The sequence below is a fragment of the Ascochyta rabiei genome, chromosome 15 (genome assembly GCF_004011695.2).
Source record: "Ascochyta rabiei chromosome 15, complete sequence".
Classification (NCBI taxonomy): domain Eukaryota; kingdom Fungi; phylum Ascomycota; class Dothideomycetes; order Pleosporales; family Didymellaceae; genus Ascochyta; species Ascochyta rabiei.
Genome location: NC_082419.1, coordinates 14,151 through 80,665, shown reverse-complemented (window position 1 = coordinate 80,665; position 66,515 = coordinate 14,151). Strand labels below are relative to the sequence as shown.

General features: G+C 47.3%; 8 protein-coding genes across 10 annotated transcripts, besides 64 other annotated features; 4 read left to right on the top strand and 4 right to left on the bottom strand.

Annotated features, from left to right (window-relative positions):
- Window positions 1-1,780: 1,780 nt before the first annotated feature.
- Window positions 1,781-2,158, top strand: EKO05_0008475 (uncharacterized protein; the record flags this gene model as incomplete). The annotated part of the gene is made up of 1 exon (XM_059637317.1): window positions 1,781-2,158. One exon carries the CDS (start codon window positions 1,781-1,783, stop codon window positions 2,156-2,158), a length of 378 nt encoding a protein of 125 aa, XP_059493300.1.
- Window positions 2,159-2,607: 449 nt separating this feature from the next.
- Window positions 2,608-2,775: a dispersed repeat.
- Window positions 2,772-2,805: a mobile genetic element.
- A 56-nt stretch (window positions 2,806-2,861) lies between these two features.
- Window positions 2,862-3,701: a mobile genetic element.
- Window positions 3,101-3,133: a tandem repeat.
- Window positions 3,702-3,707: 6 nt separating the features above from the next.
- Window positions 3,708-5,575: a mobile genetic element.
- Window positions 4,501-4,799: a mobile genetic element.
- Window positions 4,501-4,835: a mobile genetic element.
- Window positions 4,507-4,832: a mobile genetic element.
- Window positions 4,852-5,009: a mobile genetic element.
- Window positions 5,014-5,363: a mobile genetic element.
- Window positions 5,574-6,600: a mobile genetic element.
- Window positions 5,576-5,589: a dispersed repeat.
- Window positions 6,601-6,737: a mobile genetic element.
- Window positions 6,738-7,129: 392 nt separating this feature from the next.
- Window positions 7,130-9,873, bottom strand: EKO05_0008474 (Beta-galactosidase; the record flags this gene model as incomplete). The annotated part of the gene is made up of 3 exons (XM_038941780.1): window positions 7,130-7,782; window positions 7,837-7,981; window positions 8,038-9,873. The coding sequence occupies 3 exons, from the start codon at window positions 9,871-9,873 to the stop codon at window positions 7,130-7,132; spliced, it is 2,634 nt and encodes an 877-aa protein (XP_038796012.1).
- An 827-nt stretch (window positions 9,874-10,700) lies between these two features.
- On the top strand, window positions 10,701-12,546 carry EKO05_0008473 (uncharacterized protein; the record flags this gene model as incomplete). 3 transcript variants are annotated; one of them, XM_038941607.1, is made up of 3 exons in its annotated part: window positions 10,701-11,190; window positions 11,258-11,398; window positions 11,459-12,546. In XM_038941607.1, 3 exons carry the CDS (start codon window positions 10,701-10,703, stop codon window positions 12,544-12,546), a joined length of 1,719 nt encoding a protein of 572 aa, XP_038796011.1. The 3 variants fall into 3 exon arrangements, with proteins under 3 accessions (XP_038796011.1, XP_059493299.1, XP_059493298.1); XM_059637316.1 differs by having other exon boundaries at window positions 11,258-12,546; XM_059637315.1 differs by lacking the exon at window positions 11,258-11,398 and having other exon boundaries at window positions 10,701-11,235.
- A 1,926-nt stretch (window positions 12,547-14,472) lies between these two features.
- Window positions 14,473-14,636: a mobile genetic element.
- Window positions 14,637-14,664: 28 nt separating this feature from the next.
- Window positions 14,665-15,354: a dispersed repeat.
- Window positions 14,706-14,782: a tandem repeat.
- Window positions 15,355-18,633: 3,279 nt separating the features above from the next.
- Window positions 18,634-20,628, bottom strand: EKO05_0008472 (uncharacterized protein; the record flags this gene model as incomplete). The annotated part of the gene is made up of 1 exon (XM_038946535.1): window positions 18,634-20,628. One exon carries the CDS (start codon window positions 20,626-20,628, stop codon window positions 18,634-18,636), a length of 1,995 nt encoding a protein of 664 aa, XP_038796010.1.
- Window positions 20,629-21,202: 574 nt separating this feature from the next.
- On the bottom strand, window positions 21,203-22,272 carry EKO05_0008471 (uncharacterized protein; the record flags this gene model as incomplete). Its single annotated transcript, XM_038941803.2, has 3 exons — window positions 21,203-21,284; window positions 21,353-21,588; window positions 21,637-22,272. 3 exons carry the CDS (start codon window positions 22,270-22,272, stop codon window positions 21,203-21,205), a joined length of 954 nt encoding a protein of 317 aa, XP_038796009.2.
- Window positions 21,366-21,407: a tandem repeat.
- A 70-nt stretch (window positions 22,273-22,342) lies between the features above and the next one.
- Window positions 22,343-22,381: a tandem repeat.
- Window positions 22,382-22,778: 397 nt separating this feature from the next.
- On the bottom strand, window positions 22,779-25,811 carry EKO05_0008470 (uncharacterized protein; the record flags this gene model as incomplete). Its single annotated transcript, XM_059637314.1, has 3 exons — window positions 22,779-22,961; window positions 23,009-25,723; window positions 25,782-25,811. 3 exons carry the CDS (start codon window positions 25,809-25,811, stop codon window positions 22,779-22,781), a joined length of 2,928 nt encoding a protein of 975 aa, XP_059493297.1.
- Window positions 22,875-22,960: a mobile genetic element.
- Window positions 24,192-24,231: a tandem repeat.
- Window positions 24,733-24,771: a tandem repeat.
- Window positions 24,874-24,945: a tandem repeat.
- Window positions 25,093-25,118: a tandem repeat.
- A 435-nt stretch (window positions 25,812-26,246) lies between the features above and the next one.
- Window positions 26,247-26,375: a tandem repeat.
- Window positions 26,376-26,439: 64 nt separating this feature from the next.
- EKO05_0008469 (uncharacterized protein) lies at window positions 26,440-28,758 on the top strand (the record flags this gene model as incomplete). Its single annotated transcript, XM_038941751.2, has 4 exons — window positions 26,440-26,912; window positions 26,964-27,468; window positions 27,518-28,657; window positions 28,738-28,758. 4 exons carry the CDS (start codon window positions 26,440-26,442, stop codon window positions 28,756-28,758), a joined length of 2,139 nt encoding a protein of 712 aa, XP_038796008.2.
- Window positions 28,759-29,306: 548 nt separating this feature from the next.
- EKO05_0008468 (uncharacterized protein) lies at window positions 29,307-31,367 on the top strand (the record flags this gene model as incomplete). Its single annotated transcript, XM_038941761.1, has 4 exons — window positions 29,307-29,617; window positions 29,700-29,848; window positions 29,898-29,985; window positions 30,032-31,367. 4 exons carry the CDS (start codon window positions 29,307-29,309, stop codon window positions 31,365-31,367), a joined length of 1,884 nt encoding a protein of 627 aa, XP_038796007.1.
- A 4,586-nt stretch (window positions 31,368-35,953) lies between these two features.
- Window positions 35,954-35,991: a tandem repeat.
- Window positions 35,992-35,993: 2 nt separating this feature from the next.
- Window positions 35,994-36,091: a tandem repeat.
- A 630-nt stretch (window positions 36,092-36,721) lies between these two features.
- Window positions 36,722-36,770: a tandem repeat.
- A 1,196-nt stretch (window positions 36,771-37,966) lies between these two features.
- Window positions 37,967-38,028: a tandem repeat.
- A 1,852-nt stretch (window positions 38,029-39,880) lies between these two features.
- Window positions 39,881-39,913: a tandem repeat.
- A 226-nt stretch (window positions 39,914-40,139) lies between these two features.
- Window positions 40,140-40,180: a tandem repeat.
- A 190-nt stretch (window positions 40,181-40,370) lies between these two features.
- Window positions 40,371-40,405: a tandem repeat.
- A 54-nt stretch (window positions 40,406-40,459) lies between these two features.
- Window positions 40,460-40,498: a tandem repeat.
- A 1,052-nt stretch (window positions 40,499-41,550) lies between these two features.
- Window positions 41,551-41,632: a tandem repeat.
- Window positions 41,633-41,844: 212 nt separating this feature from the next.
- Window positions 41,845-41,882: a tandem repeat.
- Window positions 41,883-44,000: 2,118 nt separating this feature from the next.
- Window positions 44,001-44,039: a tandem repeat.
- Window positions 44,040-44,309: 270 nt separating this feature from the next.
- Window positions 44,310-44,385: a dispersed repeat.
- Window positions 44,384-46,250: a mobile genetic element.
- Window positions 45,175-45,287: a mobile genetic element.
- Window positions 45,352-45,563: a mobile genetic element.
- Window positions 45,355-45,563: a mobile genetic element.
- Window positions 45,382-45,560: a mobile genetic element.
- Window positions 45,688-45,881: a mobile genetic element.
- Window positions 46,251-46,387: a dispersed repeat.
- Window positions 46,388-46,586: 199 nt separating this feature from the next.
- Window positions 46,587-46,616: a tandem repeat.
- A 41-nt stretch (window positions 46,617-46,657) lies between these two features.
- Window positions 46,658-46,710: a tandem repeat.
- A 516-nt stretch (window positions 46,711-47,226) lies between these two features.
- Window positions 47,227-47,267: a tandem repeat.
- Window positions 47,230-54,266: a mobile genetic element.
- Window positions 48,836-48,839: a direct repeat.
- Window positions 48,840-49,156: a long terminal repeat.
- Window positions 48,840-57,112: a mobile genetic element.
- Window positions 50,395-50,494: a tandem repeat.
- Window positions 54,258-54,448: a mobile genetic element.
- Window positions 54,449-54,460: a dispersed repeat.
- Window positions 55,161-62,383: a mobile genetic element.
- Window positions 56,803-57,112: a long terminal repeat.
- Window positions 57,113-57,116: a direct repeat.
- Window positions 58,370-58,439: a tandem repeat.
- Window positions 62,384-62,524: 141 nt separating the features above from the next.
- Window positions 62,525-62,578: a dispersed repeat.
- Window positions 62,575-62,644: a dispersed repeat.
- Window positions 62,645-65,866: a mobile genetic element.
- Window positions 65,491-65,494: a direct repeat.
- Window positions 65,495-65,654: a long terminal repeat.
- Window positions 65,495-66,515: part of a mobile genetic element that runs on past the window's edge.
- Window positions 65,867-66,515: part of a dispersed repeat that runs on past the window's edge.

Genomic DNA, 66,515 nt, shown 5'->3' with positions numbered 1-66,515 from the left:
CTACGACAAGCTGTGCTTCTGTGCTGAGCGAGCGGCGGCGGATGGATTACAGTACTGCTGGGTTGATACCTGCTGCATCGACAAGACCACTAACAATGAGCTGAACACGGCTATCAACTCTATGTTTCGATGGTATCAGCGTGCTTCTAGGCGCTACGTATATCTGTTCGATGTCTGTTGCAGAGAACTTGAACGCCAAGGTTTTTTCAGATCACATGGCTGGAAGCGTTTCGACGAAGTCCTTGGTTCACACGAGGCTGGACGCTGCAAGAGCTCTTAGTACCAGCCAGCGTCGAGTTTTCTCTAAAGAGGGCAACCGGCTGGGTGACAAAACATCGTTAGAGAAAGATGTCTGCCGGGCTGCTAGGGTTCCCGCTGAAGCCTTGAGGGGTCAAAGCCTTTCCAGGTTCAGCGTAGAGGAGCTAGGCTGGGCATCTACACGTACGACGACATTGAAAGAAGACAAGGTGTATTGTTTACTCGGTGTCTTTGACGTATTTCTGCCACTGATTTGTGGAGAGGAAGAAGCTTATGCGACAGTCAGGCTGAAGGAAGAGATCCAGAAGCGGCAAAATGGAACGGAACCAACGAGCAAAAACACCAATGCAGGTAAGTTAGGACTAGCGTGTTGGTGGATGCAGAGCGGCTAACGGCGTTACTCAGCTACATTAAACCCAAACACATTCCCAGGCCCTTTTCGCGTTGTCCCTTTTGCCGCGACCCTGATTTTATCAATTGCGGGACGCTGCTCGACAAGATACGTGAGAAGTGTTCTGCGCCAGCGTCACGTGTAGCCTTAGTAAGCTTAGGTGGTGCCGGAAAGTCATTCCTTGCTATCGAACACTGCTACCGAACGGCAGATCGTTCACCAGAGACATGGGTGTTCTGGGTACACGCCAGCAATGCAGCCCGCATCGAACAAGGTTACCAAGCTATTGCAGATCAAGTCAAGCTAGCTGGGCGGAATGATCCTCAAGCGGACATGTTTCAGCTCGTGCACAACTGGCTCCGCAGTGAGGAGAGTGGGAAGTGGCTGCTAGTTCTCGATAACGTCGACAATGCTGATGTTCTGGTTCTGCCGGCGAGTGGTAGGGATGGCGCTCACGCTACGCCACGCCCCTTAACTCCATATCTACCTCCAAGCAAGCACGGCGCAGCATTGGTGACCAGTCGAACGCGGACCGCGGCGTTGGAGCTAGTGGAGGACGGCGATAATAGCCATCGAACCTATGACCGACGTTGCTGCGCAGTCACTTCTGCACAAAAAGTTGGGACACGACGGCGATGAAAGCGCCACCGCCGAGTTAGCAAAAGCTCTCGAGTGCATGCCGCTCGCTACAGTGCAAGCGGCGTTCTACATTTGTCAGCGAGCGCCAAGGTACCCGGTACAACCGTATCTGGCTGACTTCCACAAAAGCGACCGGAAAAAGACCAGTTGGCTGAACTACAATAGAGGCCGTCTGCGAAGAAACGCTAATGCCAAAAACGCAATCCTTCTAACGTGGCAAATCTCGTTCGATCACATACGCCATGTGAGGCCTTTGCCGGATACCATACCATAGTAAGCGGGAGAATGCAACACTTGTATTAGGTGCACGGACACAGTACCGATATGCGCAGTTAAAGCTGAGGCTCTTTAACACATGCATGAACATTAGATCCCTACTTTTTAGCTCTGCTGCAAGACTGGTCTTTTTGAGACTCAGGTATAAATTCATTAACACCCCGGACCATTGTTTTGCCAATCCACTCACTTAATTTCTACAAACCTTTTAACATCATGAAGGCAGCTCTTTTTATCATCTCTTTCGCCGCAACGTCCTGGGCTGCTGATACCTGTGCTCATGCCCCTGAACCACAAAGTGATAAACCGTACGATGAAGTCATGTTCAAAAATAATGGAATAAGATATGAAGCCAGCTGTGGGAAGGATCTCCGGATCAACTACGCTCCTCCACATCCTGGCACTAAATCTGGAGTTTTGACCGTGGTGTCGGAAAATCAAGGCTTCAAGTCAATTATCAGGCTTAACGGCCCGATACGCGGCACAGATAATTTGCAGGCTCCGAATAGTGCCTTTTGGGCCAACTCTAATACCGATTGCAGAACGAATTTTGAAGCATTTACGCCCATAAGCGTCACATGCTACAAGGCATAGGTAGTTTTTTCTAGTCGACGCTAGTTGTACCAAAGGACTAACACGTAACAACAGGTCCCAAACGACACACTAATCGCTGGTTTATGTTACAGCCCTTCGCTGGTGTGACAGGTGTCCTATCTCATGTATCAGCTAGATTTCCGTCGCTATCTGTAAAGCAACGGCCTTGAGTGATTTCTCACCAAATCACATCTGACTCAAGCCCGCTACTTTCCCGTTCCTTGTCTGCTACGACCTGGTCCTCTGCGAATCAAATAGTATATAGGCACGATGGGAATCGTTAGACAAAATAGCTTTGGGGTATTCTTTGTGCAACACCTATAGATGATTGTCAAAACGCGTTTGACCAACATTCGGCGCCAGGACCGTGTCCGTGCGCATGACGCGCGCAACCACCAAATCATAACAATTCTAACGCACTATGGTATCAGAGTTAGGTAGTGTATGTACTATGGTAGCTGGCATAAGTAGTGTAAGTGGGGAAGCACGACAGGGGTGTTCGGCTGTATTTTTCGGGTGAATTAAATTGATTACTCAGTGCTTTGTGTACCCACTACGGGCATCTATAACTGCCTGGCATCTATCCTTTATGCTTAAGACAGGTTTACAATGTATTAACGTACCCCACGGGCGAGTCGGACACACAGTTTGAGATTCTAGCGATTTTACTGGTTAATTTCTAGTTTTTAACCTTAAATATCTTTACCTATAACGTATTCAACAGGTAAGTCAGCCACACGGGCGAGTCGGCCACTCTGCCAAGACCACACCAACATTCTACCCTATTATAGCTTGCATTAGCCCACATTAGCATTGTTTATAGTAGTACAGTATATAATATTATTTAGTAACACCTTCTTTAGGCTTTTTACACGTGCGCAAGTTATGCCCTATATTGTGGCACTTTTTACAGCGTCTTTAGGTTGCCTTACCTCCTTTAACACGTACTTACTTCCTTACCTTCTTACTATTACTACGTGCCCTAAACTTAGTTAGAGTAGTTAATTAAAGGCCTTCCTTAGCTGTTAGGACTTCCTCCTGCTGTAACTGCTTTCTTTTATGCAATTTACGTCGCGTAGCAGCCTTATTTGCTGCTTGAAGCCTAGTAATCTCCCTTTAAGCTAACACTAGCTTGTGCGCTACTATAGCTGCGCCTTTAGCAAGCTTTTTAAAGGCCTTAACTATTAAAGTTAGTAAGCTGCTTACATGCCTTTAAATCCTCTCTTAAACTAGCGTTAATTGCAACCCTAATTGCAGGGTAGTGCTTGGGGTTTAGGACTGCTAGGGCTTATCTTCTATAGTAGGTAGCGGTAGGGTACGTAGGCGGACATTAAGACCTATTATAACCCGTTCTAGGTTAAAGGGGACTATTCTAGCGCCTTAGAAGCCTCCTTAGATATTGCTAGAAGTAAATGTCTCCTTATAGGCGTCTATAAAGCATAGTAGGAACTTAGTTTTAGTAATATAAGTAATATAGTTATATATAAGATTCTTAGCTTAGCGCCTATATACCTTCTTTAGAGGGGCAAAATAACCTATATCTAGTAGTTAACGTACCCCACAGGCAAGCCGCTCAACAGGCGAGCCGCTCACTTTTGCCAAGCCCCCACCAAACTCCACCCTATTATGGCCCAAAATAACCTAGTTTAGTGCTGCAAAGTGCAGTATGGCCTGTAATACTATTTAGAAACTACTTCTACCTCTTTCTGACACGTTCGCGCGTTGTGTCCTGTCTAATTGCACTGTCCACAGCGTCTTTGGGAGGGCTTACCTCCTTCAGCGCGCACCTGCTTCTTTGCCTTCTTCCCATCACTACGCGCCCTAAACTCCTTCAGAGTTGTTAATTGCAGGCCATCCTTAACTGTTAGGGTCCCTTCTGCCTAAACTTACTTTCTTTTGTGTAATTTTTGTTGTATAGCTGCCTTATTAGCAGCTTAAAGCTAAGTAATCTCCTGTTGCGCCAACACTAGCTTATGCGCAATTATTGCTGCCCCTTTTGCTACCTTCTTAAACGCCTTAACTATAGAGGTAGGCGAACTATCTATATACCTCTAAATCCTTGTCTTTATAAGCGTTAATTGCGACCTAAGTTTAAGGGTGTTGCTTGGGGTTTGCGACTGCCAGAGCTTGTTGTTGACAGGTAGTGGTAGTGATAGAGTGCGCAACTTCACATTAAGGGCCATTATGACCCAGTCTGGGTCAAATAGGACTAATCTAGCACCTCAGAACCCTCCCTAGATGTTCTTAGAAGTAATTGCAGCATTGTAGGCGCGTATAAAGCATAGCAGGAACTCTGTCTTTGTAATGTAGTTAATCTAGTTGCGTATAAGTATTTTAGCTTAGCGCCTATACGCCTTCTTTAAAGCAGCAAAACAACCTACATTAAGGGGCTGTGTAAGGTGTAATAAGTAAGAAGGCAAATAGAGACCAATAATCTTGTTATCCTTGCAGTATTGCTGGAATTTAAGAGAGTTGTGGCTCTTATAACTATTAATAATAAGCAAACAGTAGGTGCTAATAGTACGCTCCTTTGTATGCCTGTCAAAGTGCTTTAACCAGTTAAGACCAAGCTTGTTGGTAGTCCAGCTGTTATCAGAGACTCTAATAACCCAGTTGTAAGGCAGATCCTCTTCTTTGTACCAGGCAGAGAGGTGGTGGTAGGCTTTAAAGATAAGGAAGGCCAGAATAGCCTATCCTTTGGCATTGATGCTTACTATAGCTGTAGCCCACTCTCGGTTGCCTGGCTGGATAGCCTTTGGCTGACCCTGTCGTTCTGAAGCTGTAACAACTGCTTCTAGGGAGATCTGGCCTATTATAAAGCCTGTCTTGTCAAAGTTGTACGTGTCTTTATCCTAGATGCCATACTTAGCTTTAATGTTGGCTACTAGGCCAAACCAGCCCTGTAGAACCTCAGAATCCTTACAGAGAGCTCTCTTGTAGTCATACTTGCGATTAAACTTAACTTTAAGCTCTAGGTGTTGCTTAATAAACGTACTAGGCCAGTTTACGCTAATAGGGCCCAGATTGTGCTTAGCGCGCAAAGAATTGGCTATAGTAGCTACATCTAAGAGCTGAGAGGAAAATCCTCGCGCATCTAGCTTAAGAACATGCTTAATAATTACCTCCTTCTTATTGTTGTCCAGCTTCTGTAAGTTGGCTATAGAATCTGCGCGTGAAGGTTGTCCTATGTGTCGGTTGCTTAGTGTCTTTTAAGGGACCCTGTAGATAGCTGCAGCGCGTTGCTAAGAGAGATTCGCGTCTTGTTTAAGAGCCTGGAGCGCAAGCTGTATCTGAGCTTCCTTTAACGCGTCTAAATGGTGTTGTTAAGAAGACATTGGTGTAGGAGGAGAAGTTTGGTGGGGGCTTGGCAAAAGTGAGCGGCTCGCCTGTTGAGCGGCTTGCCTGTGGGGTACGTTATAAGAGGTAAGATAAGTATAGAGGCATACACAGTGTAATAATGTTTACTTCCTTATAGTATTATTAGAAGTTAAGGGAGTTGTGGCTCTTGTAGCTATTAATAAGGAGTAGCTAGTGTACTCCTTAGGTGCGCGTCTTTATATAGGCATTAAAGTGCTTTAACTAGTCTAGACCAAGCTTGTTAGTAGTCCATCTGTTCTTAGAGACTCTAATAACCTAGTTATAGGGCAGGTTGTCCTCTTTATACTAGGTAGAGAGGTGGTTACAGCCTTTAAAGATAATAAAGGGTAGAATAGCCTACCCTGTGCTATTAATGCCCTGTATAACCGTTGTCTACTCTTAATTACCCTGCTGCACTGCCTTTAGCTGTCCTTAACGCTCTAAACCTGTAATAACTGCTTCTGCAGATATCTAGCCTATTATAAAGCCTGTCTTATTAAAGTTATATATGTTATTATCCTAGATGCTATACTTAGCTTTAACATTTGCTATAAGCCTAAACCAGCCTTGTATAATCTCTAGATCCTTATAGAGGGCTCTCTTGTAGTTGTACTTGCAATTAAACTTTACTTTAAGGTTAGGGCGGCGCTTAACAAATATATTAGGCTAGTTTATGCTAACATAGCCTATATTACGCTTAGTACGCAAAGAATTAGCTATATTAGCTACAGTAGCTAGCTAAGGGGCAAATCCTTATACATCTAGCTTAAGAATGTACTTAGTAATCACATCCTCCTTAGTCTAATCTATATTCTGTTAACTTAGCGTATAATCAGCTTGTGCAGGTTGTTCTGTGTATTAATTATGTAGTGTACTGTAAGGCGCGTTGTATATGGCTGCAGCGCGTTATATAGTAAGGTTCGCGTCTTGTTTAAGTGCCTAGAGCGCAAGCTGTATTGCAGCCTCTTTTAAGGGCGTAGGTTTATATTGTTGTTAAGTCATCGCGTTATAAGGTAGAATGTTGGTGTAGTCTTAGCAGAGTGGCCGACTCGCCTATGTGGCCGACTTACCCGTTGAATACGTTATATAGAAGTATTATATTAAGTTTATAGAGAATTTTATTAGGTTATTATAGAGTTATTAAGGCCTAGATTGTTGATTTTCCCTAGTAAAATCGCTAGAATCTCAAACCGTGTGTCCGACTCGCCCGTGAGGTACGTTACAAGATTTTCTTTATAAAAAAAAATGTAAAACTAATTTCAGATTTTTTAACTTTTCTTATTTTACTAAGTAATTACTAAGTGATTACTATTTTGTTAAGAAATAGTAATTACCAAATAATAATTACTATTTCTAAAGTGTTACTTTACTATTCATTTATTTTCCGCCATCCATGCTTTATAAGTGCACTTACTGCTAGAGCAGTCTAGTAAACACTAAAGCCCGTATAGCTTGGAGCGAGCTGTAAGTTTGTAGCTTTGGCTTAGGTAAGAGTATGAACTTCACACTGTATTTGTTTCTTCTTAATCTGATCACACTATCACTGCATTTATTTCAACAGCTCTTGCTTGTACAGCCGCTATTCTCATAAGAGCCAGGGCGATATTAGATGTCTTAAGCAGCTGTAAGTACCACTTGACCAGCAGTCAGACCTTCAGACGTGACCTTAATGACTATCTCTCCACTCGATCCTTGTTTGGCCCGTATGATCGCAAGAGCAAGACCACTGAACGCCTTGCGAGTTGGAGAGGGAAACGGTGTACCGTCCCTCGGGTCGCCGTTATCCGTTGTGACAATCTCACCCGGCCCAGATGCAACCGAGAAAGTGATCTTGTTGTCAGCTTGAGGCACAGTGTCACCGTTTTCGTCGACAACTGCAACAGTGACAAACGACAAGTCCTTGCCATCTCCATCAATGCTAGTGCGGTCCGCCGTCACATTGAGCGATGCAGCGGCACCAACTGTGCGGTGAGAAGCCGTTGCCCATTCCTGGCCATTCTTCCATGCCTTCACGTTGATCTCTCCCGGTGTGTAAGTCACATTGTCCCAGCGGAGGCGGTAGTCGTACTGTCCACGTTTTTGGCGACCAGCAGACTTGCCGTTGATAAAAAGCTCCGCTTCGTCACCTGATGTGAAGACATGGACAGGTGTTACTTGACCCTCGCGGTCAGGCCAGCTCCAGTGAGGTAGTATGTGCACTTGAGGATAGTCCGGGCGCCAGCGGGCTTGGTACAGATAGAAGCGATCCTTCTTAAAGCCAGCAAGATCTGTTTACTTTGTCAATAGGCAAGTTAAAGATTCTGGTTTACACTCAGACCTACCAATGATGCCGAAGTAAGAGCTGCGACTGGAGTTGTCGTAGGGAGTCGGCTCGCCGATATAGTCGAACCCAGTCCAGACGAATTCGCCAGCAACGTATGGATTGCGATCATGCTGCTCGAAAACCTTGTCAGGTGATGAAGCCCACTGACAGATAGTGTTAGTACGTAGGCGGGGGAACAAAGGTATAGAAGAACACGTACCGTCGGCGCGTAGAGCTCGTACGCAGACACTTGGCTATTGATAGGGTCGCCACCTTCGCCAGGCTTACCGCCGACAATAGCGCTCTTGTTTGGGGTGACTGGGAACAGGTATATGCCGCGTGAACTGACCGTCGATGCGGACTCGGTACTCCAGATCATCTTATTGGGAAACATGCTGCGGAAGCTAGCAAACGAGCCTGAGCTGGCACTACCCCTGCCCTCACCCTGGTAATTGAGTCCGATGATGTCAATCTCTGCAGCCAGGCCCGTATTTGGGCCTGCGCTGTTCATACCAATGGTAACCTGCTTTGTGGGATCTTCCTCATGCACGATGTCTTGCAGCATCTTGGCAGTAGCGGTACCAATGGATTCCGACTGCTCAGGAATCTCGTTGCCAATGCTCCATGAGATGATAGAAGGGTGATTACGATCGCGGCGGACAAATGAACGCAGATCAGGCTCATGCCATTCAGGAAAGATGAGATGGAAATCATTATCGACCTTCGCAACATTCCAGGTGTCAAAGATTTCATCCATAACCATGAGACCAAGCCGATCAGCAAGGTCCAGGAGCTCGGGTGCAGGTGGGTTGTGGGAGGTTCGCAACGCTGTGTTGCCCATTTCTTGGAGCATTTCGATCTGGCGCTCTGCAGCACGGTAGTTAAACGCCGCTCCCAAAGACCCAAGGTCGTGATGGTTGCAAGTTCCGTACACGGGGACGTGTATACCGTTGATTAAAACGCCTTGATCCGCTTCGTAGGTTATGGAACGAATACCAAACAGAGTCTCGTAAACGTCGATTGCAGTGCCATTGCTGGACAAAGTAGTAATAGCAATGTACTCATTCGGCGTTTGTTTCGGGACCGGTCCCCATAACTTGGGGTTGGCAACGGTAGTGGAGCCATTGACAGATTGCTTCACTCCGCCGGGTATGCTGACCGTTGCTGCTGAAATCTTCGCCACTGCGCTACCTGACGCTCTCCTGGACAACGCGTCGAGCTCGAAAACCTCTGTGGTGACTTGCACAGTCTGACTTGTGTTGCCCTTGTTCTCTACTTCAACTTTGAGGTCGATGGTAGCCTGCTCAGGAGAGATTTTCGGCGTGGTAAGGTATGTGCCATACTGCGCTACGTGTACAGGGCTTACTATCACCAGCCATGTGTTGCGGTAGATTCCCGCACCCGGATACCATCTTGAAGAATCGGGCGCGTTGTCGACCCTGATTGCTAGCAAGTTGTCGCCTGCCTGCGCATAAGGAGTGAGATCGAGACGGAACGAATTGTAGCCGTATGGCCAGCCACCAACTAACTGGCCATTGAGCCAAACTGTTGCATATGCCATTGCTCCATCGATGTCCAAGAATACCGATCTGCCGGACTCAATGGTACTCGGGTCCAAAGCTAGCGACCGACGATACCATCCGATACCGTTGATCGGTAAGCGTCCTGTGCCACCATCGAGCTCAGGCGAGAAGTCGAAGTCCCCACCAGCAGCCCAGTCGTGGGGCAAGTTGACTGCCTCCCAGGCACCGTCATCGAAGGCTGGTTGGACGTAGGTAACATTGCTTCCTGGACCTACTTCAGAGGGCCGTTCATACTTTGATCCACTCAGAAAGTCGTTCGCTGCAGGAAGGATCCAGGGCTTGAGTGTTTCGTATGAAAGGCCATCTGGGTTGTCAACAAAGCGCCGGAAGCGCCAGTCGGCGTTGAGACTGACGCGTTCTCGAGGTCCGCTCGCTGTGCGAGATGTTGTTGTGCCTACAGCTTCTGATTGGTCGACAGTCGAGAGCATGAGTAGTCCCAGCAAGACAGATGCGCAGCGAGTTATGACCGACATGGTGAAGTCTGACAGAATGCTGTAACTCTCAGAATCCGGGAGAACACTGTCTTTTCAACAAAACAACCAAGAGTGACCAATCCTCTTGCAACCAAAGCCCGAAATTTGCTCCCGGCTGCGTTCCCTCGAACGCGCTCTGATCAGCGCACCTGCATGTACTCGGGACAATGTCGTCGAGCATCGACTCAATCGGAGGAATTCCAGTATTATGAGCACCCGAAATATAACTCACCCGACGCCCGCTGATAATTTTACCGAGACACCCGAGTCCCTGGAGGGAAAGAAGTGGATGCGATAAGGCTTCCCCGCCTATGCACTGTGCGGGGTGGCGGCCTTGGCATGGTGTGACGGCTCCCTGACCAAGCGGTTGCACTACTCTCCTAGGTCTGGTGTCAATGTTCGTAGAAAGGTTCTGAGCAACGTTCTGTACTGTGTAGATGTTGCGTAATTCGGTCCTGATGATGTGAGAAACTCATCGACTCTGACAAGAATTCAAAATAATGACGTCACCTCGAGGGGATATCCCCATCATTTTCCGAAGTACATCGATGATGGCTGACCGTCGATTGCAGACAGCATTAGGACAATGCTTCCAATTTTCAAGCTGCGGTAGAGTGCGGTAACACAGGCTTCAGTCCCCAAGGCTCTGTGTGCCAGCGCTCACGGTCGAAGAGCACATCTTGTTCCTGTAAAACTCCAGGGCCCGGCCCGGCTGAACACGATTGCTGCTGCCTAGTTTGTGTGCTTATCGATAACGCTCGTGTCTTGTCCTTTCGGCGCTCGTCTGCTTACTTCCTTGTAGCATCTACCATCAGGTTGCAAACGCGATGCTCAGACTTCTTCTCACATCCGTAGTGGCTGCGGTGGTCAGTGCCAAATGCTATGAACCTACTTTTGCACATCCATTGCCAGAGTATGATGTCGGTGACGCGCTCCCTGCACATGCGTTTGCCGAACTCAACACAGCCATCACGTCCGCTGTTGCGGCACCCGAATTTGCAGCGACATCTTTTTCTATAGCGATCACGTCTTCGAAACAGACACTATGGTCGAAGCATCACACGGCTCGCGAACGAAACGCTTCTCGCCCCGACATTGCGGAAGTCAATGGCGACGCGCTTTATCGAATCGCGAGCATCACCAAGACGTTCACTGTCCTTGGAGTCTTATATCAAGAAAAAGCGGGCAACCTGAGCTTGGATGAGCCAATTGACAAGTACATAGTGGAACTAAAGGAGGCCCAGAATGGTACCTTGCCGTGGAAGGACATCACATTGCGAAGTCTAGCCAGCCAGCTTAGTGGCATACCGCGCGAATGTGCGATACCCGGTTTACCCTGGCACGGTTGCCAGACACTCAAAGGTACGAAATTGACTTTCTACAGGGGCTCAGGGAGACTTGATCAACTTCGAGAAGTGGGGTGTAGAAGACCCGGTCAACTGGGGCTTACCACCAGTGTCACGACAGGGTCTGTGTATTTGTGGCGAGTTCTCGCCTAATTATAAGAAGATTTGCACCGAGAGTGGTGAGATACACGCGTTGCTCACAAATTTTGAGAACGCGCTGCTGACTTACTCTGCTGTAGATCTTCTCGATGCTCTGAAGTCAAAGATACCTATATTCGCACCAAACCAGCAATCAACTTACTCCAACGCCGCTTTCGAGTTACTGGGAATGGTGCTTGAGCGAGTCACCGGCCAAAGCTACCGCTCCTTCATTGAAGAAGCTGTGTTCAAGCCACTCAACATGAGCAAGAGCACGTTGTCTTTGCCACCTGACTCGGCAGGAGTCATTCCCCTGGGGCCACAGTACTGGGATGTTGACGAAGGGATACAGAGCCCCACGGGTGGCATCTACAGTTCCTCCACAGATTTGTCGAGATACCTGCGTTACGTGCTCACACACTTCAACGGCATCACGCATGCTCTGAACTGGTTCAACCCAGCATCGCCCACTCGCGGACTGAACTCATTCTATGCAGTTCCGTGGGAGATTTTTCACACGGATCGTGCATTGCAGAACTCGCGTCGCACGGTGCGTTTCATCACCAAAGGCGGGGGATTGCCTGGGTATACCTCAAATATCATCATTGCGCCCGAATATGACCTGGGAATTACCATCCTTGTTGCGGGCAACCCAGAGCTGCTTCCGAAGTTGCGAGAATCTGTCACTGAGTTTGTTCGCCCTGCCGAGCAACTTGCGATTCGACAACTCAACGAACGCTACGCAGGCACCTACGTCAGCTCCGATTCGAGTCTGAATTCGTCCGTTACAATCGTTGCCGATCAACGCGGCCTCGTAGTGACCGAGTTCATCTCGAACTCCACTGACTTCCTACACGTTGGCATCGTGAACGAATGGATTCCCAGGTATGGCATTGCGCAACTCGTGCCGACGCTGTTGTATCGCAATGCGAAGAAGCAACAAGGCGAAGAGTGGCGCGTCCAGCCAGTCGAGCAGCGTGATCATCAAGCAACCCATGTCTGGGACGACTTTTGCATGACAGATATCGAGGGCCCACTCTATGCGGGCGTTGCGATCAACAACTTTGTTTTCTGGGATAAGAGCGAGGATGGAGGAGAATACGAAACTCTTGAGCTCAGCGCATTCCGTGCAAACCTAACAAAAGTGCCTAGGAAGAGGTTCTTAGAAGAAGAGAGCATGGAGCTGTAGCTGCTGTTATGGTAATTATGTTGGAAGTCTCCGGACGCGCGAGGATAGCACATGATTAACGCAGCCGAAGATCTCAGATTGATAAAACTATAAGCTGGATCAAGCTTCTATTAGCCACGGCATTGTGTGCATGTACAACAGCAAGACAGCACAGCAGGCTCTTCTATTCTATCTGCAGTGGCAGAAGTACCAGCACCTGCTGTGGTAGGCTGAAGCTTAGCCTTTGTAGCAGCTACACTAATCTCATATATCCTCAGAGTACGACTAACCTGTGCCTGCTGACTTGATACTATGGTTCCCACTTTGCGGTCATCTTTCGCAGAAACATAGCCATCTGGTGAAGTCCACTACGTGTTCCCCAGGGTCGCCCTAGAACAAGGTAGCGCGGCTTTTCCTGAGATGAACTTGAGTAACACGAACGAATATTATTCTTATCAAACCTTCCAGATACGCTAGTTTCGTCTCGATGAGCGTTGACCATGGACCCCCAGAAGGCATACGAGTTTCTGGCTCGATCGGATAAGGGCCAAGTTCAACCATCCTGGTACAAGAAGCAAGTTTAGTCCCCACAAGCAAGATGGTGAGACTCTTTCAAAACGTAATGTTGGTTGAACTTTTCAATCGTAAAGCGAACTCCGACGCTGTGCAGTTCTCCTGTTGCAGAGACCATCGCGGCACGTTATCCGGAGCACATACTGTTTAGCTACCCACTAAACGAATCAATCGACGCAGAGGTCGTTGAAGGGATGTTTTTTCGGTTTATAGCATTTGTTTGATCTGGTCTTAACAGGATTGTACTGTTCCTTTTTGAAGTCTGGAGGCTTTGGGTTCAATTCTTATAGAGCACTTCTAAGAATGTTGTGCAGACCCACGTCTTCTCAGATCATAGTGACCATATTTTGAGCCAAATGTTGCCAGCACTCGTTGTAATCTGATAGCGCAAATATCCTCACCGGTCATACGCGCATTCGTTACCATCTCCTGCGCCACTCTACCCTGCACGAAGTCTCAGCTTCCATGCTTGACCTCCTGGTAGCCACTACTGCCAACACTCCAACAGCTCTCGGGAGCCTTCTGTTCTCTCTGCAGGAAAGCGTGAATACCATTGGGATCCCAGGCAGATTTTGCACGAGGATCGGTTCGTTGGTCAATTGAGCCGGCCTCAACCACGCAGTTTCCGGCGATGTCTATCCTGCAGCTATCATCTTTGCGCGCCGAAATACCAAATCCATCCAGATTTCCCATGAATTTGTTACAAAAAATCGTCCAGTCTAGCTGAGTATTCCAAGATGATGAATCGCTAAACATGCGCTAATTCGTGAGCACAATCGCTTGGAGCGTCTCTTGAATGCAAGCAGGCAAGCCCGGAATGCGAAACGGTTTCGAGATGACGTTTTCCATCCCGGCCTTCATTACGATGTCAACCTGTTCTGCGCGCACGTCTGCAGTGACTGGAATGATGGGTATATGTCCGTGTACGACGCCCTGTTGCTCGAGTTCTCGAATTCGCTGCGTGCATGTCAGGCCGTCCATTATCTGCGCTGTGGTCAATGGCTGGTGTAGAAAGTGTTTTGGGGCGACTTGCTGGCATTTTCCAGTCCATGGAGACCAGAAAAAGTTGTTTCGCATGCATTTTGTCTTCGATGCAGTAAGTGGTGGGGTGTAGATGGTCGAGGGCTTCGCCGCCGTGGTTCGCGACAGTGACGTTGATTGCCCATTTTTCGCAGTTGCTTTGCCAACACACATTGACTTACAAGGTCGTCTTCAACTATTAGGACGTGAAGGTTCGCTGCGGAGATGTGGTCTTTGATCGGCTGAGCTGGTGACCTGTTCTTGCCGTCGACTGATCGGCTGGAAAGGGAGGGTCCTAGATCATGTATGCTGGGATCAGCCGCGAGGGGGTTATTTTTTTCTTTGAGCGGCGAGGGTTGATTAATTGATTGATAAGTTTAACGTCCTGTGTGAGTCTAAGACTATATAAGACGAGAGCAGTTAAGCTGCTCTAGTAATTTAAGGAGTGTATTTGTTTAAAGGGATAGTAAATGTGTGCTCGTAGTCTAATCGTGAGGGCCTATGCCCTAGGTTGTTAAGAAGAGCTGTTGCCCTGTTAAATTAGGGTTGTGTAAAACTATCCTACAAGTAGATAGTTCTAGCGTTTGTTGTCTATTACTAGCTATTGCTATTGCAGTAGACGGTCTTCTTATTGTTGTTGTTTGTTTAACTATTACTATTGCTAGTAATAGACTACTAGGGTGTTTAAGCTGTTGCTTAGTTAATTTTATCTAGGTATAGGAGGTTAGTGTAGCTAGTTATAATAGGGGTATTTGTATAGGTTGTAGCTAGGTATATAGACCTGTTGCTTTACTAAGGCAACAGGTATCTATAGGCCTAAGAAGAGAGCTGTTGCTTTATTAATAGAGTAGTCGTATAGGGGTAGCTTTAAGCTGTTACTTAGTTAATTTTGTCTAGGTATAGGAGGTTAGTATAGCTAGTTATAATAGGGGGTATTTGTAATAAAGTAATAGCTGTGTAGCAATTGCTAGGCAGGCAATAGCTATAGCTAGGAGTCCTCTGTTTGTTATGCCTTTAACTAGTCTAAATCTTTAAGTGCAGAGGCTATTACAGAGATTTTATCTTAACTAAGACCAGATAACTGCTCTGTTTAGCTTACAATAGCCAGCGCGCCTATTCTAGCACCTGCACTACAAAACAGACGCTAGAAATAGATATTAGGAAGGCATGTTTGTAATATTGGGGTGAAAATTTTATAGAAATCAACCTTTCTCTAACTATGAAAAGTTGGTGTTCGGTGAGCGGCGAGGGTGTTTTGCGGGTCTTCACGTAAAACGCGAAAGTGCTGCCGACTCCAGCTTTTGATGCAAATCAGATCGCACCGTCGTGCATCTCTGTTAGTCGTCTAGAGATGAACAGACCAAGCTTAGAGCCACCTAATCATGCAGTGAGTCTCGAGGTTCTAGGAGATATAACTGTGAGGCAAGTACAACCTCCTAATCATGGTCGATATGTGTGCGCGGTAACGCTTGCGAGAATTGTGCGAACAACAGATCGCGCTTGGGGCTGCTTAAACCTTTTCTGGTGTCTTGCACTGCGAAGATGACATATACCTGCTGGAATCAGAATCGTGGTACTACCCACAATAGACCTTCACTCACAAACCCACCCCTATCCCAGCCTGCCTGCAGGCTCGGAGTGCTCAGCGCCTTGGATGTGCGGACAAACTTCAGGTGGCCTTGCGCGTTTTCAGATGGCTGTTTGAGGGCGATACCAAGACCAACGGTAATATTACGCGTCTCCTCGAGGCGACTAAACTTGATTGTGTTTGTTGAGAAATTGATTGGTATCTGCAACACTCGATCTGGATCGTGCGAAAATAATTTCAATGTTAAGCTCTTTAGATTGAAATGATCACAGTCATTGCCGTACCGCCGTCGAGGATTCAGACCTATAATTATAAGTCCATGTGCTTGACAAGAATCTCCAAACCTCTGCCCTGAACTGTGTTGAAGTAATTCAGCAGTCACTTCGAATGGCATCGTGACCGGCTCTTGTGCGGCTGTAGCCTGTCGTAGATGCAGCGCGAAGCCATGATCGTTACTGAGATCAAGATAAATAGGCTCTGCCAGGGAGTCATTGGGTAGGCGGGCGGAGCCTCGAAGCTTGCATTGCCGGTGTTCGCGTGACATGGGTATAGCGCTGGTAAGTGCCCCGTTCGGGTCATACTCAACTGAATAGAGTTGATGGAACAGGATATCCTTCTCGTTGAGCGAGAGTACTTCTATCGCTGCACGCCAGAAAGAATCATCGTCTCGTGCGTGTGAGATATCTTCACTGGGATGAAAGAGGGTTTCAATCTGACTTTTTGAAATAACTTCTCGGGTCTGTACTCTGGTCAGCGACCATTCTCACAAGCGCATCCAAGACCTTGATTTTTCACAAGAAAACATCGTTGTTCAGATGAGAAAATTAGCAGTATAGGGGCCCGTGGGATCGAGTTAGCATCCATGGGACTCACAATTCATATCAAGGATTCACAATGTCCCACTGCAGTACCATCCACATCCAGCATTGGGATGACCTTCACGAAACAGTATGTTTCCTCGAGGGATCCATTGCGGCATATATCAATCGCTGCATCTGTTTGCTCCAAAACTTATCCGTTAAGGTTTTGTACAATGATCAGTTCAAGAAACCAAGACTATATTGTAGCCAACGCTGTCTAAGCACTGAGACCCATACAAGGATGAAGGTTCCCAAGGCAATCAATGAAAGCCTCATTATATATCAAAATGAACTCCGTTCCATAGAACACGACAGCCGCCAGTGAGTCCCGCATGATGATATTGAACATACAGCGAAGCTGGTACGACGAGTTGCTGGTAAGACCCAGCAGAGCCAGTGACCAGTCGATGCTTCGCAGCCAAGCAAAACACGACAACATCTTCGCTAAGGGGAGTTCTTCGGTCCAAGCGAATATTGCTATCGTTGAGTGTGGCACAATTATGGTCGAGACGGCTGCGTCCGACTGCGCATCTCGTCCAGGCGCTGAAGGCTCTATTGGCGCTCTAAACACGACTATCCACCTGCTTGCAAGCACCAACTTCCTCCACCAGTGACCGAGAACAACTAATGGTTCGACAAAACTCCCTTCCGTAGCAATCCAGATGTGAAGTTCTGAGCAGTCTCGTCGTTGCTTCTCAGGATAATAGTGACGTCGTCATCCTTGCTACAAGTCAAGAGCTCTCCCTCCCTGACAGTAGCCAAGGCTCGGATCCAGTGAGCCAATGAAGCAGCTATGTTGCGTTAATTTCTGAATTTCAATCTTTCCAATAGCAAAGTAGGCCTTAGGTTGAGTTTTAGCAGCTTTAGCATGCTAATAGTGTGTAGAGCAGTGCGTCACCCTCGCTCTGGGTGGGCAGAGTGACCGTTGATTGGTCCGTTTGCACAAGTAGGTCTGACTTCACGTTGTATCCGTCCTTTTCTTACATGTGTTGTATTCGGTTCGAGCATGTGGCTTGTATTATTTTTGTGAAATTAGTTTTGAGGTATCTATCTTTGTGATCGTCTCCTAAGGCAGCATCGTATGCTCTTGCATTCATATTGGACATTGCACCAAGCAAGATATTGCTCACATAAGAAGATAAGCTTGTGGGATTGAACCCCATAGTGTACGCAATACAAAGGTACTCCAGAATTACATTTTCTGACTCTTCTCCTACATCTTGAAAGAACTGCACCTTGTTGTCCTGTACTGTTATCATGTGTCCATCTATGTACGTATACTTGAAATCTGTGTATTCTAGACCTTCATTAGGACAACTGTACAAGAGACTAGTAGAGATGACAGATGCATTAAGTCCAATCTGTTTTGTCTCCCTTTGGCACACAGCTGTGTCTTTCCATGGGCCAGACAAGTAGTACTTGAAGAGAGTCGAAGTTTCATCGAGGCAGTTGTAGCATCTAGCCTCTAAAAGCTGGTGCTTGTCTACTATCGATGTTCTCTTGGAAGTTACACAGAGAAGTCTAGAATGTGTAGAATTTGACGAGTCCACTACTGGTGTTTGTCTCTTGACTCGCTTTGATCTTTTCAGGTAGAGATGAGCCTTGGGAATAGTATTAGAGAACTTTGTGATATCCAATGGACAAAATGGACACCTGTACGATGATGAATGTGCCTCATCAGCAGAACGAGCTTGGTACTCAATAAGTGTCAGTTCTGAATTACAACCCTTGCATCTCATGGTGTAGACTACATTCGTGTTACTGTTGCAACAATGTTGCAGTGTATACCTGTCTCGGTGAATCTTCTATATAGCTCCGTTCAGGTTTAGACCTGGCTATCAGGGTCGGCTGTTTGTAAAGATACTAGGCTGGGCACTACGCGCACCATGTTGCTCTTCGTGGAATACGCCATTAACGACCACCTAAGGCCTAGCAGGGTTTAGTATTATGACGAGATAGGATGGTGGGTCATGTAATGCGGATAACGATCGACATCTCCACAATACAAAATCCTTGGTCTAGTCCACGATGGAGAAAGACAACCTTAATCACGCTCTACTGACTCGTTTACAGTTTCTCAAGTCTCTGTGTCTCGACGCTTGATTCCCCAAGGAAGATAGACTTATCAACCCGAACCCTGTCTCTCCACGGCTGCGCACTCTCTACTCTCCCTGCAACCGCAACCCTCACTCGGACCCACCGCATGGCAATCTCCTGCGCAACGAAGTCTGGATTGACGGATGCGTCGTATAGCAGTACGGTGCCTGATACGACGGATTCGAGGAGCTCTAGGAGCTCGCGCCCGTGGTACAGCATCTCGTCTTTTGTCTTGCCGTGCACCAGCCTGCTCAAAGATTGTAGCGTATCTTTCAGTATGGTCTTTTCTTGTTGGAAGACATCTGAACAGGTATTTAAAACACGCAGTGCCCACGGTGCGAAAACGTTGTGCAGGACAGACCCGCCGCCCAGTCGCGTGTCAGTAAGCACGCGCACAACGTCCTCGACCATGACGCTGACGGTGCCTTCCCAAATTGGATTGACGAGGTTGTCGCGGTATATTTTCGCAATGTTGAAGAGCCCGCCGTCTTCGTTGTTCTCGCAGTAGCCCACGCCGCCGAGGCATTCCATGCACTGCCTCAACCCATTGACAGAGGCAACTGAGACTCGAGCTTTCATGACAGGTAGTAGGAGTCGCAGCAGTGTTGCGGTCTCCGTTTTATTGGTGGGGATGAGAGTGCTGGCTTTTGTGTTGGATGCAACGGCGTCGTGAGACTGCTCAAGCGCGCCCTGCAGGGCTACGCCGAAGAAAACAAAGTGCGCTGCAGCGTGGTACTTGACTGTCTCGTCGGCCATCCAGCGAAGATGTACCGGGTTGTCTTGTAGGAGACCGCCGCGGACTTTGCGGACTTTGCTGTATGCGCGGCAGATTGCTAGGCCGCGAGACCAGCTTGCTACACTTCCTGCGGCAGTGGAGAGGCGTGTGATATTCAAGACGGCAGAGATTTCGGCCACACCTCTGCCCTCGGTGCCGATGAGCCAGGCTCGGGCGCCGCGGAGTTCGAGTTCGGCAGTGGGCAGTGATTTGGTGCCGAGTTTAGACTTGAGACGCTGGATGCGTACGCCGTTCAATTCAGTCTCTGCTGGTGCTTCCAGGTTGATAAGGTTGGTAATAGGCGTGCCTTTCCGTCGCATAGGCATGTAGAAGGCACTTAGTCCCTTTCCCGTACGCGCGAGTAGGACGGCCATCTCAGAATCAGTCGCGCTGCTGAACCATTTGAATCCATCCATCTTCCACGGACCGAGAGGCATGCCGACCGCATCTTCGTTTCTTCCTTCTTCTTCGTCTCGAGCCAACTCCTCCGGAGTAAGCCGTGTGGCTAGAGTCTCGGTGCCAGAGACGTCGGATCCGCCAGTCCGCTCCGTCATCCACTGTCCACTCGTCCACGCATACTTTGGGTCTCTCGACGTCAGCCGGCGATAGGCTTCTTCGAAAACCCTCAACCGGCCGATTTGCTCGCCATCAGGATCTCTGAGATGCTTAGATAAGAGTGTAGCAGCACCGTCTGTCATGCTCATTGGACAGCCTGTCATAGTTCCTGTCACGCTCCAGAGGTGGTTAAGACTAAACTCATATATGCGTCGGTTGATGTGAGACGTTTCCGGTGATTGCGAGTACGCCACCGCCACAACACCTTCAGCGCACCCAATCTCTTTGAGCCGCTGCCAGCCCGTGGTCGTCCAGAGAGGATCGTTCCGATTCTCCTGGCCGAACGTAGTCAGGGCGCGGAGAACAGGGTGGTTTGTTTCTGCGTCAGTGGCGTAGCTCAGTACTTGCGGGTCTAGAACTATGCGGGCGATACTGTGCAGGTGTGAAGTGATAGTACCGTTGTTGGGAGGGGTGTAAAGGTCCAGTATTCTTGCGAATGCTTTGTCGTCCGAGGTTGAGGCAATATGTTTTGGGAACAATGCTGATAAAGAAGGATCAGGTGATGTGTACTGGGGTGGCAGTGATGGTAGGGCTTGGAAGAACCCGGTCGTTGAGGAAGACGCGGCCGGTGACATCTTGAGCTCTGATTGAACCTCCAACGTAGCTTTCAACATCGCTTTTTTCTCCGCGAGTGTACTTGAGGTGCACGTCGATATAAAGCAGTGGCCTGATCCAGGTACCCCGACCTGATTGCCTCGGTCTGACCCCGCAATACGCTAGCGCCGCGAATGGCAAGTGCAACCGCCACATGTGTGCGACAACCCTGCATTGGGTTCCATCTTAAAGAGCATCTTCATTTTGTGTACACTCTCGCCGATGTACGTTCACATCTTCAGAATTCGACACAGTCCGCCAGGATGTCCAAGTGATGAATTGACACAAGGCAACCAGGCCAGATACGTACACCGATAAATTGACGCCTCGTCCTCTCATCGCGCTTTGCGTCGCCAATGGACAAACAACTTGCCGGGGAACGGCGCATTGAGAAGACCATCCTGGACGGCCTGGCGCTATTCGATCAAGACTGTTGAGGCTTTTACCCGTCAAATTCTTCGACTCAAGTCTCAGCGTGATTTGACCCAATGCTCCGGCATTGTTTTGGTGTGCGCAGTACTCGAGACAGACACGCTGTGTGATCAGATTATCAGATCATATCAATGCTGTAACGGGGCATTGATCGGTGGCATCGGCCACGGCCTTGCTATTGGTGCAGGTGGACAGCATGTGGGCACTGGATTCGTCCCCGTCTCAGCAACAGGACAGCAGTTGCCTGGTCGATGACGTTGACTCTGCACGTACCCTGGAGAGTGGCGCTGAGCTAATGGCTGAGGCTGAGGCTGAAGCTGGGGTTGAGTTGGAATCTGTGGTGGGGCAGGCATGGGCGGTAGCGGAGCCATGTGTTGAACAAAGGACGGGAGGCTGTTCGCCATTTTCGCATAGTCACCCCATGTGTGTTCTGGCAAGTTGGAAAAGGTCTTTCCGTTGGTGAGAACGAGGACGTAGGCGTTTGCCTGCGTCGGCATGAGATGCACAGCCTGTCAAAAGTCAATTTTCGAATTCAGCACCAAAAGCTTGCAACTTACGGCGATGCTTGTAAAGTCTGAAGACTCCTCTAGAAACTTGTTCGTCCCTCTAATGCCATCCCATCCATCTCCGCCCACCGTCCCCAGTCCGCTCCTCCCCTCTACCTTCGGCAGCTTAAAGTCCCAACAACCACCGCCAGACACTGTGCGCAGGAAGTAGGCTCCGTCATTCCCCAAGCTGACGAAACAAGGCGCCTCGTAGCCATCTGCCGTCCAAGTAGTTTTCCACGCATCCTGACTCTCCAGGCGGTTGAGCAGCGACTTTTCTAATCCGGGTGGGACATTGCTCCACGATGCGGACGTGCGATCCCAGGCATAGTATGACTCGTAAGGCCCCAGAGAAATGCTGAGAGTAGACAGATCGCGTATCACAGAGGGGTGAGAAGCGTACAGATACTGTACGAGAGGGTTTGGGAGGTTGTAATGCTTGCAGAGAAGTTGGCCGTCGTGATCGCGATAGCTGACAAAGTACGTCTGATTGGCACCTAGAGTAAGTTCGATGACGTCTTGTATTGGTGGTGTCTTGGTGAAGAGCGCTTCGACGTCCGGTGGGAGGTTATGCCATGCCCAATGCGTCGGACTGTTGAAGAAGTAGGCTTCTTTGGATCCAAGTACAAATGTCGTCGATATCGTCATGGTGGTGGGAACCCAGAAGCGCCGAATGGGTATCACAAAAGACACGAGAGTGTACAAGATGTTGACGAAGAAGGAAAGGAGGAAAAGGAAAGCAGAGGGAAGAAGAGGATGACCATCAGCAGGTGCACGCTTAAGGCTGACCCCGGCGGCTGAGCCCCTCGATCGACACTCGCTAAAATTTCCCGAAGCCGCAGGTACGTGGGGCTGACCCCCAGGAGGGTCAACAAGCATCCGGCTGGTTTTGGAATGACAAAATTCTTGTTGACATACTAAAAACAAGTGCATGTAGAGCACCCTGTGCACCGCATTAGATCCTTGTCAATTGACACGCGGCCGCAAGCGCACTGCACACAATCCATGCCCAGCTCCCATATGCGTCTCCAAGGGTATCGATTGATGAACGCCGTTACGCCTGCATCTTGCCATGCTCAACCAATCCTACGCGCCCCTAAGTACTCCACCCCCTCTAGAACTCAGTATGCCGTCGGCGCAGAAGAAGAGGATTCTTACCTTTTACCACGGCTGAGGTTGCCACGGCCCGTGCGACCTGGCAATGCCGGTGGGACTTTGGGATTGCCAAAGGCGTCCGTGCCCAGCGCCTCGCGGCAGTCAGGACAATACCACTTGGCGCGGCGTGCGGGCATCTGGGTCATGCCAACGCACTCGAAGTGGAACCACTCTTTGTCGCACTGCAAATCATCAGTGCACGCTGGGTGTAGAAGGAGGGGAGGCTTACGTTGTTGTCGCACGAGATCATCTGTCCGTAGCTGACATCGTCGCAGATGCAGTATCGTTCTTCGTCCGAATCCACGTCGTCTACGTGTCCCGGCTGGTCGTCGAGTTTCTTCCTCTTGCCGTGCTTGCTGCCTTGTGATCGTTTAACGTTTGTGACTGTCTTCTGACCGTTTTCGGCAGAGCTGACCTCGCCCTTGGGGGGTGGCTTCTTGCGCAAACTCACGCGGATGGGGGCAGGTGCGGTGAGTGCAGATTGGCTGAAGATGCTGTGGCGGCGCGTGTCGCGGGTGGGCTGCCCTGCTTCGATGGGCTTGGGTTCTTCGCTCAGTGCCTTTGGAGTCAGCACGTGGCTGCGAGCAGGTCGAGGACGCAAGGCAACAGTAGGTTCGGGCGATGCAGCTCGCTCGAGAGCAGGCGTGAGGGCGCGTGCCGGCGCTGATGGCTCAGATGGCGGCGGACTCGAGTTCTTTGCTGCGACCGACTCACGCCGTGAGCGTGTGACAGCTGCAGTCGTGGCAGACGGCGCCGGCGCTTGCACGGGTGCTGGTACGGCGGCGGTTGATGAGGACCTCTTCAGCTCCGCAGGTGGTGAATGAACGGGCGTGGCTTGGGGACTGGCTTCGTCCGCAGCAGCCTTGTTGGGCCTGGGAGTGCTTGGGCCTGCAGGCGCGAGCGGCACTTGGACGGTGTTTGAGACTGCCTCTGGCAGCGCTTCGGGTGTCTGTGCGGCAGAAGAGGGCGAGAGAGGTGTGGACAGATGCCTGAAAACAGAAACATCGGCCGAGGCGGGGGCGGGTGTAGACATTGCACGATCAGGTGGTGGTGGTGCTGGGGCAATGAGCTGCAAGCGTGGGCGCTTTGGCTCAGGCTGCTGCGGCGGCGCATCCAGTTCTGCTGCCTCTGCTCCCTTGGTAGATTCTGCAGCACTGTCAGCGGCGAGTGACGGAGTCGTGTCGCGCTTGCGCTTGTTCGATGCTGTGCGGGCGGTCGACCTCTTCCTCTGCGCAGAGGCAGGCGGCGTGGAGACGGCGTGGGGCGAGAAGGTGAGCTCCTTGAGGCCGTCAGCAGCGTTTTGGATCGTCTTGGTGGCGTTCTCGAGGGCTCGCACGGCGCGCATGGCCTGCTGTCGCCGCGTGTTGCGGTCAGGGCGTCGTCCATCGGCGGCCTCGACGCTGTCGTCTCGTGCAGGTGTAGAGGCAGGCGCAGGCGCAGGCGCAGGTGCAGACTCGCCGGGCGCAGTGAAGCCCTCCGCGGCGTGTGCGGTCGCGGTCAGGGCAGGATCGTCGACGCCCTGGGCCGTGGCGATCTGCAGCAGGGTCTCGGGCTCTTCGTCGACCAAGGTCTCGCCGGCGACGTGGCAGCGGGCCCTCTCGCGCTCGTAGTCGCCCTTTGTGCGGTGCTTGCGCTCCAGCTCGCGGTTGACCATGGTCAGGCTGGGGGTCCAGACGGCGTTCTTCTTCATCTGCTTGCGCAGCACCGCCATCTCGTACTCGGTCAGCTTCATCCAGGGCGCCCACTTGCTGCCCGGGCGTGCGTCGGGCGGCGGCGGCGACAGCTTGGCGAGCGCATTGCTGGTGGAGATGCCGGCGATGGAGCTGTGGACGTTGGTGCCGGCGACGCCAGGGGCACGGGGGCGGGGCCTGGGCGCGCGGTCCTTGTACGTCTGGGCCTTCCTGGGGCGCTCGGCGAGGCTGATTCTGCGCGCGTCGTCCGAGTGCTCCGAGGCGGAGTCGGAGTCGGAGTCGGAGGCGGAGGCGGAGTCGGGGTGGGAGCGGCGGGGCGGCAGGGGGATGGCCGGGTTGCGGTGCTTGTGGCGGGCGCCGTCGAAGGTGAGGTGCAGGCGCGGGCGGTCGTGGGTGCGCTTGAGGGCGTGGGGCGAGACGGGGGGCGGGGTGGGGTCGCGCGACGGGGGCTCGGGCTGGGCCTGCAGCTTGCGCTTGATGACGGTGGAGCGCTGGCAGTGGCGCAGGGTGACCTCGTACAGGCGCGCGGCCTCGGTGTACGCGTACTCGCGCCGGGTGATGGCGGTGTGCAGGTGGCGGGCGATTTGCTTGCGCAGGGCCGCCGGGTCCGGGCGCTCGCTCTCGGGCGCGGCGGGCAGGGCGGGCAGGGTGCAGTACAGCGCGGCCAGCTCGTGCACCTGCTGCACCGCATCCGCATACGCCGCATCCAGGTCGCCGATCAGCGTCAGCGAGCGCACCAGGTCGGACGGGTAGAAGTCGGTGTAGTCGAGGAAGTCGTTGACCGTCGTCTGCGCATCGGGGTTGGGCGCCGGCGGGGGGATCGTGGGCGCGTCTTCAGCGTCGGCCATGGTGCATCGCGCGGAGTGTCCGGGCTGAGAGGCGGCTGATGCGCGCGTCAGACACTCCAGCCACGCGTCGATGCTGTCCGAGGGGGGAATCGGGGCGGCAGGGAGCGGCGGCGAGGGCGAGGGCGGCGGCGGTGGGGGAGGCCGTCGGTGGAGGTGGGCGTGGAGGGCGTGGAGGGAGGTGGGCGCGATGGGCGCGATGGGCGCGATGACGGCCGACGTGACGGTCGAGGTCGAGGGGGTCGTGGAGGTGACGGCGGTCGAGGTGACGGCGGTCGAGGTGACGGCGGTCGAGGTGACGGCGGTCGAGGTAACGGCGGTCGAGGTGACGGCAGTCGAGGTGACGGCGGTCGAGGTGACGGCGGTCGGCGTGTCGTGCGGGTCGTGGTGAAGCCGGGGTCCTCGGCGCTAGCCCTCTACGAAGTTCGAAGTAATTAGGTCCCTGGCACTACCAAGGAGCGTGAACGGGCGCTAGGCACGTCTCATGCTCTCCCATCTCAACCTGGCCTGCTTCCCCGCGCCACACTTGCTTCCCCGCGCCACACTGGAGATCCTGCCTGGAGGCTCGGCTGCGCTGTCCACCGGTGCGTGTCGTACTGCGGGAATGCCCTGTCTTGCACTATAGCGACAATCAGCCGCTTCGTGAAAACGCAGCAGGCCTGCTTCGAACAGCAGCACGCTCTCTGCCCTGACAAGCCCCAATACAGGCGCTCCGAGCTCATCTGGTAGTGCAGCCTGAGGGGGGGAACGCTCGCAGAACCACAGTGAGTTGCAGCCATGTGCTCTTCTTCTCCAATCCAACCAAGGAGCTGTTCAAACATGCCGTCTCGCGTGCACTCGACGTCTTCTGCGCCCGTCACCTTCCTTCACCTTGTCTCTCCAACATCGTCGTGCTTGCCAGGTGGGCGCACGGACAATGCACTCTGACGCATGCTGTTTGCTGCTGTTTGCTGCTGTTTGCTGCTGTTTGCTGCTGTTTGCTGCTGTTTGCTGCTGTTTGCTGCTGTTTGCTGCTGTTTGCTGCTGCTGCTGTTTGCTGCTGCTGCTGCTGCTGCTGCTGCTGCCGCCAAACCTACCGTCCGCCTCTCCTCGCTCCCCTCTCTCCCACTCACGCACGCCACGACATGGCTTCAGCAGCACGCCTGCAACGCCTACGCAAGCTTACCGAGGCAGACGTTGACGCACTACCTGAGCTAGCTCCAGACCCAACGTTCGACCACAGTGACGTCTCCCGCCGTGTGGAGCGGGAGCCTCTGATCGACGGACAGCCAGCAGCTGATCCCATACAGCCTCTGCCCACGCCAATCACCGTGCAGCCGAACACTGACCGCAGATATGTCTGGCTAAAGGACGCCAACACTTCGTACAACCCCGTGTCGATGCTCAAATCTCCCGTCAACACCGCTGCGCCAAAGCCATCTGCTGCACTCCCCGCGACTGACCTCAACCGTGGTGACCTTGCCTCGTCTCAACTACACTTCACACCAATCCAGGCTCTGGCCAAGTATCCGTACCGTTTCTGCAACAGAGCTTACTCGCAGGACATCGCCTCCGCTTTCTTTGACCAGGGCAAGTTCTGGGCGCGAGAGTGGGATCTGTGAGCGGACACTGCCTGAGGGTTCGAGTTTCACGCTCACCCTCATCACAGCTACTACCTTTGGGACATCGACAATCTTTCCAGGCCTCTTGTTCTCATCCGCGAAACCCAGTTCCAAGACCTCCTCAACGAGATCAACGACCACCTCAAGCTCAGCCTCCGCATCACGGACCAGCAGCGCGAGGACGCCCTTGTAAGCCGCTTCCCGCATCATCCACGCTGTACACCTCGATACCTCGGGCGCTCCACGTCTCGCGAGGAGTACGACATGATGGTCGACAGTGCGCCAAATCATAGCTTCCGCGCTGCGGGAGAACCCGGCAGCCTGCCCCCAGACGAAAGGACCCTTGAAGCCTTCAAGCAGCTCATGGAGGAATCGTTCGAAGCGCAAAAGGCCAAAAATAAGGCCTCCAAAGCGAAGAAGCAGCAAGAGCGCCTGATCAAGCAAAAGACCATGGCTGATCAGTTCAAGCGCGCTCAGCGGTACCTCGGTCTGCGTCCAAGTCCAGCCAAAGACAATGCAGCTCCGAACGGACCACCCTCTGCAGTTGATCCTGTGAGTCTGCTCGTTCAATCATACAACCATGCTGACTGACTGTCTCCAGACTTCGCCTGTGCCCTTCGACTTTGACCAATCTGTCGTCTTTGTTTGCGTCGATGTAGAGTCTTATGAGCGTGCACATGACAAGATCACAGAGGTTGGAATCGCCACACTAGACACCAGGGAGCTGGCCCGCGTTTCACCAGGTCACGACGGCGAGAACTGGAGAGCTTTGGTCCGCGCTCGCCATTTCCGTGTCAAGGAGCACGCGCACTTGGTCAACTCCCAGTTTGTCAGCGGCCACCCGGACGGCTTCGATTTCGGCCAGTCCACCATGGTCTCCCTGGCGGACGCACCCACCCATGTCGCTGCTTGCTTCTCGCCGCCTTTTGGCGCTCACCAAGGCAACAGCAGTGAAGGCATCGTCGACCTTATGCAGGGCATGGATTTGAACGAGAAGCGCAACATCATCTTCCTTGGTCATGACACGCTCGGCGACGTCAGATATCTGCAAACCCTTGGCTACGATCCCATGAAGGTTGACAACCTGCTTGAAGCCTTGGATACGGCCGTCATGTACCGCGTCTGGCGCCGCGAGCAAAACCCTGCCTCGCTGGGAAGGATCTTGTACGACTTCGACATCGCCGGCTACAAGCTCCACAATGCTGGCAACGATGCGGTGTTTACCATGCAAGCCATGCTAGGTATGTGTGTTCGTGAAGCCGCCATCCGTGGTTCATCTGAATTTGACAACATGCGGGATAACGAGAAGTCAGTTCGGCTTGCAGAAGCTCTGGAGGAAGCCCAGAAGAAAGCAAGAGACGAGGCGGAGGGCTGGAGTGACCAAGAGCTTGATGGTGACGGCGGTGCACCCGTGCCCATTTCCATCAGCCCAACCCTGCTTGCATCAGCTCAGGCAGCGGACAGCAACAGTCGTGGTGCTTATCGAGGCCGTGGTCGCGGACGAAGTGGAGCTCGAGGAACCTCGCAAAACGTTTACAACTCCTGGGACGGCAACGGCATCAAATCAGGCAGAGCAAGGGGCTTGCCAGATCGGAGTCAGTACGGTGGCATACGCAGCCGCACGCGAGGTGGCCACGACGGACGGTCCGACAGACAAGCTCGCGGAGACGACTCCTACCGCGGGCGTGCACGTGGCCGCGGATCCTCCACGGCATCTGACAACAACACCTCAGACCCTCAGGTACGCTATACAGATCTCGACTAAGCTCCACCAACATGGTGTGCTCTTGCAGCCGCTGGATGAACTCTGACACGGTCAAGCAGGTGAATTATCGCTGGTAGACGGTACGGGTCGTCTTTGCACTGGCTGCACTGACACTCATGGGAAGTGGTTCGAGTCAGGGAATTCTGCTCGGGCATCTGGGCCAGTATCGATTGCGGACGTCGTATCTCGGTGGGTCCACATATGAGCGATGGAAATCTGGCGACGTGACGATCTGGTAACTCGAACTCTGCCGCTTGTACGTGCTTGTGAGACAATTCAAACAACCAAGAAGCACATGTTTCACGGCAACTCTTATAAAGTCAGACAAAATATCAAAGTAATGTTAGCTAGTCCGTCGAACCCTGCCAAGCCGTTCACCCATAAAAATCCTTCCCCACCAGACCCTTGTACGACGTCATGTTCCCTCTGCCACGGCCGAGTAGTGACTTTATTACCGCCTAGTCTCCGTGTCGGCATATCAAGCGCCCAGGCCTATAATAAGCTTCAGGAAGCTAATATGGCGAAGCCCGACCTTGTCTCAACCTCTTGATATTTTTTGCCGCGGCGCAACCAGCGCACACAGTCAGGCGACGAGCGCGCACCCTCGCCCCAAACCCCGACCATCATGGCGCCCCTCGACAATACCGTCAACATGAACAATCCCTATCAGCGTCACAGCCGCTCCAGCGCAACTCCCTCCCAGCGCCCACGATCCTGGAAGAGCCGGTCGTCGCGGCAAGACGCGCCGGCGGACCACGATGATCAAACCCATGGACCTGCTCACGACCGCAAGAGCAAAGATGCGTGGTGGAAGACACGCCTCTTCTCCGGCATGGTGAATGATGTCAAGAGGAGAGTGCCGTTTTACTGGAGCGATTACGCGGATGCGTGGGACTACCGCGTGGTCCCAGCTACCGTGTATATGTATTTCGCCAAGTAGGTTCACGCTTGTACTGCCTCGGTCCACATCAGTTCCTCATTGACGTGCATGTGAGAGGTCGATGCTGACGTATTGCAGTATCCTTCCTGCCTTGGCTTTTTCGCTCGACATGTTCGTCAAGACGGATATGAGTTTTGGCGTTAATGAGGTCTTGCTTGCCAGTGTGCTGGGGAGTGTGGTGTTTAGCCTCGCGGCTGCGCAGCCGTTGGTTATTGTTGGCGTTACTGGTATGCACGCTCTATTCGCTATCGCATCACCTCGCTCACTCAATGCTAGGTCCCATCACAGTCTTCAACTACACAGTATACGACATCATCACACCACGCGGAACGAACTACTTTGCTTTCATGTGCTGGATCGGGATGTATGTTGCCATCTCCTGCTCTTCAAACCCTCACTGATGAAAGCAGATGGGCGCTCATTTTCCATTGGATTCTCGCCATAACAAATTCCTGCAACGGCCTCCGCTACGTCACCCGCTTTTCCTGCGACATCTTCGGCTTCTACGTCGCCTTCATCTATCTGCAGAAGGGCATCCAGGTCCTCACCCGCCAGTGGGAAGTCAGCGATGCGTCGGCCTATCTATCCATCATGATTGCACTACTCGTTACAGCCGTGGCCTACCTCTGCGGCGTCATCGGCCAGTCGTCGCTGTTTCCTCGCCACGTACGCAAATTCGTCGAGGACTACGGCACTCCCCTCACTGTGATCTTCTTCACAGGCTTCGTGCACATTGGGAAAATGGAGGGCATCGAGCTCTTGAAACTGCCAACCTCGAAGTCCTTCTTCCCAACCACCGACCGTGGCTGGTTCATCCACTTCTGGGACATCAGCGTGGGAGACGTCTTTCTTGCCATCCCCTTCGCTGTCTTGCTCACAGTCCTCTTCTGGTTCGACCACAACGTCTCCTCTCTCATCGCACAGGGCACTGAGTTCCCGCTGCGCAAACCGGCCGGTTTCCACTGGGACATCTTCCTCCTCGGTCTGACCACCGGTGTAGCCGGCCTTCTCGGCATTCCCTTCCCCAATGGACTCATCCCTCAAGCACCGTTCCACACGACCTCGCTCTGCGTAACACGCACCGAAACCGACGAAAAAGGGCACACAAAGCGCACCACCGACCACGTCGTCGAGCAGCGCGTGTCCAACCTCGCCCAAGGCCTGCTCACCCTCGGCACAATGAGCGGCCCCCTCCTCATCGTGCTCCATCTCATCCCACAAGCCGTACTCGCGGGGCTGTTCTTCGTCATGGGCATCCAAGCGCTCGAATCAAACGGCATTACCGCGAAACTCATCTTCCTCCTCACCGACCGGCAGCTAATCTCGCCCTCCGAACCACTAGCGCAGATCTCGCGCAAATGGGTCGTCTGGGCCTTTGTAGCCCTCGAACTCATCGGCTTCGGCGCTACCTTTGCAATCACGCAAACCATTGCCGCCATCGGCTTCCCGGTCTTCATCCTCCTGTACATTCCCATGCGCACCTTCCTGATGCCACGGATCTTCTCCGACACAGAGCTGCGCGTCCTCGACGCCCCGACCGCGAGTCCGTTTACCATGGAGAGCGTCGGTGGGAACCACGGACAGATGCACAACGAATCCAGCGATGAGACGCTCGAGGGCGCGGAGCGCGGAGAAAGCGCAGGCGTGCTCCCGGATAGAGCGCAGGGTGCTGCGGGCGCGAGGCGGAGACGTGGGAGCTTCAGGGGCGAGGAGGGGCTCGAGATGGAGCGCGTGGGCAAGTCGTGACCGCGTATGCTCTGTAGATATTCCAGTCGTTTTAGCTATACTACATGGCTTCAAAACGAGGCGCTGAAGCCAACCATCTCACGTTCTACTCATTATCGACACTGCAATTCAGCTATACTACTTGGCTCGGAAAACATGGATTGAAACCCCTCATCTCACCTTCCACTTGTTATTCACACTGAACTTGTCCCTCGCTATATCCTTAGCACTCCTCTCTCTTCTTCTTCCTAGTAAAAAATTTAATCTTTTCCTCTCTATAACTATCCTATACAGCGCCTTTGTTTAATATATAAAACTTATCCTTGCTATATCCTTACTAATCCTCCTCTATTTCTTTCTAGTAAACAATTAATACTTCTTTTCTCTACAACTATCCTACACAGCGCCTTTATTCAATATATAGATCTTATCCCTCGCTACATCCTTACTACTCCTCCTCTATTTCTTTCTAGTAAACAATTAATACTTCTTTTCTCTACAACTATCCTACACAGCGCCTTTATTTAATATATAGATCTTATTCGTTGCTAAGTTTTACTACTTCTTTCTACAACTATCCTATTTGTCGCCGTTTGGTTGGAGGGTGGTCTGAGAGCTTCGAGTTGACTGAGAGCTTAGGGTTGACTGAGGCTGTGGAACTGGAGTTTGCGCGTGGTATGCGGAGTCTGAGATTATGGAGGGGTTTTTTTTACTGGATTTCATGGACCTTTGGGGGTTCAGGCGACGAGGACGCTGGGTTTGGTCGGTGTGCTGATGTTGCCTGAGAAGCGGAGCCAGGGATCAACGAGTGTGGATGATCTGGTCTTCGTAGGATATCAACTGTCTGTTTATTGAGTTGACTTTGTCTCCCGGAGACATTGTGGAGCGTCATTGCGTTTCCCTTGATCATCACCACCACCACAATGTATCAGACCCTCAAAGCGACTCTGTTCCAACCCCAACACCAGTACATATAAACCCCCCCTTCCCCCAGCAGCTCCTCCCCCCAGACCATCTACTAAGACTGATCGAACCTTACATTTAAAGGGACCTCGCGATTAGACGAAATTAAGAAGCAGCTTCAAGATGCGCATCCCCACCACCTTCACCGCCCTCTTCCTCCCCCTCACAACCGCATTTTATATGCCCTGGCTAGCGCTGATGAACTGCCGCTCCGGCATTCCAGGCGCCGTCTACGTATGCTCCAACGCCCACTTCACCGGCGACTGCATGTACCACGCCGTCAGCGGGGAGTGTTTCGCGCCGCCGAGCGCGCCGATGAGTATCGGGCCTGATCAGGGCGGACATTGCGTTGTGTTTGAGGGGAGGGAGTGCGAGGGGGAGATTATCAGGTGGGATTTGGGCGATGGGGGGAAGAAGTAAGTTGTCTTTTTTTTTTCATCGGCGTGAGTTTGAGGTTGTGTGCTGACGGGGTGCAGTATTATTACATGCCCGGGGGTTAGAGAGTGGTCGGGTGGTTTGCCGAAAGTGGGGAGTATTAGGTGTCATGCGGGCATTTAGGGTTTTGGGTCGTTGGATGGGTGATTTTCAGGCAGGGGAGGGTAGGGGCTGTGCGTGTTCTTTGATGTGCGTTTGGCTATTTGTGAGGTTGCCTTTTGTGTTAGGATTACCTTCTCTTGAAACCATGCGTGTGATTTTTCACCTCGTCTAAAGGCATTGCCCCAATCTCGATGTCTTGTGACCGTGGTTATTTGCACTGTACACTTTGTTTGTCACACAACGCTGTACATGTTTACTATTTGTAAAACCCTTCTTGACGCTACGAACTCGGTTTGGTAATAGCTATCCCAAAGTGCCTGTCTCCATGTACTCGAGAATACTGAAGGAACACAAGTGGCCAGCTTGATCTTGTTCGCAGCGTGCGACCGTTGAGAGCGCACTTGTCATTCTGGAAACGAACCAGACCACGAGTGAAACACATTTGGGACACACATGGTTCAATCACAAGTTGAGGTATGCCAAGTATGCAGAATAGTCAAACATGAGCCCTTAAACGAGCGAAGTAGCCAAAGAAGCTAGCAGTCCATTGACTTGGATCGAAAGAAAGTCTCTTGCTGCAATTTTCGCCTGAGGAAACACCTCGATAGGTTCATGCAGCCTAGTAAGTCTAGACCTTGAGCAAAAATGATCACACGATACCCGGACAGATTCACATCCGGTACAGTGTTTGGAACGTTCAAAATGCTGTCTGCTGTAGTTTGAACCTATCTACAAATATTGCCGTGACAAGCCAAAGCTACATACCATCTCGCCGCCACTCATTAATCGTTGAAAAAACACGTAACGTCTTAGGGTGTTCAGGGCCGAGAACCTCTTTGCGACCCTCAGCCACGGTTCTCGTGATTTGGGTAACCTCAGCTGTACGATCTTGATTGTACATGGCCCACGCCAAGTTAAACATACCAGTCAACCTGTCTGGGTGATTGTCTCCTAGTATACCCTTACTCATCTTCATCTCCTATACTCCTAGCTCTTCCGCCTCTGCCCACCGGCCTTGGTCCTGGTATGTGATTGCCAGGTTGTGTATGCTCGTCAGCGTATCTAGATGCTCATTTCCAAGCACCCTCTTCTGCGAATCCATCACTTGTAGATGTAGCTTCTCGGCCTCCTTCCACCGGTCTTGTTTATTGTATGTTTGGGCCAGGTTGCCCATGCTAACTAGTGTATCTAGATGTTCTTCTCCCAGCTCTTTCTTAGTCAATTCCACCACCTGCACACCTAGCTTTTCAGCTTCGGCCAGCTGGCCTATCTCATTCATTACGTTTCCTAGCTGCGACATGGAACTCACTGTATATCGGTGGGCTTCACCCAAGTGTTGCCTCCTAACACTTGAAGATTTCGAAGATAGCTTTTCTGTATTACTTAGATTTTGTATCTGAATTATATACCACACCACATAGTATAACAAGGATGCCTACTGCTTAAGAGAATCCGCAGACTTAGGCGGCTAATCTAGCGCTATCTATACGTAAGGAAAGAGTGCTTAACGCTACGCCTAGTTTTTATATTTACCTATTAGGAAAACTGTAGGAAGGCGTAAATAAGTCGCTCTTTCTACAATTCTAATCAACCCTACTATTCTAGCTATCTCTGTGTGGCCAACTGTACAAGTCTGTGCATGTTAAATACTGCCCTACTAGTAGTTAGTGTAATAATTAAGTAGTGTAGAATTACTCTCTCTATAATTCTAAATAACCCTACTATTCTAGCTATCTCTATATAGCTAACTGTATAAGTCTGTATATATTAAATACTACCTAACTAGTAGTTAGTAGAATAATTAAGTAGCTTAGAATTACTCTCTCTATATTTCTAATTAACCCTACTATTCTAGCTATCTCTATACGCTGGCAAAAGGGTAGGGGATACCCTACCAGCTTATCCAGAAGGATATCTAGAAATTTAGGATATCTAGAAATTTTTTCTTTTTTCTTTTCTTCTTGCTATTTCTAGCCTATTGTAACGTATCTAGAAAATTTCTAGATGTCTTTTTTTTTTTTAGGATATCTAGAAATTTCTAGATATCTTCTCCTTTAGGTTATCTAGAAACTTCTAGATGTCTGCTTTTTTAGGTTATCTAGAAATTTCTAGATATCTACTTCTTTAGGTTGTCTAGAAATTTCTAGATGTCTACTTATTTAGGATATCTAGAAATTTCTTAAGCTTTAGCTTCTTTTACTATATCTCTACTAGATCTAGTCTCTTCTAGTAGCTTATTTAGAAGATAATAAAATAGTTAATAACATTTTATTAGTATCTATAACTATCTTTTAGTTATTCTACTATCTCTATAGCTATAAACACTATAGCTAATAGCTATCTACTAGCTATTTACTAGGTATTATACTCTACTAACCTATCTAAAAGAACAACTAGCGCTTTAGAATAAGTAGTTAGTTTTTTATTCTTTTCTTCTTTTTCTTCTTCTTTTCTTTCTTCTTTTCTAGCTGTTATAGCCTATCCTAGGGTAGTAGAGATAGTAGTTCTAGAAAGTAATATCTAGTAGAGATTATTAGAGAGAAGAACTAGCTTTCTATCCCTTATAGATAATAAGTAGATAGAATAACTAGAGAGAATACCTGGGGAGAATATCTAGAGAGAATAACTCTTACTTCTTATACTTAGTATCTATAAGAATAACTAGCGTTAATTCTTTCTATTTCTCTATATAGCTAATAGTAATAAGTACCCTTAAGATATAGAAATAGGAAAAGAGAATTCTCTATCTTTTCTATCTAGTATATAGCTAGAGGCTCTTTTAATAGATAAAGACAAAGTATAATATAGAGAAAAGCATTCTTCTAAGACTATTCTTTACTAGCAATAGCTAGTAACTTTCTATTTATACAGTAACTAAAGAGAAGAACTAACAATCCTTTTATAAAGGTAATAGCATTAACTAATCTTTATTCTATCTTATTTCTATTTATATACCTATACTATAGCTAGAGACATTTCTTTTTTCTTAGTTTATTCTTTTTAAAAAGTAGATAAGATTCTAGAACTAATTTTAACCTTAAAGGACTTCTACTTAAAATAGGGCTATAGCATTTAATAGTCTATAAAAAGATCTTCTTCTTCTTCTATACTAGTAGAGCTAGTAGAACTAGTAACACTAGTAGTACTTTCTTCTTTCTCTTCTTCTTCTTCTTCTTTCTCTTCTTCTTCTTCTTCTTTCTCTTCTTCTTCTTCTTCTTTCTCTTCTTCTTCTTCTTCTTTCTCTTTTAAATTCTCTAGGTACTCTAGTGTTTCTCTACTAAAGAAGGAAGGGCTAGACTTATTAGCTACTATAGTTACTATACTAGCATAGAGACATACCTATTATCTAGCTCTAGAATAGTATAGAGTCTATTACTAACGTACTCTTCTAAGAACTCTTTACTAGTAACTAGAGTAACTTTATCTTCTACTCTAGTATTATAGTAGGTAATATAGTATTCTTCTTTCTTAAAAGAGTTTACTATAATAATAAATAACCTAGTATAGCCTAGTTCTAAGCCTAGCGTCTGCTATTAGCATAGATACTTCTACTATAAGATTATACTACTATACCTTTCTTATAAATATAGTTTACTAAGCTAGGTAGCTTGCTATAGCTAACTAGGTAGCCTAGAAAGCCTACTACCTTATTACTAGCTTTGTCTCTTATATTATAAACATTCTTTCCTAGTAGATAGGTAGAAGTTAAAGCTAAAGAGCTAAGATTTTCTTTAAGAAATCTTCTAGCTATAGTAGTACTATAGTTAAGATTCTTATAGCTCGTCTTAATGCTAGACATCTAGAAAAGATAGAAGTTAGCTTCTAGAAGATAGTAGTATATAGAATTCCTACCTTTAGTATTTTGCTTAGTACCTTAGTATAAGTAGTTAGGGTTATAGAAGAGTAGATAGTAGTGTAGTAGTATAAAATAGAAAGAGAGTTTCTCTACTTTTATATTATCTTCTTTTCTATTACGTCTTAACTAGTAGTCTTCTATTTACTATACTAAAATTAACAATTAATAAATTCTTCTTTACTTAATCCTTAATTAGTAGTAGAATAATTAAGAGTTAACTAATTCTTCTTTACTAAATTCTTAATTGTTCTAGCAGTAATTAAGAATTAACTAATTCTTTATTTATTGAATCCTAATTACTAGTAGAATAATTAAGAATCAACTAATTCTTCTTTAATTAATTCTTAATTATTCTAGCAGTAATTAAGAATTAACTAATTCTTCTTTTATTTATTTCTACGTACTAGTAGAATAATGAAGAATTAACTAATTCCTCTTTGTTTAATTCTTAATTACTAGTAGTAGATTTAAGAATAAAGGTAATTCTCTAGTAACTAAACGCTAATTAGACTTGCTAATAGCTAGAGCTAGCTATCTATATAAACACTTCTTTCTTCTCTTTACTATCCTTCTCTACTCTACTCTCTACTTTACTCTTTACTATACTATTCTATCTACAGACCTCTACCTTCTATATCTATTACTAAATACTATAAAAGTAAGTATTCTCTATTTCTACCCTTAGCTACATCTTCTACTAGAAGCCTACTAATATACCTATAGAAATACTATAAAAGAACTCTATTTAACTAGCTAAGTATACTACTATGTCTACCTCTAACTATACTCCTACTATAGAGCTAGGCTATAACTTATCTTACTTTAAAGATCTAGGGCTTCTATTCTGCTCTAAAAGTAGCTGCCTAACTAGTATTAATAGTAATAAAAGTACTAATATAGTAGAAATAACTAAGCAGCATCTTATAAAGCAGCATAGAATTTCTTTTAAAGATAGAGAAGTAAAAAGGTTTTTAGAAGATATTAAAGACTATTCTATAGCTAATATTAATAGTCTACACTCTATAGAGAACTATAAGTATTTCTTTAAAGAACTAAAGCTTATAGAAGAAGGTTATCTATACCTAGTTAAAGAGTGTAATAGTCTCTTTAGTACTACTAAAAGCTTATACCTACACTTAGAAAAGCATAGAAAAGAGAAAGAAATACCTTTTACTAGTAGTAAAAAGACCTTCTATAAAAGTAATATTAAGATACAAAGTCTATTTAAGAAGAAAGATTTATTAAACTACTTTATTATAAAAGATAATAGTAGTACTACTAGCGCTATAGAGCCTACTATTACTACTACTACTCTTAGTACTTCTAACAGCCTTATTAATAGCTATAGAGAAGAGCTAGAAGCGTTTACTAATGCTACTAATCTAAGCTTTACTTTATTAGAGAATAAAGAGATACCTTCTACTATACGTAAAACTAAGTTCTATCTCTTTCTTAATAATAAGAATCTCAATAGCTTACTTAAGCTAGTTACTATTCCTATAAAGAAGAGCACTACTACAGAAGAGAGAGTAGAATACAATCTACTTAAGCTAGTAGAAGAGACTCTATACTCTATAGAACCTCTAGTAGAGAAGCTAAATAGAAGGCTTAGGCAGCAGCTACAAACAGAGGTACTAGCTACTAATAAAGAGAAGAATCTAAAAGACTTTAGCCTACTCTCTAGTAAGGATGTGAAAAGAAAGTACTATAAGTATTTTAGTCTATTTATAGTCTATCTATATAGAGTTATTAGAGAAAGAGCTAGAGATAAGTCTACTACTAGTAAGCAACCTATTTTACCCTCTCTAGTAGAAGAGCTAGTAGCTACTATAGTAGAGAATATAAAAGACTTTCTAGAAGCTAGTAAAGAAAACCTAGAAGATGGTATACTAGATACTCTATTTACTACGCTAGTTGCTAGAAGTAAAGAGTATTTAATAGCTATAGTAGATACGCTGCTAGAGCAGCCTCTAGCACAAGATAACCTAGAAGAATACCCTAGCTTTAATAGTGCTATTATTAGTTTTCTAGCTATTAAAAGTATAGATCTAAATACAAGAGTTACTAAGGCAGCTATTAGCATAGAGCAAGATTGCTCTTATCTAATCTATTCTCTTAGGCTATTCTCTATAGCTATAGTTAATAGTAGATATAATAAGTTAACTACTAGTAGTAATTCTACTAGCTTAGAAGAGGTCTTTCTAGACTACTATAGTAGAAATCTAACATTTAACTCTAGTAATAGCTTTGAAGAATTAACCTCTTTAAGAGCTTATACTAGAGCTATAGCTACTAACACGCTAACTAAGCCTAGAATAAGAGATATTAGTAGCAATCTCTTTATAGTAGATAATAGTCTAGAAGTAGATATTAAGAAGCTTAAGAAGTTCTTTGTCTATATAGAAGATACCTTAGAAGAGTTTCTATTCTCTAGAATTCTTTATCTTAATCCTAGTAATCTAGATCTAGACTTTAACAAGCTAGAAGATAGTGTAGTAGATACTAGTCCTACCTATAGCTTTCTAGAAGATAGTACTAACAATAGAGACTATAACCTAAAAGACTATAGCTTCTACCTAATTAAAAGACTAGAAGATACTAGCTCTATCTACTCTAAGTTCTTTATTAATAGCATTACTAGCACTAGTATAGATTTTAATATCTATAATATAAGAAAATATCTAAAAGATAGGCAAGAGTTTATTAAGCTACTAGGTCTAGCTTTCTATCTACTAGCAGCTTGCCCTATTAGAGGCACAGAGGTAGAGTTACTAAAGTATACTAATAGCCTAGAGCTAGGCTCTAGAAACCTATATATAGATAGCATTACTAAGCTAATAAAAGTAGAGACTAGCTATAGCAAGTCTAATAGTATTACTAATAGAGATAATAACATAGTTAGGTTCTTTAGCCCTAAGTTTAGCTACCTACTAAAAGTATATATAACTTTAGGCATACCTTTCTATAACTAACTAAACTTTAAGGTGTTTAATATAAAGAAAGCTAGTCCTTATTTACTAGAAGTTAATAATAAGCTTATTACTAGTAAAGATATCTCTAATCTACTTAGTATTAAAAGCCTAGAGTTTCTAGGTATAAAGCTATATATCTCTACTTATAGACAAGCTATAAAGTATATTATTATTAATAGATTAAATATAGATCTAGAAGGTATACTAGAAGAAGAGGAGGAAGAGAATAATATAGAAGATATACTGTTTAATCACTCTACTAAAGTAGCACTAGGTAACTATGCTAGAGATAGTAATATCCTAGCTAGTAAAACTAGTAGCCTAGAGCAAAAGTCTATAGATTTTACTACTAGAATCTTTAACTTTCTAGAGCTTAGTAGTAGAACTATAGATAAGAAGCTAGTAGTCTTTAACGCTATAGCTACTAGGCTAGAAGACTCTATTCTACCTAGCGTAAAGCCTATTAGAAGAGAAGAAGCTAAGAGTATAGAAGAGTTAATAGAAGATATAAACATTATAAGCTCTAGTAAAGCACCTTCTTCTAGTAGTAATAGAGAAGAGGAGGTAAGCTATAGTAATATAGACTTTAATAACCATACTACTTTAAAAGATAACTTTAACTATAGTACTAGTACACAGGATATATTAGATAAAGTATATAATAATACTTCTAGTAAAGATACTATAAGAAGAGAAAGTAGTAGTAGTAGCTCTAGTAGTAGCTCTAGTAGAGAGAAGAGCAGACCTCCTACTACTATAAGTAAGAGAAAGAAGTTTATAATTAATAGCTCTAGTTCTAGCTCTAGCTCTAGCTCTAGTTCTAGAAAAGAAGAGGCTCTTACTACTAGTAGCCCTAAAGTAGTTATACTAAAAAAGCCTATTAATAAGAAGCATTATACTAGAGTAGATACGCTACCTAGTAAAGAAGAAGATATAATAGATATCTCTAGTAATAGTACTACTAGTAGCTTAGCAGATAACGCTAGCTTAGAAGAAGATAATAGTACTAGAGTTTATAGGATAAGAAATAGAAGAAGTCTATATAAGATTAATAAAAGCACTAAAGAAGGTACTTCTAGTCTATATCCTATCTTTACTACTAGACTAGAGGCTACTTCTACTAGTAAGAATAATAGTAGAAGGAATAGTAGAAGCAATAGCTTAGACTCTAGTAATAGCTTTACTAGTGCTAATTATATACCTAGTACTTCTATAGCTACTACTAGTGCTAGTAAGAAAAATAGTGTAGAAGAAGAGAATAAGTATAGTACTATTCTAAACCTAGTAGAAAACTATAAGAGTAAAAGCCTAGCTTCTAGTAGAAGTAAAGAAGTAAAAAAGCCTCTAGTCTATACTACTAGCACTAGTAAAAGTAGTAAGGATAATAGAATAAGTGAAAGAATACCTACTAGTACTTTTAGAAGTAGTAGTAGCTCTAGAGCTAGTGCTTCTACTACTAAAGAGAATAGATCTATAGAAGATAATCTTAGTAGTAATAGTAACTTAGCTATAGAAGAAGATGCTATTCTAGAAGAAGACTCTAGTAGTAACTATAGTCTAGATATAGAAGATAGTCTTCTTCTAGAAGAACTTAATAGAGATAAAGAGAATCTAGTTACCTCTACTATAGAAGAGAATAGTAGCAGTAGCACTAGTAAAGAAAAAGAAGATGCTAACTCTAGTAAAAGTAAAGAGGTACTACTAGAAGATAAACTATATCTAGCTAGGCCTTCTTTTAGAACTAGCTCTAGTATTCTTAGTAGTAATATTAACTATATAAAAGATCTTACTACTAATAGAGAAAGAGAAGCGCTATTAAATAGAAACACTACTATAAGTCTTAGTAGTAGTATTCTACCTAGCTTAGACTTTAATAAAGAAGAAGAAGAAGAAGAAGAAGAAGAAGAAGAAGAAGAAGAAGAAGAAGAAGAAGAAGAAGAAGAAGAAGAAGAAGAAGATATCTTTTCTAAAAGCTCTTCTACTAGAGAAATACCTTCTAGTAGCTATAGTAAGAAAATAGAAGCTATTATAAATAGAGATATAGAAAAAGAAAAGACTAGTCTAACTAGCACTTTACCTATTCTACCTAGTAGTCCTAGTAAAAGAAAGTCTAGTATAGACTTAACTAGCCCTATAAGCGCTAAGCTTAAAAAGCTAAACTATTTAGAAGGTATTATTACTAAAACTAGTAGTAGTAATAGTATAAGTCTAGAAGAGAGAGAAAAGATTATTAGAGAGAATATTAAACTTAGAAGCTTAACTAACTTAGCTATAAGTAGTAGAAGAAAGACTTTACTAGAGAGCTTAAAAGAGCTATATAAAAGTATAAATATAGAAATAGAAGACTTTAAAAGCCCTAGGCAAGAAGAAGCTATTAAAGAGATAATAGATTCTACTCCTTTCTTAACCTATATATCTAAAACAGGAGGAGGAAAATCCAATCTCTTCTTTCTACCTAGCTACTTATATTCTAATAGAAAGTATATAGTAGTAGTACCTAGAATAAGCTTACTAAAAGACCTTTATAATAGATCTAGAAGCTTAAAGCTTAATAGTATGCTAATAGATGCTAGTAATCTAGATACGCTAGATACTAAAGAGATAAAAGCAAATCTACTGTTTATATCTATAGATTTATTACTAGAGGTTAGCTTTTTAAGCTACTTGTATAGTCTTAAGATAGATAGAGTATCTACTACTATCTTCTTAGAAGAAGCACACTTACTGCTACTAGAAGAAAGCTTTAGGCCTAGGCTAGAAAGTATTAATAAGATTCTTAATCTAGAGTTTAATCTAGTATTTATAAGCGCTACGCTACCTAGTAGCTTACTTAATCTATTAGAGTTAAAGTTTAGTATCTATAAGCCCTATACTATAAAAGAGTCTACTACTAGAGATAATATAAGCTACATACCTATAGAAAGTAATAAGCCTATAGAGATAGCTAGAAGTATTCTAATAGAAGAAGTAAAGTCTTTAAAAAGTAAAGAGAAGATAATTCTCTATACTAGAACTAAAGAAGAAGCTAGAAGGGTAGCTAAGGCGTTTGCTATACCTTACTACTATAGCACTATAGATCTAGAAGAAAAAGTGCTACTAGAGAAAAATCTAAGCTTATTTCTAGATAGTAATAATAGTACTTATACTAGCATAGTAGCTACTAGCGCTTTAATAGTAGGGATAGATTATCCTTTTATTAAGAGTATTCTCTTTATCTATATCTATAATAGCTTTATGAATACTATACAAGGTATAGGTAGAGTAGCTAGATTGTTAAAAGAAGGCAAAGCTTTTCTAATTTATCCTAGTACTATAAAAGATAGATTAGTAGAGACTTCTATTAACGCTAGTAGTATAACTACGTTAGAAGAGTTTAAAGTAATAGATAATAACAAGTTAATAGAGTTTCTACTAGATAGAACTTGTAATAGAAGAATACTAGAAGAATATCTAGAAGATAAGCAAGAGCTAACTTGCTCTCTAGAAGTAGCTAAGTGTATTAGTTGTTTAAAAAGAAGTAAAAGTCTAGAAAAAGCTAAAGAAAGCCTAACTAGCAACTCTATTCTAGTAGAGACCTTAAAAGTTAAAATAATAGAAAAAATAGAAGATTTTACTACTAAATTTTGTATTAACTGCTTCTTTAGATATAAGTATACTAGCTATAGCACACACTCTTTAGAGGATTGCTCTAACTATAAAAGTAGCTTAGAGAATAGAGTAAGATCTATCTTTAAAGTTATAAAAACACCTATTAATGATAGAGGTATTATACCACCTAACTTAGTATACTACTATTGCTATTTACCTAAGTTTATCTGCTACTCTAAGAGTAAAGCTACTTGCTTATATAGAGATATAATAGTTAACTATATAGTATTTCTACAAGAACTAATTAAGAGAGATATCCCTATTTCTAGCTTAGAAACACTATCTAAGCTTAAAGAAGACTATTTAAAAGATACTAGCTATACTACTAAAGAAGACTTTATAATAGTAGAGCTACTAAGTAAAGTAGTAGAAGTAGATACTAAGAAGGTTCTTTTCCTTTATAAGATTCTACTAGAAGTTACACTACTAGACCTAGAAAAAGATATAAAAGAAGTAGAGAGTAAATCTACTACTAGTTCTACTAGCGTAGTATCTAGCAATCTAGCTACTAGTATAGAAGAAACCACTTTAGAAAGCTTAAAATCTATCTTCTATACTTAAAAGCTCTACTTTTCCCTCTACTATAGTAGCTTCTAAATAGTAAAATATATATATGTATTTTATCTTCTCTATTCTCTTTAGAAGGGAATACTATTCTAGTAGTTAGCTTTATTAATATATACTCTATACTCTACTCTATAATCTATACTCTCTACTTCTTTTTAAGCAGAAGAAGAGTAGCTACTAGCTATTAACTTTAGTAAAGTAGGTAGAAAAGCTACTCTATAGCATATCTACCTTACTACTACTAGATCTCTACTCTCTTTATCTTAGTATTTTTCTACTAGTTAATACTACTCCCTTTTCTTACTTTATAGTACTATCTTATAATTCTTTCTATATAGTAAAAAAAGAAGTTACTTATATAGTACTAGAAAAGTAAGAGTAAAAGCTTTCTATTCTACTTATAATAAGAGATGTCTCTTTACTTTAGAGATAAAACTAGTAAGTATAAGCTAAGTATAGTAAATAAAGAATAGAAAGTAAGTATAAACTAAGTATAACGTACTCCACAGGTAAGCGGATCAAACGGGTGAGCGGATCACTCTGCCAAGACTACACTAAATTTCTACCCTATTATAGCTCGCATTAGCCTACTTTAGCCTTGTATACAGTAGTGCAGTACATAATATTATTTAGAAACATCTTCTACAGCCTTCTTACATATACGTAAGTTATGTCTAACATTGTAGCACTTTGTACAGCGTCTTTGGGTTACTTCCCCTCCTTTAGCGCGCACTTGCTTCTTTGCCTTCTTACTATTACCACGCGCCCCAAACTTAGTTAGAGTAGTTAATTAAAGGCCTTCCTTAGCTGTTAGGACTCCCTCCTGCTGTAATTGCTTTCTTTTATGCGATTTACGTCGTATAGCAGCCTTATTTGCTGCTCGAAGCCTAGTAATCTCCCTTTAAGCTAACACTAGCTTGTGCGCTACTATAGCTGCGCCTTTAGCAAGCTTTTTAAAGGCCTTAACTATTAAAGTTGGTAAGCTGCTTGCATGCCTTTAAATCCTCTCTCGAACCAGCGTTGATTGCGACCCTAATTGCAGGGTAGTGCTTGGGGTTTAGGACTGCCAGGGCTCATCTTCTACAGTAGGTAGCGGTGGGGTACGTAGGCGGACATCAAGACCCATTATGACCCGTTCTGGGTCAAGGGGGACTATTCCAGCGCCTTAGAAGCCTCCTTAGATATTGCTAGAAGTAAATTTCTCCTTATAGGCGTCTATAAAGCATAGTAGGAACTTAGTTTTAGTAATATAAGTAATATAGTTGCACATAAGATTCTTAGCTTAGCGCCTATATGCCTTCTTTAGAGGGGCAAAACAACCTACATCTAGTGGTTGTAAGAGGTAAGATAAGTGTAGAGGCATACACAGTGTAACAATCTTTGCTTCCTTGCAGTATTGTTAGAAGTTAAGGGAGTTGTGGCTCTTGTGGCTGTTAATAAGGAGCAGCTGGTGTACTTCTTAGGTGCGCGTCTTTGTATAGGCATTAAAGTGCTTTAACCAGTCTAGACCAAGCTCGTTGGTAGTCCATCTGTTCTCAGAGACTCCAATAACCCAGTTATAGGGCAGATTGTCCTCTTTGTACCAGGCAGAGAGGTGGTTGCAGCCTTTAAAGATAATAAAGGGTAGAATAGCCCACCCTGTGCCATTGATGCCCTGTATGACCGTTGTCCACTCTCAATTGCCCTGCTGCACTGCCTTTAGCTGTCCTTAACGCTCTAAGCCTGTAACAACTGCTCCTGTCAATATCTGGCCTATTATAAAGCCTGTCTTATTAAAGTTGTATGTGTTATTGTCCTAGATACTATACTTAGCTTTGACATTCGCTACAAGCCTAAACCAGCCCCTAATAATCTCTAGATCCTCACAGAGGGCTCTCTTGTAGTCGTACTTGCAATTGAACCTTACTTTAAGGTCAGGGCGGCGCTTAACAAACGTGTTAGGCCAGTTTATGCCAACATGGCCTATATTGCGCTTAGCACGCAAAGAATTGGCTATATCAGCTACAGCAGCCAGCTAAGGGGCAAATCCTCGTGTATCTAGCTTAAGGATGTACTTAGCAATCACGTCCTCCTTAGTCTGGTCTATAATCTGTTGAACTAGCGTACAATTAGCTTGTGCAGGTCGTCCTGTGTATTAAGCGTGTAGTGTGCTGTAAGGCGCGTTATATATAGCTACAGCGCGTCACACAGTAAGCATTGCGTCTTGTTTAATTGCCTAGAGCGCAAGCTGTATAGCAGCTTCTCTTAAGGGCGTAGATTAATGTTGTTGTTGAGGCATTGCGTGGTAAGGTGGAGGTTTGGTGTGGTCTTGGCAGAGTGATCTGCTCACCCGTTTGATCTGCTTACCTGTAGAGTACGTTAGTAAATAAAGAATAGAAAGTAAGTAAAAGCTAACTTAACTAGTAAATAAACTATAAAACGCTTTTCTTCTACTACTTATCTATATAGACTTTCTATACTTAGTATAGTAAGAAGCTTTATCTCTTTATCTCTATAGTCTTTTCTTTTCTTATCTATCTAGTAACAAACTAGCGTAGCTAATCTTACTATATGGTATTTTCTTTTTAAAGCTTACTTTACTACTTTCTAGCTAGTTCTTTCTTTTAGCTAGCTCTTTTACTTATTCTTTATACTAGTTACTCTATTCTTAAGCTAACTAAGAACCTACTTGTCCTTTCTTTTTAGTAAAGCTAGAAGTTTTTTTTTTTTTTTTTTTGTTTTTTTCTTATAAAATCTATTACTATAAGTAAGCTTCCCTCTATCTTTTATACTATGCTACTAGTAGTAGTACTTCTAGTATTCTACTAGTAAGAATAGTAGTTAGCTTACTACTTTTAAGCTTAAGTAAAGTCTTTACTTTTATTTATTTATAAGTAAAAAGTAAAGTAGTTCCTATCTATCTCTATCTAGTAGTAAGGAAAGATAAAGTAGCTTTTACTTCTTTATAAAAGTATACTAAGTAAAAATACTAGTTTTATTCTTTATATAGCTATAAGAAAGTAGACTCTATAGAAGTATAGCTAGCTTCTTATAGTAACTATACTAGAAAATAATTCTTACTCTTCTTTATACCTAAAACCCTTCTTTTTTTTAGACTCTATCCTAAATAGGTAGTTGCAGTGTACCTTTACTGGAGTTACAGCTTTAGGTTTGTTAGTAACAACAGCTACAGGACACTTGCGTATTTTCAGTCACAACGTACGCTGGAATACTATTTAGTTGTACACTGGAATTCCATTTTCAAGTCTGTTCAAGCTGAGATGCAGCTAACGCTTTTGTAGCACTTAACTCTGTTATCTATACAACCCCTAGCATTATTGTCCTATTAGTTGGTAGTGTTGGGGTTGGTGCTTGTAGTTGGGGTTAGTTAGGGTTAGGCTAGCGCGCAGAGGACCAGGGCCGCGCCGCATCACTACAACAGAACAACTCTGTAAACACTAACACAAGAAGTAAACACACTTACTACACAGCACAGAATAAAAAATTGTAGTACGCTATTTGCCTTAAAAAGGCTTACACAGCTTAAGTAAAGTAAGTTAGCACATTAGACAGACAGGTGCAGGGCTTTTTGCTGTCTTCTAGGCGGGCGCAGGCTTAACGTTATTTTCGTCCCTGCCGCCTTTGCTGTCCTCTACCTCGCTGTCTTTAATCTCCTCTACCTGTGTCGCTGACATAGGCATGTTTGCCTTAATTGACAGCGTTGCCTTCTCGCTGATAGATCCGCCAGAGATGCCCTCCAAGCCCAGCCAGGCGTCCAAGGCCATGCTTGCTTTGTGGGCCTCCGGATTCACCTTCATAACTAGCTTAAGCCAGATGTGCCAGAAGGGGACGCAGAGATCGTTCTCTACCTACAAGTTGGAGATAATGTTGTGCGGCATTAGGCAGAGCATGCCCCAGCCTAGCTGCTTGGCTGCTTTGTACCAGCGGAGCGCCTGGTGTAGCTGCCTCTTGAACCGCTGTCGCTGCTCAGGCCCTGAAGCAGCGGTGACAGACAGCAGCAGGGCGTCTATGGCCTTAGAGCTGACCTTGCCCTTGCTGTATTAGTTATTGCCCTTGTTGTTCAGCCTTGCGGCGTCCTGCGCCTGGATCTGGTCGATCTTCTTGGTGTAGGCCTTGCCAAGGAAAGCCATAGCCCAGTGGTACTTGATGTGGATAATGTCCAGCTCCTGCTCGTAGCGATCGCACAGGCTCCAGGCGGAGGCGAGCGCGCTCTGGAGCACCGTCAAGGCGCTGCTCTTCTGCGACAGCTGCCAGCGGCTGCGGGAGGAAGCAGGCGGGCGGGTTTCCCCAGGCTCCTGCGCAAAAGGCGATCCTTGCATACGCCAGCTTTGCAGGAAGGCAGCAGCCAAGACCTAGGAAGCAGCATTGCTAATGGAGCGGGCCTTGTTAAGTATGCCAGAAGCTGTCAGGTAAGGCGCTGTGGCGCTGCTGTACAGGTTGTTATTATTGTCTACTAGCTGCTTAAGGATCTATAAAATGAACGGCTCGTCCTGGCGCAAGATAGAGGCATAGGCACCGTGTTCCCTACAAGATGCCGACTTAGGCGGCGGTACCAATCTAAGGTCCTGCTTCTTCTGCGCTCGCATGAGCTCCAGCTTCTTGGCGCGCTCTCGCTCAGCACGGCGATTTTTGTTGGTGATGGTTGTGATCTGGGCGGGTTCCTCCTGGCTGATCTGTTCACAGACAGGCTCCTCAGGCTTAGGCTCCTCTAACCCGTCAGACTTGTTTAACCTTGACAGCTGCGGCGTCGTTAGGCTGGGAGGCTTGGTGGCTAGCCGGAGACGCTTCAACAGCAGCGCCGAACTCGACGCAGCAGCGCGCTTTGTTAACCGCGGTGGGGAGTCGCGGGGCCGCTGCGCTGAAGGGGGTTCTGTTTGAAAGCTGTCGCTCGCGCTGTTGGCAAGGTCCTGCGCTGCAGAGACCAGCCGCGCCCACGTATCAGCAGGTAACGCGCTTTTAGCAAGCGTCTCCCTTAACAGCCATATCGCCGACAGCACAGAGTAGGCAACAAAGACAGGCTTGCAGACACTCGTCTTGTCTAGAACCAGCCAGCCTGCGCTGTGCGGGCGGAGTAGAGCATCACGCTGCGAGTTTAAGACGGTCGCCCTGCTCTAGAACAGCTTTTAGTAGTCCTTGTTCAGCAGGTTGTATGCGAGCCTGTGGGCAAAGCTAGACTCGCTGGCCAAGGGGAAGCTCCAAGGCCCGCCATTGAATTGCTTGGCGGCATCTTCCAGCGCGGAGATCTACGGCAGATTAGATAGCGACATGTTTGTTTGTTAACGTCAAAGATAAGGGGAAAGAAGAAGCAGTCGTGTTGTGCTGAGCCCCTGGACCAGGGTAACAGCCTGAACGGAGATTGGTCTGTACATCATGAGCTGACGCAGAGGCTAGGGTGTGAAACTTAACATAACCTAGCAATAAGAACAGCAACTGCAGCGTTGGATCAAGCAAGAACTAAGCCACCAACATGTCGGCAGAAGAAGTCAAGAATCCGTGTTTTGAGCACTTGGCTGAGTACCAGGTCGCGGTGTGCAGAGCGTGCCGATACGCTGTATAGCCAGATTAGATCAAGAGCCACTTACATAAACAGCACAAGAAGTCACTTAAAAACGCTAAAGCGGTTGGAGAAGCCGTACGTCAGTGGGCAGACTTGCTACAGTACCCCACAGAGTTAGAGATACCCAGCAACAGCGTGCAGGCAATCCCCCAGCTGCCCGTATTCGACGACGGGCTGCTGTGTCAACTCAAACCAGAGACATGCTAACTAGTGTTCTGCAGCCTAAAGACGCTAAAAGAACATTGGCGTACGACATATAGGTGGTCAGCTAGAAAGAAATATAGACGCCCCAGCCGAACCTAGGCAAAGGCGTTACAGGCCTAGCTTGAAGATGGCTGCAAGCGCGTACACTGCCAGCGACTTTTCAGCAGCTAGCACGGATTACAGTACTTTAAGGTTTGTCACAACCCAGACAGCGGTCCGCAGCCCGTCCCCGTTGAGGGCGAGGCGGCGTGGGCGCGGGTAGGCGAGGAGATGGCCAAGACGTGGGCTAATGTCAAGAACTAGACGAAGACAACAATCGAAGACAGGGAGAAGGACGAGGCGGCCCTATGGCTGGAGCGGACTGGGTGGCTGCCGTACTTAAACAAACTGGATCATCTAGAATTGCTGGCAAGCGTTAAGGAGCCTAACATAGACCTGGAGAAAGATAAAGAGCCTGTTAAGGCTGCAATTTGGAGCGTGATGGATGGACTGGCCTGCGTGAGCCAGACATCTGTTATTAAGCGGACAGGCATATTTGTGCGTATAGAGGCTATTTGTACAGAGAAGCATTAGACTAGGTACACGCTGCTGCAGGCGTACATAGACAAGAAGTTGATTAAAGAGCAGTCACGTCTATAGAAGCAGATACTGATGTTTTTTGCACAGACGCAGAGGGAGCACCGTTGGAACAGCCCTAAGTACCGCTTCACACAGCAGCAGCGCGAGGCGTGGGAGGCATTGATCGAGCAGGCAGAGAGAGACGTAGGCGGGGCAGAGATGGAGGTAGCGGACGAGGACCAGGATGAGGACAAGGAGGAAGAGGAGGAGGAGGACGAGATGATGATTGATGAACTCGACGACGAGCAGGACCCGTCCGAGTGCGACAACAAGCCCGAGAACGAGCCTGAGAACGAGCCCAAGCACGCAAAGCTGACGCTGATTAAGAAAGCGTGCTTAATGTTTTGCATTGCGCTGCTTAACTAGCGCATCTGCCGCAAGGAGTATAACTGCGCGTTAGTGTGTGCGTTGGCTGTGCTCGGCGTCAAAGAGGACGGCTGGAAGGACGCTGAGCTGTACCTGCCGATATTGTCGTTAGTGATTAAAATTACCCGTTTCATGGTTGTATAACACGCACTTGAGCTGTCTGAGCTGTTTAAAGAGGAGGTGTTCGACAACAACAGCGCGTACGGGGGGAGCGACAGCGGCAGCAGTAACCCTAGGCTGCGTTGACCAAAAGGCTGCTTAGAGTTTGTGTAGCAGATGATGGACAGGTTCATGGTACGAGGCAGCTACAGCCTAATGTAGTAGATGCTCGACTTGCGTACGTACAGGCTGAAGGTGCATTTTAACACTACCGCGCAAGGGAACGTTGAGTGGATAGGTAGGGACGAGCTGCTGTACAAGAACGTGCACTTCACTATAGCCTAGTTCTGCAGCATAGTGCACGGGATGCAAGCAGAGAACAAGCAGATGCTGGTTAAGGAGCTGCTGTTTTGCAACGGGCAGACGGCAGATCAAGTCCCCCAGATTCCGTGGGAGCAGCTGCGCGACAACCTGACCGACGATTGACCTGGGTGGAACTTTTTAAAAGACCAGCGCACCCGCATGCCCGTAGATAGAGAGAGGTGGTTGTTCGAACGAGTGGGGCAAGACGCTACGATGCGGGAGCGGTTCATCAAGCCAGCCACCCGTTCCAGGATTGACAGGAATGAAGTGGAGCGGTACATAGACTGTGTGGTTGCGTTCAGGGAGAAGCTGCTCGCGCTCATGCACATGACGGCAGGACAACCCGCGCAGGCGACTGAGATATTAAGCGTCCAACACAGCAACACGATCAAGGGCAGGCACCGCAACATATTTATTAAGGACGGCATAGTTGTGTTTGTTACACAATACCACAAGGGGTACGCCGTCAGCGGCGACGTTAAGATCATCTATTGGTACTTGCCACGTAAGGTAGGTGAGCTGCTGGTGTGGTACGTATGGTTGGTGCTGCCGTTCCAGCAGCAGTTGGAGGCAATGGTGTGGGAGAAGGAGGCGATTTTATCCCACTTGTGGCCCGCCGACCTGAACGGACGCAAATGGACTTCAGAGCGTGTGCGGGAGACGTTGAAGCGCGAGAGTTGAATCGGGCTCAAACAAGAGTTGACGATTGCAGCGTACTGTGAGATCGCCATTAGCATCAGCTAGCGATTTTTGCGCGGCTTAACAGCGTTCGCCGCCAAGGAAGGCGAGGAAAACGAGGAGTGGAAGGAGGAGAACATGGCAGCCATTATTTAAGACAAGCAGTCTAGACACACGTTGCACGTAGCGGGTATAGTGTACGCACGCGGCATTATAGAGATGGCAGGTGTCACAGCTAACAGAAGGCAGCTGTTCCGCAACTCAAGCACTGATTGGCACTGGTTTTTGGGTTTTTAGTCGGCTGTAGACGCATCAGCAGACGTGAAGAAGCGCAAGCGGGCGCCGTTCGAGAGCGAGGCCGACGAGGCAAGGATCGAGAGGCTGGAGCGGCTGAGGAAGATAGACCTGGCAGCGCAACTCAAGCAAATAAAGGGCAAGAAAGCCAAGTTCAGAGGCGTGCAGAAGGAGGCCATTAAGGCGATTATTGCCGGCGAGAGCCCTGTCGTGGCCGTGATGCTAACTGGCGCAGGCAAGAGCATGTTGTTTATGTTGCCAGCGTAGGCAGAGCAAGGCAGAACAACAGTTGTTGTTGTGCCGTTGGTTTTGCTGCGTGGTGACATAATGCGGCGATGCAAGGAGCTGGGGATATTGTGTGCCGAGTGGCAGAGTCGCTGCCTGCCTAACGCAGCAGCCATTGTGTTTATAACGCCTAAGTCAGCAGTAGGAGAAGCGTTTGCGACGTTTTTGAACTGGCTGCGAGCGACGCGGCAGCTGGACCGTATTGTGATTAACAAGTGTTACATTGTGTTGAACCGTTAATACACATTCCGCAAGCAGATGCAATAGCTTGGCAGGCTGGCAGCAGCTGAGACGCAGATGGTGCTGTTAACAGCAACGTTGCTGCTGACAGAAGAAGACGAGCTGTATCGACGAATGCATTACAAGCGGAAGCAGGTCAAGATATTTAGACAACTAACTACTAGGACAAACGTGGCGTATTAGACTATCTAGATCAGCCAGTCCGCAAAGAAGAAGGACGTTGAGTTGATGGTTATTAAGACGGTGCGGCAGAAGATGTAGAAGTACAGGACAGGTAAGCTTATTGTGTACAGTAACTTGAAGCTAAAGGTAAAGGTAATAGCAGAGCAATTAGATTGTCACGCGTATCACGCAGATGCCATAGGCAAGCTAACTATGTTAGCGGACTTTATGGCAGGCAAGCAGCACGTGATTGTAGCAACGAGCGCGTTAGGGATAGGCGTGGACATACCGGATGTACGGTGCATTATTCACATTAATTAGCTGTTTACTATGTTAGATTACGCACAAGAGAGTGGCAGGGCAGGCCAGGACAGGTTGCGAAGCGAGGCGGTTTTGATTGTTTAGGATAGGAAACAACGCACCAACAACAACAGGACAGAAGCTAAGCGGCAGATGGTGAGGGAGTATGTGGAAGGTGGCGAGAGCGGGGCGGTTGGCTGCAGGAGGGAAGTGTTAGACGGGTATTTAGATGGGAGGAAGGATCGAGCAGGGTGTAGAGAGGAGGACAACAAGGAGATGTGCGACGTGTGTCGAGGGATAGACGGGCAGCTGGAGGAGGTGGTAGAGGAAGAAACAGAAGAAGAGAGCGAGCCAGAGAACAACGATTGGGACGAGATGGACGTTGTTAAAGCCGAGCAAGAAGAGGTGCAGCGGGTGTTTCGGCAGCAGGAGCAGGCGCGTCGGGGGCCGTGGCAGACGTTGACGGAGCATCAACAGCAAGAGTTTGCCAATATGGAGTGGGTGCGCAGGCAGTTAGTGTGGTAGGCGAATTGATGCGGGATATGCAAGGGAGCGGGCAACACGCAGAGCGGACACAACATATAGCAGTGTTAGAGGGCAGAAAGTAAAAAAGCAAAAGAGATAGTACAGAGGATGGATAATCAAGTTTGGTTTAACATGTTTTTAGGCTGTTTCCTGTGCAGTGGTGTGCCGCAGGAGATTTGCAATAGCTAGGAACTGAACGGGGAGGGGCGATATTAACAAGTAGAGGACAGAACTTGTTAGTACACTGGGGTATTAAGCGCAGGGTTAATAGGCATAGTATTTGGTTACACAGAGGCAAATGCCTAATAGCAGGTCTAATTAGCGGAGCTTAGGGTGGACGATGCAGGACCAGGTAGGATGTTAATCGAATATTTGGGGAAGAAGCAGCTGCTGGACAACGTGGAGAGCAACAATTTAGTTAAGGAATTTTGTTAGATTACGCAGTTGTTAGCTGAGTAGACGCAGTAGATGCAGTAGTAGCAAATGAAAGAATTTCCGCTTACGATTTATAGAAGCGGTGCAGCCGAGTTAGGTTCAGGCTGGGACGGAAGTCAGGGTAGTGGAGTTGCGGTCGGGCCTGGACGCAAGTTAAGATAGGGTTAGGGTTTGCTGTATTTAGGTTAAGCAGATAACAGCATGTAGAAGGACACAGAAGCCAATAAGAAGACCTACAACCTAAGTAGTTCCCTAAGTGGTTCCCCTAAGTAGTGCGTCAACCTAAGTAGTTGCCCCACCTAAGTAACATGTCCAACCTGAGTGGATCCCCCAACTCAAGTAGAGCCCCCAACCCATGCGGATCCCCCAACCTAAGTAGAGCCCTCAACCCATGCGGATCCCCCAACCCAAGTAGAGCCCCCAACCCAAGTAGAGCCCCCGACCCTCACCAATATGACACAGCGATTCGGAGTGTGAATCGCGTCAATGCTAACCTAAACTCGCTTAGCGTTAGGGTTTAGGGTTAGGGTTCGCGGCCCGAATTGTTAGGCCCGAATCGCGTAGAACAACAACACAACAAACATCAAGACCGCAGCACAACTATTGCACGGACTTGCACATCTCTCCGCACAGCTTCCGTAGGCTACAGACCATTATTGTGGTAGTGTCAGGGTTAGGGTACCAGGTTAGGGTTCGCCATGGATCAGGCCCAGCAAAACCACACGACAGCTCTGCAACAGCGCAGTAACAACAACAATAACAAACAACGCAGCCAACACGGTCGCAAAAACGGTGCTCAGGTGTCGCTTGAAAATTGCGATGCCATTCTCTGTTTCTTAGAGGAATACGGCGTGCTAGTATGCAAGGATCACCGAACAGGCGTTGTCAATCTTAATAGGCATCTATCCCAAATGGGTAGTTGCAGTGTACCTTCACTAGAGTTATAGCTTTGGTTTTGTTAGTAACAACAGCTACAGGACACTAGCGTATTTTCAGTCACAACGTACGCTGGAATACTATTCAGTTGTACATTGGAATTCCATTTTCAAGTCTGTTCAAGCTAAAACGTAGACAACAGTCTCGCAGCACTCAACTCTGTTATCCATGCAACCCCCAGCATTATTGTCCACTTGGTTGGTAGTGTTGGGGTTGGTGCTTGTAGTTGGGGTTGGTCAGGGTTAGGCTAGTGCGCGGAGGACCAGGCCCCGCCGCATCACTACAACAGAACAACTCTGTAAACACCAACACAAGAAAGTAACACACTTACTGCATAGCACAGAATAAAAAATTATAGTATGCTATTTGCCTTAAAAAGGCTTACACAGCTCAATTAAGGTAAGCTGGCGCATCGGACGGGCGGGCGCAGGGCTCTTAGCGGGTCCTTGAGACGGCGCATCCTCAGCGCCGTCGTCGTCGCTGTTCTTGGTGTCTTCGCCATCTTCCATCTCGCTGTCTTTAATCTCCTCCACTTGCGTCGCCGGTGTCGGCGTGTCTGCCTCGATCGACAGCGTTGCCTTCTCGCTGATAGATCCGCCAGAGATGCCTTCCAAGCCTAGCCAGGCGTCTAAGGCCATGCTTGCTTTATAGGCCTCCGGATTCACCTCTACAACCAACTTAAGCCAGATGTGCCAGAAGGGGACGCGGAGATTGTTCTCTACCCACAAGTTGGAGATAATGTCGTGCAGCATCAGGCAGAGCATGCCCCAGCCCAGCTGCTTGGCTGCTTCGTACCAGCGGAGCGCTTAGTGCAGCCGCTTCTTAAATCGCTGACGCTGCTGACGCCCCGACGTGGCGGTGGCGGACAGCAGCAGGGCGTCCATGGCCTCAGAGCTGACTTTGCCCCTGCCGCCTCGGTTCTTAGCATCGCTGCTGCGGGCGACGTCTTGCTCCTTGATCTGGTCCATCCTCTCAGTGTACGCCTTGCCAAGGAAAGCTATAGCCCAGCGGTACTTAATATAGATAATATCTAACTCCTGCTCGTAGCAATCGCACAGGCTCCAGGCGGAGGCGAGCGCGCTCTTCGGCACAGTCGAGGAGCTATTCTTCTGCGACAGCGACCAGCGGGTGCGCGAGGAAGCGGGCGGGCGATCCTCCACAGACTCCTGCGCAAAGGGTAAGCCTTGTGTGCGCCAGCTCCGCAGAAATGCAGCCGCAGAGGCCTGGGAGGTAGTGTTGCCGATGGAGTCGGCCTTTTTAAGCATGCCAGAAGCTGTCAGGTAAGGCGTTGCGGTACTGCTGTACAGGTTGTTGTCGTCAACCAGCTACTTAAGGATCCAAGAGATGAACGGCTTATCCTGCCGCGAGATGGAGGCATAGGCACCGTGTTCCCTGCGGGATGCCGACTCGGGCGGCGGCACCAACCTAAGGTCCTGTTTCTTCTGCGCTTGCATAAGCTCCAGCTTCCTGGCGCGCTCCCGCTCAGCACGACGGTTTTTGTTAGAGACGCTCGTGATCTGGGGCGGTTCCTCGTGTCCAACCTGTCCACGGACGGGCTGTTTAGGGTCCTCAGCCGCCTCAGATTCACTGGGCAGCGCAAGCTGCTCAGGTTCCTCCGCTTCGTCCTCTGCTTCCAGCGGCGTCGCAGGACTGGGAGACTCGCTGGCTCGTCAGAGGCGCTTGGACGGCCGCGCTGAGCTGGATGCAGCAGCGCGCTTTGTTGACGGTGGTAGGGAATCGCGGGGCTGCTGCGCTGAAGGGGGTTCCTTCTGGAAGCTGTCGCTCGGGCTGCTAGCAAGATCCTGCGCTGCAGAGACCAGCCGGGCCCAAGCATCAGCAGGCAGCGCGTCCTTAGCGAGCGTCTCCTTCAACAGCCATATCGCCGACAGCACGGAGTAGGCAACAAAGACAGGCTTGCAGACACTTGTCTCGGCCGGAATCAGCCAGCCTGCGCTGTGCGGGCGGAATAGAGCATCACGCTGCGAGTCTAAGACAGTTGCCTTGCTCTAAAACAGCTTTTAGTAGTCTAGGTTCGGCGGGTCGTATGCGAGCCTGTAGGCAAAGCTCGACTCGCTGGCTAGCGGGAAGCTCCGGGGCCCACCATCGAATTGCTCGGCGGCATCTTCCAACGCGGAGATCTAGGGTAGATTAGATGGTGACATAACTGTTTGTTTATTAATGTAGGAGATACAGCGGAAGAAGAAAGAGATTCGTTAGGTTAAGCCCCTGACCAGGGTAACAGACTGAACGGAGATCAGCCTGTACAACATAAGCGGGCGCACAAGCTGGGGTACGAAACTCAACATAACCCAGCGATAAGAACAGCGACTGCAGCGTTGGATCAAGCAAGAACCAAGCCACCAACATGTCGGCAGAAGAAGTCAAGAATCCGTATTTTGAGCACTTGGCTGAGTACCAGGTCGCGGTGTGCAGAGCGTGCCGATACGCAGTATGGCCAGATCAGATTAAGAGCTACTTACACAAACAGCACAAGAAGTCACTTAAAAGTGTTAAGGCGGTTAGGGAAGCTGTACGTTAGTGGGCAGGCTTGCTACAGTACCCCACAGAGTTAGAGATACCCAGCAACAGCGTGCAGGCGATCCCCCAGCTGCCCGTATTCAACGACGGGCTGCTGTGTTAACTCGAACCAGAGACATGCTAACTAGTGTTCCGCAGCCTAAAGACGCTGAAAGAACATTAGCGTACAACACATGGGTGGTCAGCTAGAAAGAAATGCAGACGCCCTAGCCGAACCTGGGCAAAGGCGTTACAGGCCCAGCTTGAAGATGGCTGCAAGCGCGTACACTGCCAGCGACTTTTCGGCAGCTGGCACGGATTACAGTACTTCGAGGTGCGTCACACCCCAGACAGCGGTCCGCAGCCCGTCCCTATTAAGGGCGAGGCAGCGTGGGCGCGTGTAGGCGAGGAGATGGCCAAGACGTAGGCCAACGTCAAGAACCGGACAAAGACAACAATCGAAGACAGGGAGAAGGACGAGGCAGCCCTATGGCTGGAGCGGACTGGGTAGCTGCCGTACTTAAACAAACTGGATTGTACTGAATTGCTAGCGAGCATTAAGGAGCCTAACATAGACCCAGAGAAAGATAAGGAGCCCGTCAAGGCTGCGATTTGGAGCGCGATGGATGGACTGGCCTGCGTGAGCCAGACGTCTGTTATTAAGCGGACAGGCATATTTGTGCGCATGGAAGCCATTTGTACAGAGAAGCATCAGACTAGGTACACGCCGCTGCAGGCGTACATAGACAAGAAGTTGATTAAAGAGCAGTCACGTCTATAGAAGCAGATACTGATGTTTTTTGCACAGACGCAGAGGGAGCACTGCTGGAAGAGCCCTAAGTACCGCTTCACGCAGCAGCAGCGCGAGGCGTGGGAGGCGTTGATCGAGCAGGCAGAGAGAGACGTAGGCGGGGCAGAGATGGAGATAGCGGACAAGGACCAGGACGAGGACGGGGAGGAAGAGGAGGACGAGATGATGATCGATGAGCTTGACGACGAGCAGGACCCATCCGAACGCAACAATGAGCCTAAGCACGCGAAGCTGAGGCCGATTAAAAAAGCGTGCTTAGACTTTTGCATTGCGTTGCTTAAACAGACTATCCGCCGCAAGAAGTACGATTGCGCGATGGTGTGCGCGTTGGCCGTGCTCGGCGTTAAGGAAGACGGCTGGAAGGGCCCTGAGCTGTACCTGCCAATCTTGTTGTCTGTAATCAAAATCACCTGTTTCATGGTTGTGCAGCACGCACTGGAGCTGTCCGAGCCGTTTAAAGAGCAGGCGTTCAACAACGATAGCGCGTACGGGGGGAGCGACAGCGGCAGTAGCCCCCCTAGTCAGCGTTAACCTAAAGGCTGCTTGGAGTTTGTGCAGCAGATGATGGACAGGTTTATGGTGCGAGGGAGCCACAGCCTAATGCAGTGGATGCTCGACTTACGCACGTACGGGCTGAAGGTGCACTACAACACCACGTTGCGCGGCCATGTTAAGTGGATAGGGAAGGATGAGCTGCTGTACAAGAACTTGCACTTTACTATAGCCTAGTTCTGCAGCATAGTGCACGGTATGCAGGCTGAGGCCAAGCAGCTGCTGGTGGAGGAGTTGCTGTTTTGCGGCGAGCAGACAGCAGGTTAAGTGCCCCCAATCCCATGGGAGCAGCTGCGCGACAACCCGACTAATAAGCGGCCAGGGTGGAACTTTTTGCAGGACCACTGCACGCGCATGCCTGTAGATAGGGAAAAGTGGTTGTTTAAGCGGGTAGGCCAGGACAACAGCGTCAGGGAAAGGTTTATTAAGCCAGGAACCTGTTTAGGCATTGACTGGAAAGAGGTAGAGCGGTACATGGATCAAGTGATTACGTTTCAAGAGAAGCTGGCCGCGTTGGTGCACATGGCAGAAGGGCAACCCGCAAGGTGGCCAGAGTTAGGCAGCGTTCAACACAGCAACACCATCAAGGAGGGCCACTAAAACATTTTTATTAAGGACGGTATAGTTGCGTTTGTTATGTGGTACCACAAGGGGTATGCTGTAAGCAGCAATGTTAAGATTATTCACTGGTACTTGCCGCGCGAGGTAGGCAAGCTGGTGGTGTATTACATGTGGTTGGTGTTGCCGTTTTAGCAGCAGTTAGAGGCAATGGTGTAGGAGAAAGAGGCAATATCATCACACATGTGGCCAGCAGACCCCAGCGGACGGAAGTGGACAAGCGACCAATTTCGTGAAATACTGAAGCGTGAAAGCAGAGTAGGTTTAAAGCAAGAGTTGACGATTGCAGCATACCGTGAGATTGCCATCAGCATCAGCCAGAGGTTTTTGCGGCCATTGTCGGCATTTTGAGCAGAGGAGGGAGAGGAGAACGAGGAGTGGAATGAGGAGAATATGCTCGCCAACATCCAGGACAAGCAGGCCAGCCACAGCGCGTACGTAGCCGGCATGGTATACACGCGCAGGATCATAGAGATAGCAGGCGTTACAGCAGACAGGCAGCAGCTGTTCTGCAACTCAAGCACTAATTGGCACCGGTTTTTAGGTTTCTAGTCTGCCGTAGACGCAGTGGCAGACGTTAAGAAGCGGAAGAAGGCGCCGTTTAAGAGCAAGGCCGACGAGGCGAGGATAGAGCGGCTGGAGCGGCTGAGGAAGATGGACCCGGTAGCGCAACTCAAGCGAATAAAGGGCAAGAAAGCCAAATTCAGAGGCGTGCAGAAGGAGGCGATCAAGGCGATTATTGCTGGCGAGAGCCCTGTTGTGGCCGTGATGCCGACTGGCGCAGGCAAGAGCATGCTGTTTATGTTGCCGGCGTAGGCAGAGCAAGGCGGAACAACAGTCGTCGTCGTGCCGTTGGTTTCGCTGCGTAGTAACATGATGCGGCGATGCAAGGAGCTAGGGATATTGTGTGCCGAGTGGCAGAGTTGCTGCCTGCCTGACGCAGCAGCCATCGTGTTTGTAACGCCTGAGTCAGCAGTAGGAGAAGCGTTCGCGACGTTTTTGAACCGGCTGCAAGCGACGCGGCAGCTGGACTGCATCGTGATCGACGAGTGTCACATTGTGTTGAACCGTTGCTACACGTTCCGCAAGCAGATGCAACAGCTCGGCAGGCTGGCAGCAGCTGAGACGCAGATGGTGCTGTTAACAGCAACGTTGCTGCTGACAGAAGAAGACGAGCTGTATCGACGAATGCATTACGAGCAGAAGCAGGTCAAGATGTTTAGACAACTAACTACTAGGACGAACGTGGCGTATCAGACCATCCAGATCAGCCAGTCTGCGAAGAAGAAGGACGTTAAGTTAATGGTTGTTAAGACGGTGCGGCAGAAGATGTAGAAGTACAGGACAGGTAAGCTCATTGTGTACAGCAACTCGAAGCCGAAGGTGAAGGCGATAGCAGAGCAATTAGATTGTTACGCGTATCACGCGGATGCTATAGGCAAGCCAACCATGTTAGCAGACTTTATGGCAGGTAAGCAGCGCGTGATTGTAGCAACAAGCGCGTTAGGGATAGGCGTGGACATACCGGATGTACGGTGCATTATTCACATTAATTAGCCGTTTACTATGTTAGATTACGCACAAGAGAGCAGCAGGGCAGGCCAGGACGGGTTGCGAAGCGAGGCGGTTTTGATTGTTCAGGATAGGAAACAACGCACTAACAACAACAGGACAGAAGCTGAGCGGCAGATGGTGAGGGAGTATGTGGAAGGTGGCGAGAGCAGGGCGGTTGGCTGCAGGAGGGAAGTGTTGGACGGGTATTTGGATGGGAGGAAGGATCAAGCAGGGTGTAGAGAGGAGGACAACAAGGAGATGTGCGACGTGTGTCGAGGGATAGACGGGCAGCTGGAGGAGGTGGTAGAGGAAGAAACAGAAGAAGAGAGCGAGCCAGAGAACAACGATTGGGACGAGATAGACGTCGTTGAAGCCGAGCAAGAAGAGGTGCAGCAGGTGTTTCGGCAGCAGGAGCAGGCGCGTCGGGGGCTGTGGCAGACGTTGACAGAGCATTAACAGCAAGAGTTTGCTGATATAGAGTGGGTACGCAGGCAGTTAGCGTGGTAGGCAAATCAATGCGGGATATGCGAGGGAGCAGGCGACGTGCAGAGCAGACACAACATACGGCAGTGTTAGAGGGCAGAAAGTAAAAAAGCAAAAGAGATGGTACAGAGGATAGATGATCAAGTTTGGTTTAACATGTTTTTAGGCTGTTTCCCGTGCAGTGGCGTGCTGCAGGAGATTTGCAATAGCTGGGAACTAAACAGGGAGGGGCGATATCAACAAGTAGAGGACGGAACTTGTCAGTACACTGGGGTATTAAGCGCAGGGTTAATAGGCATAGTATTCGGTTACACAGAGGCAAATGCCTAATAGCAGGTCCAATTAGCGGAGCTTGGGGTGGACGATGCAGGACCGGGTAGGATGTTAATCGAATATTTGGGGAAGAAGCAGCCGCTGGACAACGTGGAGAGCAACAATTTAGTTAAGGAATTTTGTTAGATTACGCAGTTATTAGCTGAGTAGACGCAGTAGATGCAGTAGTAGCAAATGAAAGAATTTCCGCTCACGATTCATAGAAGCGGTGCAGCCGAGTTAGGTTCAGGCTGGGACGGAAGTCAGGGTAGTGGAGTTGCGGTCGGGCCCGGACGCAAGTTAGCATTAGGGTTAAGTTCCAGTCCGGACGCAAATTAAGGTAGAGTTACCAGCGTTTACAGCAAGCAGATTATTAACAAGACAGATAAAGGAGCAGAAGCGCACACAAGCGCAGAGAGCATAAGTAAAGAGGGCAGCAGAGACAAGTAGAGGTGTTAGAGCTGCAGTGGGGGCCGGGACGCATGTTAGGATAGGGTTAGGGTTATACGTGGTTTAGTTAAGCAAGCAACAGCATGTAGAAGAACACAGACGCCCGCAAGAGACAGCCACTAACCTAAGTAGTTCCCCCCAACCTATGCGGATCCCCCAACCCAAGTAAAGCCCCCAACCTAAGTAAAGCCCCCCAACCTAAGTAGAGCCCCTAACCTATGCGGATCCCCCAACCTATGTAGAGCCCCCCCCAACCTAAGTAGAGCCCCCAACCCATGCGGATCCCCCAACCCACGTAGTCAGCACCAACCCGCATAGTCAGCATTAACCTGCGTAGTAAGCATCAACCTGCGTAGTAAGCATTAACCTGCGTAGTAAGCATTAACCCGCGTAGTATCCCAAGTGGTTCCCAAAGTGGTCCGCCAACCCAAGTGGTTGCCTAGTAGTCCCCTAGCCCGAGTGGGTCTATAAGTGGTTCCCTAAGTAGTTCCACAAGTAGTGTGTTAACCTAAGTAGTTGCCCCACCTAAGTGGCACGTCCAACCTGAGTGGGTCCCCTAATCTAAGTGGTTCCCAAGTAGTTCCCCCAAGTGGCCCAAAAGTAGTCCCCCTAAGTGGCCCGAAAGTGGTCCCTGCAAGCCAAGGGAGTCCACATTAGTGCCCCTAAGTAGTAAGAGCTAATTATTTAAGAACAGCGCACAGCCTAGAAAGAGCCCATAAACCAGGAAGAGCACCTAAAAGCAAGTAAGTCCCTAACCTAAAGCAGCCGTTTGTATTAAAAAGAAAGCGCAGGATCAAGACAACGAAAATTAGGGAAAAGTAAGATATAGAGAGGAGGAGGCATTTAAAAAGGTTTTTGGGCGTTTAGAGAGTATTGTTACAAGATAGAACAGTAGTTAGGGGAAGTTTAGCAAACCCGATTGTGGTGCCGCAGCTAGAAAGGCATTCCTAATCCTGTAGATGTTGTAGTGCGTGAGAGAAGGGTGGGCGGTGGGCCCGTCAGGTGTCACAAAGCAGTCGGGCGGGGCGGTAGAGGGTGAAGGAGAAAGAGGGGAGGTGGGTGGGGCCGTGATAAGGTATCACGAGCAAGGGATAAGGGAGAGAAGAGGGTAGAAGAAGGGGTAGGCGGTGGGCCCGTGGGTGTTTTAAGAGAGGGTTGCCGAGAAGAAGGGAGAAGAGGGTGGGCGGTGGGCCCGTAAGGTGTCACAAAGAAGCCGAGCGCAGCGGTGAAGTAGAAGGGGGGGGCGGAAGGCCCGTAGGGAGGCACAAGAAGCGCAGTAGTTAAGAAAAGAGAAGAGGTAGGCGACGAAGCCGTGATGAGGTATCATTGAGAGGTCAACATAGCAAAGCAGTAGAGAGGTAAGCCGTGATAATGTATTACAAGGACGCTGAGCGAAGTAGTTAACAATAGCACAGAATAAGAAGAGGCTGACAGTAAGGCGTACAACCTGTAGAGGTGCCCCCGAGCCCGTAGAGAGGTCCGTAACCCGTGAAGAGGCCCCCGTAACTGGTGCGTTAGTGACGCGTAACAGGGGTGTAGCAGATACCTGTCTGAGAGTGCAGCAAGTGTTAACAGAAGCGTGGTCGAGACCGTTGGAGAAAGGCGAAAGGGTGGAGAGGGAGGGAAGGCGGGCAGTCGAGGAGCATGACCTGTGACCAGTAAGAGACAACAGCAAACAGCCCGTAAAAGGCCGGGTAACCGGCAAGAAGGTTAACAGAGCGAGCAGATCCGTTGTTAAAAGCAGAAGAGCACAGCATTAAACCGTGGAAACGATTGAGACAGTGTTTAGGGGAGAAGAACCAAAGGGGGGCCTGTAAGGCGTTACAAGAGAGTAAGCGTAACAAAGACGTTAGATAAGTGAAGTTAGGTTTGGGACCGGACACAGGTCAAGGTTAGGGTTAGGGTTACCTGCATTTGTAGGCTGGCAACTGGTAGGGGGTATAACGGAAACCTGCCTGAGAGTACACAGGGCATATTGTGCGTTAGAGAGACGCGCCCGCAAACCAAAAAGGCCGTGACGCGCAAGAGAGGGGTAGGTGGTAGGCCCGTCAGGTGTCACAAGAGAGCAGTGAGGAGGGAAGGGAAAGTTAATAATAGGAAAAAGTAAGTGTCAAGTTGAAAGTAAAAGAAGGAGAAAGGAGATGGGAGTTAAGGAGAAGAGGGTGGTCAAGGAGAAAGAGGGTGAGGGAGAAAGAGGGGTAGGCGGTGGGCCCGTGATAAGGTATCATGGGAGAGGGGAGTAGAGGGGTGGGCGGGGGGCCCGTGGATGTGCCCCTGGAGCAAAGCGGTTGAGAGTGAAGGAGGGAAGGTGGTTGAGACCGCGGAGCGGAACAGAAGAGAGTGAAGGAGGGGAGGTGGTTGAGACCGCGGAGCGGAATAGAAGAGAGAGAAAAAGACAGTAGCGTAGTAATAGTAGTAAGAAGAAGAAAAGAAAGAAGAAAAGAAAGAAGGAAAATAGTATAGTATTAGTTAAGTATAAAGGAATAGAGTTAAGAGTTGTTTATAAGTAGGAGAAGATAGTAATAATAATAAAAAAAGTACAAAAGAAAATCGAGAGATGGTAGATAGAGATAAAAAGAAAAAGGAAAGAAACAATAGATATATAGAAGAGGGAAGTTAGAAGATAAGATATAAATAAGTTTTAAATAGTAAAAAGAATAAAGAGAAAGAGGGAAGTAGAAGAAGAAGATAGTTGATTAGAGGAGATGTTGAATAAAAGAATAGTTAGAGAGAAGGTAAAAAGATAAGAAAAATTAGAAAAAGTTAGTAGAGTAAAAGAGAGAGTACAGATTGAAGGTAGGTGTAAGAAGAGAAGGAGAAAGTTAAGGTGTTAGAAAGAGAGTAGTAGAGAAAAGTAAGTAGAAAAGAGGAGTAGAAAAGTAAGAAGAGAGAGTAAGTATTAAGAGTAAAAAATTAGAGAGAGAAGAGAAGGTAGAAAGAGAATAAGTAAGAGAGAGAGAGGGTAAGTAAGAAAGTAAGTTTATATGTAAGGAAGAAGGTAAGGAATAGAGTAAGAAGAGAGTAGAGAGAAAGTAATAATAATAGTTAGGTTTTAGTGTGAGAAAGAGGGGTTAGGGTTAGAAGAAAAGTTAGAAGAGTAAAAGTTGAAGTTTTAAAAAAGAGAGAAGAAGGAGAGTAGGAAAAGAAAGAGTGGTAGTTTAAAGAAAGATTGTTGAAAAGTGAAGAAGATTAGGAGTAGTAGAATAAGGAAAGAAAAGGATAAGGGAAGTAGAAAGGATAAGGTGTGTAGAAAGGATAGAGAAAAGTAGTAAGGATTAGAGAATAGGTGTTAAGAGTAGAAGAGTAGAGGGAAGAAAAAGATAAGAGAAGAAGAAGTAGAAGAGAGTAGAGTAAAGAGAAGAATAAAGTAAGGAAGAAAGTAGAGTATTGAAAAGAGTAGAGTAAGAGAGAAAAAGAGGGTAAGTGTAAGGGTTAGGGTTTTAGAGTAAGAAGAGGGTTAGGGTTTTAGAATAAGAAGAGGGTTAGGGTTTTAGAGTTAGAAGAGAGTTAGGGTGTTAATATAGAGAGAGTAGAAATGGTTTAAGAAAAAGAAGTAGAAATAGATAAAGAAAGAAGTAGGTAGAAGTGTAAGAAGAGAGATAAAAAGAAGGAAGAAGACAATTAAAAATAGAAATAATTTAGTAGATAGAAGAAGTTAGAGGAGAAGAAAAAGAGAAGTAGAGAAGGTAGTAAAGTAGTTAGGTTAAAATAAAGGTAGAAAAGTAAGAAAAGTTAAGAAAAGTAAAGAAGAAGAGGAGATAGAAAAAGAAGAAGAGAAAAGAGGTTAGGGTTTAGGAGAGAGAAGAATAAAAAGGAAGTAGTAAGAGTTGTTAAAAGGGGTAAAAGATAGGAAGTAAGTGTTTAAAAAATTAAGAAAGGATTTAAGAAAAAAAAGTTATAATGTAGAAGAGAGTAAGAGGAATGGAAGGAAAAGAGAAGAAGAAGAAGAAAAGAGAAGAATAAGAAGAAAAGAGAGAAAAGAGTAAAAAGATGAAAGAAAAGTAAGAAGGTTAAAAATAAAGGTAAGAGAGAAAGTTAATAAGAAAAGAGATGAGGTTTGAAAAAGAAAAGAGAGAGAAGGAAAAGGTAAAGTAAGTGAAGATTTAAATAGAAAGAAAGAAGAAGAAGAAGGAGTAAATTTAGAAGGAAATAGTTGTGTAGGAGGAAGGTAAGGTGTATAGAAAGGAAAGTAGTGTAGAAAAGTTAAGGGTTAAAGAAAAAGTAAAATAAAAAGAAAGAAAGAAAAGTAAGAAAAGTAGAAAGTAGA